This window comes from Colias eurytheme, chromosome 19 (genome assembly GCF_061535395.1).
Source record: "Colias eurytheme isolate Ceu_HAF_F1 chromosome 19, ilColEury1 Martin Lab GWU primary, whole genome shotgun sequence".
Lineage (NCBI taxonomy): Eukaryota > Metazoa > Arthropoda > Insecta > Lepidoptera > Pieridae > Colias > Colias eurytheme.
The window spans coordinates 8,387,228-8,459,316 of NC_142998.1; the positions used below are offsets into that span (position 1 = coordinate 8,387,228).

General features: G+C 32.3%; 1 protein-coding gene across 1 annotated transcript; it reads right to left on the reverse strand.

Moving 5' to 3' along the window:
• Window positions 1-21,007: 21,007 nt before the first annotated feature.
• Window positions 21,008-54,926, reverse strand: LOC149900285 (furin-like protease 2). Its single transcript, XM_090113059.1, has 12 exons — window positions 54,673-54,926; window positions 35,722-35,826; window positions 32,787-32,909; window positions 28,475-28,609; window positions 27,641-27,948; window positions 25,810-27,570; window positions 25,628-25,743; window positions 25,062-25,179; window positions 24,441-24,995; window positions 23,890-23,990; window positions 22,526-22,713; window positions 21,008-21,826 (listed from the first exon to the last, which is right to left on the reverse strand). Exons 1-12 carry the CDS (start codon window positions 54,811-54,813, stop codon window positions 21,668-21,670), a joined length of 3,810 nt encoding a protein of 1,269 aa, XP_089969185.1. The 5' UTR covers window positions 54,814-54,926; the 3' UTR covers window positions 21,008-21,667.
• Between the last annotated feature and the right edge of the window lie 17,163 nt (window positions 54,927-72,089).

Consider the following 72,089-nt stretch of genomic DNA (forward strand, 5'->3'; position numbering starts at 1 on the left):
GTATTTCTAGATGAAGCCAATGCATCTTGATATTATTGATGATTGTATGTATGCAATTTTGTGTTACTTAAACTAGTTCTTTTTTTTAATAATTTTATAGAGTTCTGTCTCTACATCATTCAAAAACATGATATTAATTATTTATTTGAAAAATAAAATGTAATAAACATTCAAAATTAGACTTCTTGCAAATGAACGAAAAAAATATACCTAAAACAGATATTATTTAATGTGTTATCTCTATACGACGCGAAATCACTTTATGAACTTCGTTCAAACCTCTATCATCGTAATTAAGCTCTTTACGCTCAATCCTGGCACGATTAATTATCTAGTACATATAAGATCCAGGGTTATGACGTATGCCACTAGGTCTTCTAGTACTTAGTGGTGTAAGCTATCGTGTCTAATGAAAAGCGAAGTCAGACGAGGTGTGATGAATATTAAGTACTAAAGAGCAGAACGAATTCGGAAACTTCAATTGAAGTTATGTTTGAGATACGTAGCATTAAAGTTATCGGAGCTAAGATTTAACTCTTGAAATCTGAGGGGAATTTTATGTGGAACTTAATAAAGTTCTTCGTGTGTAGACTTTAAGATTGTGGATTGTTTCTTTTGATTTAAGGGATGAATATGTTATCACATCGTAATGAAAATATTAAATTGAAAATTAGGTTTAAGTTGAAATAAATCTGCGCATATATGCACGATCAATTCCAATGAACTGAATAAATACAATCCTAGTATGATAAAACACATATTTTTCGTTTACAAATATTTAATCTGATAATATGTAACTTCACTTCACTTAAAGCCAAACTCACAAAACAATTTTTTTTATTGGATTTTCATTTTTTTTCAGCTATATCCCGCCAGGGAATAAAGTGTTCCTGATGACGCATGACCTATACAAAATATACGCTATGAAAACAAATGGACACAAAATGTTCGACGCACCCTCAACCCATGTGTTAACAAAAAGCAACAGCTTTATCAGTCAACGCCTAGAATATTACACGATAATTCAGGCTCGAGGCAAACTCGCTTGAAAATTAATTAATTGCTGCATACCGCTCCACGTGATCGTCTGCCTTGGAATGCTTTGTTTTATTTGTACAGGGATTTACGGGTGCCTGTACATGACAGTAATGTGACGTATTTAAATATAAATCGAAGCGATGAATGGAATCTTTATTAAATGCGGGATGTTCAGTTTGATTGTGTGTGCGTCATGAGTGGACTTGTTTTTTATTTACCTACCTAATACTGCGACGCCGGCCGACCGTTTGGAAAACGTTCCAAAACTGTACCGAAATGTTCCAAAATTGATTTCAGTGCAAAAAACGCTTTCTCTAAATTGTGACAAAATAGACGAAAAACGAATGACATATTTAATGTTAATGATTTTAAATTGGGCTCGTTCAGATTAATATTTCAAGATCACGTCATGGCAATACCGTCACATCATGGAGTATGGTGACGATTTTGGTATCTTTGAATCTTGCCAAAGAAGTTTCACTTCTGACACGTGTGCTTGGCATCTGCGCTCTTTTTTATATTGAGATTTTATAATATTGTATTTTATTGTTGGAATTTCGTTTTCAATCTCCTACATATTAATTCTAATGATTATAAAATTGATCCCTCGTTGTATTAAGTTACACACAAGTCCCTTTTACTAAATATCCAACCAAATATCTCAAATTTAGCATATACAACGATAAAGTGATTACGGCACGTCCCTTATGATTTTAATTTCAATAAGGTTTTATGTGTTTTATCTTTACAGTACTCTTTATGATGAAATAAAACCGGGGTCGCCCGGTCAAGGGTGGCTATTACCAGCCCTCGTACCATGATTTAAGCAGTATTATTTCCAATGTGAAAAAAGAACAGCGCTATATAGGTCGTATAGTGCTATCACTTTCCCACTCTGGAAACAAAACTGCTATAAGACATCATGGAAATCCCCTGAGCCTATTCGCGGCTGAAATATGTATGACTGAGTGAATGAAGGGAACTGTAAAACATTGCAATGCTTTGAAACGTCTTTGCTTTGCGCTGAAGGATTAGAGCCTAGATAACAAGAGTTGTATGGCATTTATTAACTGTTGTTTGTGTTTTTTTCTGTTTGCTTGCTTAGCTAGCTTGACACAACAGCGAAAGGGGATAGAATAGTGGCCAATTATTCAAAATACGGGCACGTACATATTTGACACCGGGTTTTTAATAATATAAAGAAAAATTTACACTATACCTAATAAAATAATCATGATTGGTAAGTATAGATATATCTATATATATATATATATATAAAAAAACGGATATTTCGATTAACTATTATAATATATATATATATATATATATATATATATATATATATATATATATATATTATAATAGTTAATCGAAATATCCGTTATATATATATATATATATATATATCGTCGCCGTAGAAGAGAAATCGAACAACTAGCATTTTTTCCAAAATCTACTTTTTTGCATTATATTAAAGTTTAAAGTTGGCCGCATCTTTTGACGTTACCCTCGCTTTGAAATCTCGTTTTGTTCGTAAGATATAAAAAAAAGTAGGGTTCTGTAACAAAAATGAACATTCAATAATGGAAGTATAAATTGAGAAGAAAAATTGAATAACTGACTAATAAATGATTAACTTTCAAGATAAACCCATAAGGTGTTAAATAAAATGCATAATGAGCGTTAATCATTTTCGCCTCGCCGCAAATTCTGAGAATGCAAAAAGAAAGATGTGGCAAAAACGAACAATGTACATTATTTAAAAAAAAACACTATTTTTTACGATCGTACGATCGCTGAAACCACAGATTGTGAAACAGACTTTCAGGAACTAAGGGAGCATGGTGAATCGAAAGAAAACGAACAAGGTAGAGCAAATAAAGAAGGCAGAGAAAATGAAGAATCTAAAAAAATGAAGATGCTAAAGACAGCGAAGATGCAAGAGAAAATCGAGAAGTTGGAGATAACGACCAAGCTAGGGATCATTATCCCATAGGAGCGTTTCATGTAACATTTTTGGATAATTCTCGTTTTATTTTTAAAAAGTTATTTTTGTCATTTTACTCATTAGGTATAGTACTTTCAATGTCAGTATAAAGTTTTTTGATATCTGTAATACCTAGTTATGGAATAATCGCCTGCGCACACTTTACGATTATACCTGATGGAATTCCAGCCATAGTTCTTAAAACCTGTGCGCTTGAACTTGCTCATGTTTTGACACGCCTCTTTCGCCTTTCGTTGGAATAGTACCGAAATCATGGAAACTTGCCAACGTGAGGCCTGTGCCCAAAAAATGCAGTCGTGCCGATCCTTCCAACTACAGGGCAATTTCAGTCACGTCCATACACGTCCATACTGTGGAACGTGTACTGAACAGCCGGCTCCTGGCACACCTAGAAGCGAACGACCTCCTCAGTGACCGACAATACGGGTTCCGCCGAAACCGTGGACCGCGGACCTGGGGATCTTCTAGCGTACGCCACCTACATCTGGAGTGAGGCCATCGAGAATCATGGTGAAGCACTTGCTGTCTCCCTTGATATCTCGAAGGCCTTTGATAGGGTTTGGCATGATAGTCTTATTGGCAAGCTTCCATCCTACGGTCTGCCTGCTGGTCTCTGCGGCTGGATCTCAGATTTTTTAAGAGACCGGTCGCTTCGCTTCTACCCGGTCGTCGGCCGTCGACGGCTGCTGGTCCGACCAAATGGCTATAAATGCCAGAGTACCTCAGGGATCAGTTCTTTCCGCAACACTCTTCCTGCTACACATCAACGATCTGCTGAAACCCGGTATCTATGGGTACGCAAACGATAGCACTATTGTGGAGAGATATGTATCCAACGCGCGAGCCAGTACGGCACAAACTCAGTCTCTACGGGAGGCGATGGTTGATCGCATGAACTTGTCCTTACAGGCGGTCTCCGACTGGGGCGATGCCAATCTGGTCAAGTTCAATGCGTCTAAGACCCAGGCGTGTCTATTCTCCGCTAAACGGAGTCCATTCCACCTGAGTCCGAATTTCCAAGGTGTGTCCGATAACTAGCCACCTCGAGCTTCTTGGTATCACCTTAACGCCTACTCTGAACTTTGGTTCCTTCATAGAATCAAAAGCCCAAGTAGCCTCAAAAAAGCTTGGAACTCTGGCGAAGGTGAGACAGTATTTCAGCCCGGGACAGTTGCTCAACCTTTATCAAGCACAAGTCCGATCGTGCATGGAATACTGCTCTCACCTCTGGGACGGTTCCGCCAAGTACCAGCTGGAGGCGCTTAGGCGATAGAGAGGCGTGCCAAGAGGCTCATAAACGACGATGACCTAGTGGCAAAAAACTCCAGAGCCTCGGTCATCGCCGCAGAGTGGCCAGCTTATCGGTCTTCTATCGGATACACTTTGGAGAGTACGATGCGGTACTGCACGATCTTCTTCACGATGAATTATCAGTTATCACACTTTCAAATGTTTTTTTTTTATTTTTTATTGAATGTATTTTTTTAGTAATTATCAGTCATTCATATACAAAGATTTATTCAATTTTCAAAACTTTAGATTATCCGAAAAAATTAGACAAATGTTCTTCATATATTTTATTTGCAGAAGAATAATTGAACAATGTTAATTATCATTTCGATTTAAAACTGATTGTCTTTAACTCACACGGACAAAACTGAACAACTAACTTAATAAAGTAGATAACTACATGTAAGTTCCGAAATCTCGTTGGAGCAAAATTAGATAACTTTTAAATTATTTCTTAAATATTAAGGTAACATGATATCGGGTTTACAATAAACTAAAAACATGCATAACTAACCCTTTAATAACATATAAAAAAACCTACAGTAAAAATGTTAACAGTAAAATATTTATTTCGGTTTTTGTGAAAAAAATACACTAAATCGGCTTTTTCTCGTAAAAACAGTTTTGTTAGTTATCTAATTTCTCTTCTACGGCGACGATATTATAATAGTTAATCGAAATATCCGTTTTTTAGGTATAATTAACAACAAATAAAAAATTAATAAACACAAAAAGCAATTATGAATTAATCCTCACAGCCGCACAGCGCGTTCTTACCTCATAATTTGTTCCAGCAATTTTATTGTTAAAATATCAAAACAACGGATGCGAACGAAAAATTCTATTGAATCAACAGTCGCTAGATTTCCCCTGAGCGCGGACTGACCGGCAGTTTACCATGTGAAATAAAAGGAAAATACCCGCAAAGTATTTTTAGCGTTCCGTAGGCAGTGGTCCCAGACCGTGACAGGCTGAGTGGCAGGCGACGTGACATCGTTTACTTCAAAAAGCAGAGATTAGATTAGAAGTTAGAAGTGCACAGATTACTAAACAGTTTCTATGTTATGTGCGCTTTTGTCGGTTATGGCGGCAAAAGCTCTTGGTTTGGCTAATAGTTAATTATTTCAATTTTGATATATTATAATGATACTAGCGGCCCGCCCCGGCTTCGCCCGTGGTACATATGAAAAATAGATGTTGGCCGATTCTCAGACTTACCCGATATGCACAGAAAATTTCATGAGAATCGGTCCACCCGTTTCGGAGGAGTATGCAGACTAACATTGTGACACGAGAATTTTATATATAAGATATGTGGGATATAATTATTACTGTTACTTTTTCAATAAAAAAATAATTCAATAATTAAATTGCAAATTTGATAGAAAATTTGTGTACGTTTTAGTTGCCCTGAATTATTTCATTACTTATATAATTATTATATGTTTCACTCATACACAATACCATAATAATGTTTCATTGAACAAATTAAATTTCAACTCAAAACCCTTGTCGTTAAATAAATTATTCAATATTATGAATAATTTTGATAACCTGCCGTGACTAAAGTCAGTTACTTAAGTTTGAACGTTAAAAAACGATGAAATCAAAGGAACGTTTCAATTCGCAAACCCAAATTTCACTACAGTTTTACATGCTATGAAAAACTAAAGAATCCCATTTAAAGATCACTTTACGCTCTTGGCTTTATGTCCGCGGCCCCAGATGCAAACATTGATTTTTATATTTATTTAACCATCCGATATTTCATGTTATCCAATAACGATATAGTAAATATGCTCTGTGTAATTGTAGCGTTGGTAAATATGTATCGAAATCATACAGTCCTAAGATTTTTATTACTTTTTGTCCTGAATGTTCCATAGTGATGGATATTTTTAATGTGATATATTATTAAGTTCATACCGCCCGCGCCCTGAAGGCTCTACGTGGCTCTACGCCTCTACGATTGATACAAATGTATGATTGATACAAATATACATAACAATTAACAACTTTTTATACCACTGCACGAGCCTGCATGCTTGATCGAGAATTCATCAAAAACATAAGATGCAAACATTATATTACTTCAATAAATTTATTGAATAAGGATAAATAGCAACTAATAAAGCGAATATATTTTAGAAATTGAATACGTATCTATTCTTATATGCAGTTCCATAAACTATTATAATATTTCTTATCAGCTGACCAGTATGTGTTGCTATAAAAAGTCATATAAAACACGATCGCAGTAGACATTTGACCACTGAATTGTGGACACTATATCTAGCATTTGCATATTAGCGCAACTGGCTTGCCGCCAACACGATGTAGGGACTCAGCTAAACATTTTCATATCTCGTATCGTTGATAGCTGTTTTTCTAGCAACCGACTTATTAGTATTTACTTATGAACATGATATTATGATGTCGTAGTTAAAGTCCAAAGTTGAGGTTCAAAGCAATTTTTCAAGACTAAACCAATTGTTATTCATTTATTTTTTAGTATATTTTTAAAGGTTTTTAAAGGTTTAAAGTAATCAAATTTGAATGTTAATCATAAAATATTATTTATATTTCTAATTTCTTACGAGAATCAACCTATTCCTAGATTTAAGATTATGATAATAGGTAATTTTACTTGCCAATTGTAAGGTAAATAAATTTTACCAAAACCAATATTTTTACACGAGTAAATACCACATTTAATACAATATTCCGGTATTTTATTAAATCAAAAGAAACTTCCTCAAAAGATGATCAATAATTAACGAAATAGTAAATCCTTCAGCTATTTATATATTTCAAGTTCTAAAATGCCTGCAGGTTACATCCATAATTTCAAAACAAGCGATTGATTAAGGTGATTTTGAAGCCCATTATATTGTCTTCGTATAAATTTCAGAACGAAATTTATGGCAATAATTTATTTCTTCGGCTATATTAAATTTCGTTAAGGACGGAATAAATGGTCCATCAAAAATGATTTTGAATGTTAATTTTAAATCCCAATCTAAGGCAAATGAATAACTAATTTTCCTTTTCAGTTGATACTTTTGAAGGGCATTTATTCACATTTACTATTAAAAATGTAACTATTATAGTATATAAACTATTATACGTAAATAAAAATATATCATGTTTGTTACAATATAACGATATCAATAAACAGTAACTACTGACGAGTAATTTGATAAGGTAATTTATTAAAGAAAATCACAGCAGCCCTGAGCACTATAGTATGATCTGATTCTCACGCACAGAAGAAAAATAATACCAATTATAGATAGAGGCAGAGCTTTCCTTCCCAGAAAATTCGTGTATAAGCCACTGTATAACCACACATAAGGTAATACCTAGTGTAAACACAGTTTCCGAAAAGACTGTCTAATAGGAGCCTACGTAATAATATAATAATATGTAAAAAAAGGAACATATTTTTTTTTAAATAGGATCGGGAATTTCCACTTAAAAAAAAATACGTGTGACACTCGAGGACTGCCGCGGTAAAGCTATTGCATAGCATCGCTGTGCCGGTTGGAGTAGAGGGTGTTAGGTTTTTTCGTTACGGAATTTTTACATTCGGTCGCCGCGCTCGAAGTCTGAGATAAAAGCTATGCAATAGCTTAAAAAGAAGTGAATTGTAAACATAAACAAAGTAGCAAACTCCTTCATAAACAAAGTAGCAAACTCCTTCAACATGTAAATACTTTTAAATACACCGAAAAGCTAATAAGAGCACGCTAATTATAGATTAAACAAAACGTTAAACCATTAAGAAGGCAGTTTATTTACAGGCGAGTTTCCTTTGGCCGAGGCTCTGAGATGTCCGCTGACAATACGTTGTTGTGGCCCATTGTAGTCGGCCCTTTGTTCTCCGGCTAGGAGGTGAAATGGAAGGGTTGCTCCTTTGTGCGCCCTTTTCAGATTCTTGATAAATTTTAAACCAGTCAGATGTTGGAATTAAAAATTTAAGGCGACTCGGGGTTATGCTTAATGACATAATTGTGGACTTGGGGAAAGTACGAGTGTTTCGTGAAGTTTGAGTTAGTTATTTTGTAGAACAAGAAGGAATGTCACTTATATTATTTTGCCACGTTCTCTTTCTAATCTATACTTAACATTATAAAGCTGAAGAGTTTGTTTGTTTGTTTGTTTGAACGCGCTAATCTCAGGAACTACTGGTCCGATTTGAAAAATTATTTCAGTGTTAGATAGCCCATTCATTGAGGAAGGCTAGGCTATATTATATCATCACGCTATGACCAACAAGAGCGGAGCAGCAGCAAGCAGATATTTATAATATATTTTTAGTATTCATAGCTTAGAAGAATATGTTATCACAAAGTTTACGTTTTGTTTTACCTTTACCTTTAATAACTATACCATGTATAACAGCAACAAGGAATTAAAATTAAAAAATCAGTAATAAAAAACCGCAACATAACCCGTAATCACTAACTTTGTTAAAGATAAGAACAGTACTATATTTGCGTTAGTAGCTACACAAAAGCGTTCTGCAACACTGGTTTATTATTGCTCCAGACCAAATGAGCTAATCTTTGTAGTCTTTGTAGATTGTGTTCAAAATATTATTTAAGAAATTTCTCAAAAAGCCCGGGTATAGTTGTGGCCTATTAATCAATGTCAGACGCCAGAGGGCTGGCCTCAAGTCGACATTCTTTGAGCATTGTTCGGTTTTCCTTGTCAATATGATCCAGTCACGCTTTCAGCGGAATTGATGAGACTGATAAAAATGAGATCGATACTTAAAGATCTGTAAGGCTACTGCTGCAGGGTTCGGTGACAAGTGTAGGATGTCGGGATGTCGGAGTTATCGTTTCTGAATTCGGACGGAATACGAAATTGCCTGTGCAAACATCATATTATTTACAACAGTCATTATTTTGAAATGATTCGCTTTTCATTTCATATATATTGTTCTCACATGATCTTATTTAACTTATCGGACTTTGTATTTAATATGCTTAATAATTGAGGCTTTTACTCTCTTACTGTGATTTATCTCAACCCATTTTCGAATTAATAATTTGACGAATAATGATGCGTTGACGCGAAAGATTCCATTGTTTGTGACAAATTGAAATCAAATCTTTGTGATTAATTTCGCTTGACGCCGACAATTAGCACAATATCATTCGAACAATACTGAAGTGTTTGAGCATTTACAATTACAGTTACCTTTTTTTTAAGAAATACCAAACTGGCATCAATATACACCACAAGATTTTGTAATCGAGAGCACATAAATTGTTATGCATGAATAAATCTATAATACCTACGTTATTTTCGAATCCACGTTTCGTTTCCTCAAACAACATCGCAATATTAGATAATAACTCTCTTGTTGTTTGATTGTTTACTTCCTTAATTTAATACATCTTATCTCCACACGAAAACATAAATTAAATAATGAAAAAAGCGAGTAATCTAAGGAAAATCCTGAAATTGTTCGTACACGTTGAACGCTAGCATAAAACACGTGGCTTTACATAACTTTACGATTTCAATTAAGATAAAACGATGGATCGAGGTACAAATATCAAAGGATTCGAGAGAAAAGATTCGAATTGCTTTTCAAATTCAACCCTCAGTCAGAAATAAAATGTCGAAAGGAATTTGTCTGCGATCAGTGATACAAGTAATTTTATTTTCGATAACTGCTGTTTTAAAAGTCCATTATGGTAATAAAATATTGTATTTCGTTCTCATTCAAATTTTATTGATGTTTCTTTGATATGAAAATAAGTTGGTACATCTATGTTTATTTAAAAAAGAAGTTTTTTAAATATCACAAATCATCACATTAAATTAAAAATAACTATTGACTAAATCATTTTTTTTTTTGGATTTATATCCTGTCATCCTGTAATTATAGAGTGTATATAACTAAATACACTCTATAATTTAACTATAATATAGCATCCATATAATTATACGTCTAACGATAAATCCCTATACTTACTTCCAGATGATTTCAGAACACAGTACGTTGCCACTTTAGTCTCAAAAGATAATTTAACTTCAGCCCCTTTGTTGTAGCACTAATCACTTGACTAGAAGGGCCGAAATAAATGTGGGCCAAATAAAGAATTTTATCATTATCTTGGGTGCGAAAGTTAGAACAATTTGTCTTTGTCAATTTGTTTCCAATTCTCAGTGAAGATTTCGCTGCTGGTGGATTGTTTCCTTGTATAAATCAACTTATATAAACCGTATCTATAAACAACACTAAGCCAAATTTAAATTAGATTTAATAGTTCAAAATATAATATATTGACGTGAAATGGAAAGCATTTTAACTTAGCATCTAGACTTGCCTTAAAAACCATTTAGTAGATACCTACAATTGTTTTTTTCTGCATCATGTAGTGCTAAAAACTATTAAGTCTATATTACCTATATACAAAGTAGAACTAGAACTAGTTAATATCTATAGCATAGCCCTTGAACTTTGACGTGACATAAAAATTACCTACTTCAATGCCTAAAAAGTTTCATATAAAACTAAAGTTCAACATACATACACAACATAACAAGCCTAACAAGATTTGTAGCGTAAAACCCGTGAAGCAGCAATATATATTTGCTCACGTGTCCCAGAGATCACCCGTGTCTGCCAATTCATCATACCTCGGGGTTCATTATCCAAATCAACCCTTTACGAATTCGTTTCGTGTAATATATGGAGGTAGAAACTGTCCACTTGACAAAAAAATGTGTGAAAATATGGAACGGCGGTATTTGACCCTTGTCAAAGGGACGGACGATGTTATTTGTGAATAAATAGCGAATTTGCATGGGATCCGGATCGTTCAATATCGCCTATGTATCTTGATACTTTTGATACATAATTTTAATTTAAGACGGTCCGTTGTGATGGAAGAGTTATGTAAAAGTTGTAATACTCTTTGAATACAATACTTTTAACGTTTTGTGCAAAAACTATTAGATACATTTTATCTACAAATTTTAACTATAATATTGCATATGACATATTAAGTATTCTGTTACCTGTTAATAATTAAAACTAGAATTCTTCAAAATTTAAATAATGCGCAAAATAAAAAAATAAAATAAAACCCTACACTCACTCGAACGTCTTATTCACACGTTATTTTTCTCTTATAAGACACACGTAACATTTATATTATTTGAAAAGTAACATAAATCTGAAAAACATAACACTCAACCCAAGTTTAACCCATCCAATCTACATTAAATTCTATGTTTTATAGTACATTATTTCTTACATTCCATAAACAACACCTGTTCTTACCTAATGATTAAGAAAGATTGCTGTTGAAAAATATAAACTAATAGCTCCCGGTCCGTACCACTTTCAAGGGAAGGTAATCGGCGAACGGCGCAAGGCACTAAAACACATTATAGAAGCGATAGCGATTAGCGATAATAAAGATTAAAAACAACATCAGAATGTATTTTTGTTCACTTTTTTAATAGCTTTTCTGCTCGTCTCTATCTTGCCGATCTTTCTATAAAACAATTTCATATCTATAACAAACTATACTTCTACGGAAAACCTAAATTGAGAAGAAGTTTTTCATGTAAAATCAACTAATGTATGATGTAGAAAGTAATGAATTACGAACTCATAAACATAACATATTTTTATTCTATGTGCACCTTCTACAAAATTTTATTACTTTAATTGATTTAAAAGCTAATTGATTCACGAAAAACCCTAGAAAATTGTATAACAAGTAGCGTCTTTAAAGCTCTACTTAAATGAAACGCTTGCGCGCTCGCCTCCGCGCGTAATACATTGCTGCCCTAAGGCGCGGGACATATACAAGCGGCGCGGCGCGCCGCGGGCGCGCTGCCGGCGTGCATCGGGTGCGCTATTGGCATTTTGTATGAAATAATTTTGGAAAGGCGCAACCTTGGCGCAACCTTGGCACAACCGTGGCGTGCCGTCTCGACGCCTGTCCAAAATTCTTTCATACAAAATGTATAAGAAGGACGTGGTGCAAAACAGATTCAAGAGGTGCGCTTATGGCACGCCCGCGCCCGCGCCGCTTGTGTTTGACCCGCGCCTAAGATACTAAATTTAAAAGGGCAAACTTCGTTGGGCACGAGATGGAATGAAAAGTGATTTGCTTAATCCACTTCTCAATTTACCAAGCCACAGGAGCTCACGAAAGCCGATTTAAATATGCATCCCGCTATAATTTAATATTCAAAAACTTTTTCAACTACAGTTTCTTCAACACTCAATTTTATGTTAAATTTCCACGAGAAGAAGATGCTTTTTAATTTAACTAAATGATAGTGTATTCCCTCCTTACTTTTTGTTTAATAATATTCATTTCTACAATAATATTAGTCAATACAATACTCATTTCTACACTATGTATTCATAACAGCAAACAAACATTATTTCAACAATAAACAAGCGACCTAAATAGTTATTATAATAACATATTAATACAAAAGACATGGTAATAACATACCTGTATAACCAATAACCCGCTTCACGTATTCCACAAATAAAGCATTAATATTTCCACTAAGTATAAGCTTTGAGAACAACCTATAAATATTTTATATCGGAACCGAACAATAAACGAAATGCCAGAAAACAATGAACAAGAAAAGAGATAGACAATAAAATAACAGATGGCCAGACGATATAGAAAAATAATTCGGTTACATCAATATCATAAGAAATGAACAACGTCGTTAGAGTCTTATTAATTACAAACATAAAAATGATTAATGATTGGAATGTTGAAACAAAGGACGTCGCATTCGACCCCATATTTGTCAACAAGATAAATAGCAGGTTGCTCTTATGAGTGTCAGTAAAGATTTTATTTTTGCTCCTTTTATTGGTGGTTAACAAGGGTGGACTTTATGCTATAGGGCTATAAACAGAGCTGATGTAAGTTGATGGCGCCTTTAAGTTTTAAAAGCAACTATCTCTGAAATGAGAAGTATACATTAGATTTATTATATTCTTACATATACCACATTGTATAGCATTAACATTTATTCCTATAAAAAATTGTCAGCGTGTTTTTCTTTAATAAATATACCACTTTTAAATTGTTAGTACCAAAAGCAAGGCAAAATCGAGCCTGTATAAACACAAAATATTTTTAACTATTACACAAACTTATAGCCCTATGAGAACATAGAATCAGAAAACTAAAAGCTAACTAGTTGGAATTCAATCACAAATTCACAGTTTATCGACGGATTAAGCCTTGACGACAGGCTACAGGTCGCTACGTCAGAGCCGTCGAGCTCGTCTACTCTTTACTCAATACTTGCTGGTGTGTTCCATCGTCACTTCACGGATACATAAGTGTAAATAAAGTGGACTTTTAAATTCAATTGGGTATTGTATATGTTTACAAAGTGAAAAATTGTAGATAAGATTAATTAATAACATGCATTTTAACTGAATTGTAAAATTGTTGTGGGGATTAAAATAGGTTAAAGACATTCTTACTATTGTAAATAAATAATGATAGATAGAACTATTACCCATCAAAGATTTTATTTATGTACAATATAGAAAATATTGTGCAAGGTTCTTATAAGGAAATGAATTTGAATATTTATGTAAAACAAAAACTATCCTTGGACCGAAGATTCAGATCGAAGAGTTTAATGAATGTTATGTAATATATTTATTTTAAATTTATAATTCAATATTCAAAAACAAAGCGAAACCAACCACCAAAAAAACAAGTTCTCAACTTATTTAAGGGCTGATTTTTTAATCCTTGGTTAAATATTATCCGTCGAAATAAGTATTACACAATAATATACAGATGTCACCTAAAAACTGTCAAAAAGTGGGCAAGTAACACATATTTAAAATGGTTGTTTAATACGATATTCGATGAATAAGTTTTAACTAAGGATTGAAAAATCGGCCCTAAATAATATATTCTATTTATATAATAGGTTTAATCTAAGGGTTTAATATTGTTAAAGATTCGAGATTATTCTGAGAAACTTTCTTTTGATGAAATGAATGCTATGAAAAAAGCTTACATCGTTTTACTTATATGATTTAAACAAAAAGACATAAAAGGTATCTAAAAGGCCCTCCCAAAAACTCGTGGAATCTTTGATAATCCCGTAAACGTTTGATCTTGACCTCTTAAATACCGTAGCACTTTTTAAATAGATTTTTGATCTTCTGAATCTAAAACGTTAGCACATTATGTGAACTTATTTGCTCTACTTCAATTTTTGCTACTTATTTCCTAAAATTTTAAGAAATTTTAAACTAACTTCTCAAGCGCCCAAACATACAAACAAACAAATAGATTAACACGTTATTATCTGTGTTTAATAAAAAAATGATGCATAAAAAACTCAATATTCCAATGATAATTTGATTAATAAATAGCCTTTATGATTTTAATATATTGCCCTTTGCTTTTTAAAATTTATTGTCTACTAGCTTTCCGCCCGCGGCTTCGCCCGCGTTTTCAAAGAAAAACCCGTTCCCGTAGGATTTCCGGGATAAAACCTATCCTATGTCCTTCCCGGGTATCAAAATATCTCTATACCAAATTTTATGCAAATTGGTTCAGTAGTTAAGGCGTGATTGAGTAACAGATAGACAGACAGACAGAGTTACTTTCGCATTTATAATATTAGAAATAGCCTTTATGATTTTAATATATTGCCCTTTGCTTTTTAAAATTTATTGTCTATATTGCTTTTTGTTTTTATGTCTATAGCAATAAAGGATTTTCATTTCATTTCATTTCATACTTGCAAAAAGTTCAACTATATGACACTCAACACTGACCCTCTCTTGCTACATCCTTAACCCTCTGTAATGAACGATCGACGATCAGTGTGTACAAATAAAATATAATTCAAAATGGAATAAACATTGCAGAGGAATACCTATTAATCTGTCATCGCTACACTGAAGCGTATATTTAAGCTTATGAGAACATAATAACATACTTGACCCGTTTTATTAAACTTGACATCGTTCTACTAATAAAGAATAAAAATTAAATTAAAATTCACCACGAATAAATTACGGCATCAATGTAAAACCCAGAAGTGTCAGCTCTCGAATGGAAACCAGATTAATTTGCAATATTTTGCGTGCTTTCTATTTAGTTTCATATAATGCGAAATATTCCTACTTAGAAATTTCAAAGAATTTGTCTATCTATTAGGCCAAATGAAGGTTATCATTTATTGATAATGAAATTGGATTTTTTTCAACTCATGTAGTTTAATAAAGAATTCGTAAAAGTGTCGGTTACGTTTTTATAAATCGTCTACGATACCTTCTACAGATTCTCATTTATTAAAATATGAACAGGATTATGGATAACGATAGAGCATGCAAAAATTTACTGATTTATCAAGTGATTAAAATCTTCCTAGGTGAAGTAGTCGTTCTAATCCTAAAAACCGAGTCCTAAAAACTTTGAGGGACAGGTACTGTTAAGCAAATGTCTAGAAATCATAATAATTTCACATTTGGCACATCATAATTTCTGACACCAATACTCTCTCAAGACAAACCACAACAGCTCATTTCCCAATCAAAACGCGTTTGATTTTACAATCCTCACTTATAAAACGCTATCACCAGAACACAGAGCAAGTTAAAACAATAAATTCCAGTTATTCAGTGGCGCAACGTTGCACGACTGTGGCGTGGCGATGACAGTTGTGATATACTAAACTGTCGCGCTGTCCGCTGCAATTTGTCAAAAACTTTCTCCACTCTAATGAGTTTGTTAATCCCGTCCATGTTAATTATTTGAGGATCCTTCATGAGACCTTTGATGCCTTTGTGCTCGAGTGATAATGTTATTATGTGTAATTTTATAGACGATTAATGTTGTTGAAAGTTTGACACCATTTCAAGCACTAAATTACATTTGAAGGTACACTTTCTTTTTATTTCTATCTTGTTTATTATTTTTATGTGTCCATTAAAAATACATATGAGTTGTCTATACACTGTCTTTTTTATTTATTAAGAACAATAACCAATAATACCATATACAAACCGTATAATTTAGTTAAAATATATAAAAAAAAAAATAATTGAATTGCAAGATCAAAAGTCTTAGCCATAGTATAATTCCGTAAATTTTAGATAATTAAATAAGATTTTCTCGGTACCAAAGTTTCAAGATAACGAGCCACTCTTTAAGCAAATCTCGAAACTAGATTTCTCAGCTTAATTACATACATTTCAAGTCTTGCACTGTGTTAAAACTAAATAAACCTTCGAAGGTAAGATTGTGCTTTTCAAGAGAATTACTGACGAAGAATTTATAACTCGAATAAGAACTCAATAGCTTCATTTTACAGGTGACTTTAACGGTGTTAATTTACCTCTTGCTACCCTTGTTTAGAACAATTACATGATTGTATTAAAGCTCTTCAGATTGATTACAAGTGGGTGTCCATTTCAGTTGTATAAAACGAAATATTTTAAGTTAGAGTATATTAACAAGCTTCTGCTCTACTTTAGTATATTTACTATTATTATAAATAGGATTTTTTGTACAAATGAAGCAACTTTATGAGCGTCTGTCGGGAATCGACCCAAGGACCCAGTTTTGACAGATATAACTAAAACAATGGATCCCTTTCAAGAATATATTTTAGTTTTCAGACCTCTACATAATATTTAAAGCTTTCAGCTACGCTAAGTGAAAAACGCAATTCATCCAGCCTTAAAATGTTTGTTCCGATGTTGACGCCGGCCTGCCCCTTGTGTAAAATGACTTGGACCAAATATTAGTTCTGTACATATAACCTAAAAAGTAAACTAAAAATACGATAATATTGTTGTGTACTAGTTTAAGTTCAGTATTTGTTATTTTTTGTGTTTTAGGAGACATCACAACATTTACAAACATTACATATACAATAACAATTTCATCTTATATTCAAGTTTTAAATTACTGTTTAATAAACATTAACGTTTATTTTTAATATCAATATACGAATAATGTAAATATTCAATGACTAAAATATTATACATAAAAATTCTATCTCGTATTGAAATTATATTAAACAAATTCTGAACAACTCACAAATGAACATCGTTATTTTAAATTTCATATTCCCAAATTCAAAATACTGCAATTTCATTTAAACGAAAACCGCTGAGTTAAGCAATAAAAAGTGTTTCTCTGTTATAAGTATTTATTGTTGAAATAAATCTTACCAGTTTCATTGTACAATTTTGTTATTGTAATTGAACAAATGAACGCGAAGGAACATGATTTAGTAAGTAAGAAATAAGGTAAGAAATTTACATTCATTTCATGTAACGTTATCAAAAAATATGACGGACATTACGAAACAACCTAGTAAGGCTCTAATGAACGTTTTCGTTAGTAATATTATACCGAACGAGCGATAAATGTTTGTTATAATTATTGGCCTCTATAATTATGATGATATATTAAAATTTAGCACAGATTTTACCGCATAGAGTATTAATATTTCACCTCAATATAATGTATTATAATTTATAATTATACTATTATTATATATAACTTCACATATGGCAATTTTAAAATTAAGTACAGGTAGTTTTAAACATCTACGAAATGTCTACGCATGCTACGAAGTATGTCTACGACTTCTACGACCTACGTAGCTACAGCATATCCCTACGGTTTAACAGAATAAAATTAATTTTTAAAACGGAGCGATTTTTAAAACTTTCGTAATACGAACTACGCAGCAATTTAACCCGCAAGACCTATATCAAACTTTCTAGACTGAAGCAAAGGATTTAATTAAAATTTTCTAAATCGCGAACGTTATTTAAGAGCTCATTTTAAGTATACATTAGGGTACAAAAGCGCGGATTCTGACTCCATAATATGGTTCATTCATCGAGTAGAAATACAGGCTTATTTTCTCACGGCATTTGTTCCCTTCCAGAAGATGTATTCCGGACGCGACAGTGTTTATCTCACGAGTAACAAATGGGACATACGGCTTTGTCGCCCGGCGAACGTTTTAAAATGTCGATGTTCATTTCGTTGATTATGTTATCTGTAAAATTGTGTGTGACAAAAATGTATTTTGTTGTTGTTTCGAAATTGGGTTACATATTTCACGATGAAGCTTTAAAAGATATACTTACTGTATAGAACAGATTATTATTAATATGTGGGCTACGATGATTTTATAATATCTGAAATAAACATTCCCTTCATTCACTTGTAATATTTTTCTTAAGCTTATAAAATAAAATAACACTTAATTTTATTTTATTTCTATGCATTTGAATAAAAAAAATACTTACTCCTTTCCGGCTACGATCGCATGCCTTACAAGTTATTGCATGTCAGTTCCTTCTCTACAAACAAGAAACCATTTCACTTTTTTCAAGGTATGTATATTTTGTTAAGTTATAATACTTATGTATTAATAATACATTGCTTATATATCCCTATGTCTCCTTTTATGCGACCCAGATTTATCAAACCAATTTAACCATTTGTGATATTAAAACACATAAAACCTTTAAATAAATAATGAAGTTAAAACAATACGGTTTTAAAACATTGAATAAGAAGCTAGCTAAACTCGCAGCAAATATTAAAGCGTGACATATTGTAACCGTGAGAGTAATCTGTTTTTATTGTAGTCTTGCTAATAGCATCATTTTTAGGCGTCGTCTTGTATTACTGTATATTAATGAATATTTAACGTAATACGGCTGCGCCTGAAATATGAGTTATCATAAATATTACTAAATGAGAACTTTCTAATTCATTTTTGATTTATATTCTTTGAATAATGTTTCATGGAAATTAAGCATTGTAGACCTTTATACGAAACGAATTGTGTTAAGAAACGCTATTCTATTATTGCGTAAGTGTTAAAATTTTATACAGGTATTTTTATTGAAATGGAAAATTAGCTTTTTATTTGAAATGCCTATAAAATATATGAATATAATATCTTGGCAGTAGATCCAGGTTTAAGTGCAAAACACTCTATACTTATAAACTATATAACTCAATATAAAATTCAATAAAATTCAATCGCATCTACTTTTTTACTATCTTGAATACTTGATAACAAACACAGATAAATACCCTTCAATAACCTCCCCAATAATTAGTTCAAATACGCAGTTCCGAAAATAATTTATTCTACTCCATTTCAAACCATAATACCTACTTATCAGCTGTCATGTTACTCCGTTGTGACGTCATTTATCATAGGGCCATTCCCTTCCGAGCCTTTCGAGTCTTACCTGTCAAATGAGTACGATTGTCTCGTGATAGGTTTTGAATTATTATGTTCTAATGTTGGTTGTTTGAAGAATCTTGCTATATTAATTATGTACTTAGCTTATTATGGAGTCATAATTAGGAGTCTAAGATTGTAAATAATTGTATGTTTTCAAAAAGATTATTCAGATTTCAGGATCAGAGAATCAGATCAGATATTTAATGAATTAATGTGAAGAACTGTATGTTTTTGTGTGTGCATGCAAAACAACTGGCTTATAAATCTGCACAAGGTTTTTAACGATTTAAATCCTGAATTGTTCTAAGTCAAATATGAGTATGAAGATAAAACTAATCTAAAATCCTTTCTATAATTTCATCATTCTATATAAAATCTTTTTAATATTTATATGGGTTGAAGAAAAACTCCGGCTGAGTGGCCAGACGGCCCGAGTCTAGGGCGACTGAGTGAGGAACCTACGGACTATCCGAGCGTTAATATTTTATATGATTGTTGTTAGTTATGATTTATATATTAAAGGCTTAGATCATTAAGTAATGGATAACACTCGCAGGCGTTTCCCCTTTTGCTGAGGTATAAGATTATTCGAATCGAAAAATCTTATGCTTTCATAAAAACTACTTGCGTAATCGATTACAAACACTCTGCGTATTCGTAAAACATCGAAAGGACGTCTGCGAGTGCTCCGCTAAAAATGCCGTTTTGCACTGTCAAGTCTTGCAGAAGCAATTCAAACATGTTGAATATTAAAAAAGATGGAATAACCTTTAATTTGTGTATATTTTTTTATTTTTTAACGTACATTTCTAATTAAATGCAATTTCTAATAATCGTCGATGTATCGTTTAGCGATATGATCAAGACAAATAATCGAGTCATGTTTCGAGAGAGAAAGAGACGAGACTATCATGGAAAGAAAATATACAAATTTAATCTTTATCTACTAAGAGAGAAAGTTGAATTTAAAACGCGATAATGAACCGCATTCCTTACGAGACTATCTTTTAAAGAAATACAAATTTAATCTTTATGATCTAAGTTATAAAGTTGAATTTAGAACGCGATATTGAACCACACTCCCCACGAGACAACTTGGAATGAAATACAAATTTAATCTTTATGAACTTAGGGATAGAGTTGAATTTAAAAACTCGTCGCTTAAAAGGTCGTAAATTTTTACGACTTTCGTGACACAAATTATTTTTGTGAATGTGTGATTGTGTTTCAATAGTGTGAGTTGCCCTCCCCGCACCAAAATCAGCAGAAAGTTTAGTTAGTACATTTGCCAGCGTACTCCATCCATTACTTAATGATCTAAGATTAAAGGTATTAAAATAAAACAAACAGATCCGTAATAAAAACCATCAATATATTTACATACGACTATTTACATATTTACATAACGATATCTAATTTTACGTTACATAATTGATTTATTTTTTATGTACATCGCGGAACAATTTCTTCGAGAATCCAACAAACAATAAAGATATGTAATATTAGCTCAAACATCGAAATAAATTTTATTATTATATAAGGTAACATTGTTTGAAAAATACAATTTAATGTACTTTTAACTATTTAGTGGGTTACCATCAAACATAATATAGTAAATTAATTAGTACTTAATATTAATAATTGTTACATTCTGCTTGTTTTATTAAAAAATACGTTATTATAAAATTCGTCAGCGACCAAATTCCCTTGCTACGTTTTCATATCTAAATTGAAAAACAGACCAAAATATAATACTATTACCGTATACGAAATTCGACTATGTAATTGAATTTCAAAAATTCACATTTAAATACAAAAATCAACACACAAATATTCCTTTATTTCCATACATAAGTGCGGCATTAGCCATAATGATACATGTAATTAACAAAGCATTGCAGTTATAAATCGCGAAACAAACGACAAACAATTGAAACAATCTTTATTTGGTCATTTTATAAGCTACGATTATCTATATAATATATATACAGATTCTATGAACTTTCTACGTATCAGTCTGCAGTGAAAATAATACTATTTGAGTTTTTACTAAGTTGGTTCTTCGAGTACATTTGTCACGTTTTCTGTCACTTTCAGTGTGCTTGTGTTGGAGAGGGACAGACTATTCATGTCTTCGTCGACTGTGGTGAGTTGAGAATAAACCGTCTTTGGATATAAAGTGAGGTTCTTTTGACGTTTTATTTTGATCTGTAATCAAATGTACATGTTAAAATTTGTACGCAGATTGCAATTTATGCACTTTTGTCAATAATCCGTGAATAAGTAAAGTACAAATAGAATGGTGAAATATATCCCCATAATTTCATTTCAAATTTTGAAAAAAAAATACTATTTAGTTTGAATATTGTAATCAATATATTTTCACTATAATAATATTTCACATTATTCGGAGAGAAAAAATCTACAAAAAGACAACAAAACTTATTGAAGAAAGTGCTTCAAATGGTGCAAAAGTTAAATTAAGTCGTACAACAGAAAAAAATCTATAAAATTCGTAATCAGCAAATTAATCTTAAACCATCCTTATTACAATCACACGAACTACTGTTACCAAAAGAGTCGTTAAACATGGAAACATTACTAAACAGACAGGCTAAAATTTCACAAAGTGCATAATATTTCATTTATTTATTTACACTTCAATACAGTTGTACATACAGAAAATCTTACAACTACTTACAAAAAAAAGTACAAAACTTATTTGGCGGCCTTATCACTTATAAGTGATCTCTTCCAGGCAAACAGGGTAAAAGGTAACAAGCAAAAATATCATAGGCGGGAAGAGAACAAAAAAATAAAGTACTAGAACATCTATGAAATAATATATAGGTGCATAAAAATAAAAAAACATGTTGCAAAAGAGCACACTACTCAATAACCCCTCACCCTTATCACGATCACAAGAGCTAGAACCAAGAGGGCCGTCGCCGCGCCGCTCCACACTATCAATAAATCACGGTCCAAGATATTTGGCGCGGTTTTTGCGTCGTCGACAAAAAACGACGCGGTCATACGCGACCCAATGTTGTCCGCAATGCGGCGCTTGCCCGCGGACGAGCCGTTCGAACAGCCCCCTATTTGTCAAATGAAATTAATGAAAAGAAGATGCCGAGCACACGTGTCAGAAGTGAAACTTCTTTGGCAAGATTCAAAGATACCAAAATCACGTGACGGTATTGCCATGAAGCGATCTTGAAATTTTAACTTTAACGCGCCTAAAGAAGTTTCACTTCAAAATCTTTTTACGATTCAAATAAGAATAGGCTCGATTGTGTTGTGACGTCACCAATTAAAAAATTTATTATTTACTACCGGTTCAGAAAGCAGTTCCTACAGAGAAGGGATGACAAGAAACGCTGTAGTTACAGGTACTAATTCAAACGAATTAATTGTCTTAATTAAGAAATGTTTGAATTTAAAGTTGGTGTTAGTATAGTTATAGTTTAATTTCTTTTCCTGTTAAACTAAATAATATATATAAAAAAGTAAATCGATGTAGAACTGACATTTGACACGAAACTAAAACATAAAGGTCATTGACATTCCTATTCTTATTTGAATCGTAATATAGTAAACTATATTTAACAAAAATGATTATTGAACACCATAATATAAAGAAGAAAAACAGCGGAAAATAAATCCTTTTTTTGAGGAGTTGGTTTAAAGGTAAACTTATAATTTATCAGTGTGGTGGTGATGTCGAAAAAAATTTTTAACACAGTTTGGCGCCAAAAATTCCGCACATTAATTTTCTTTTATCTCAAATTTATACTGCGATTTTATGTTGGATTTTATGTTTTAAGACGAATCTGATGCTACATCTCAAACTTAATGCATCAACTTGCTTTCGCTTGAGAGCTTGTTTAAGAAATTTACATATACGGCCGCGTTTTCTTACTATTCAATATTATTTAGTTCCCCCTTTTCATTGAAACACCTGTATATAGAAGGCAGGCTTACATTAATTAACATTTGAATCAATGTTTCTTTAACACAGTTGTTTAATTAATTATTATACTAGACTGGATATTATGATATTCAAATATATTCAAGAAGTTTCTGAGACTGAGAAAGCATACTCCGCTTTCGAGGATATTTACAATACTATTTTGATTTTCTGTCATTGGTATAAAAATTTATAAATATAATGTTAATAATTTCTTAATGCGGTCGTATTCATAAAGGACACTAATTTGATTTCAAACCAAAGGAAAATTTATATTGGAATTGGTTGAAAATCCTTCACTTACCAATATCTTTGGTGCAATGACAGCAATCTGTCGATTGATTACTACTTAAATAAAACGACGCCATACTCTCCGTACAGCACGGCAGACATTTGTGGTTAACTCTGCAAACAAAGGTAAATATTTCTTTATATATCTTCACGAGAACAAAGTTGAAATTTTATGTGACTGCTAAAGTTAGAAATGTAGGACATTAGACGTCGGCAATGCTCCACAATTTGTTACTGTTTATAAAACTTTGAGTTTGAAATTATGTCGTATGAAAAGTTCATTCCTTATTTTCTCATTTGATATGAAATACTACTGTTTATTTGGTTACAGTCGTATTTCAACTCGATACATAATTGCGTACTTTAAAACTGAGATTAGCCAATCACACTATCTAGTCAAAAAAAATTTTAAGAATAAAAGAACTACGCCAAATAATGGTGAAAGGATGCGGGTGTGAATACCGTCTTATTATGGAATGCATTTATTTATTTTTAAATCGTTATAAAAGTCTGTTTGTATCATTTCAGTCTAGATATATCTAATCTACACTATAAATGACTCACCTATCTAATCGCAGTGGATGCGCGCAAGTAACGCAGCTCGTAGGTCCGGGCCCAGAACAAGATCTACAGGAATCGTGGCATGGACGGCAAGTCCTTGTTCTAGGCTCATAATATTGAGAACTAAGGCACTCTACGCATAATCCGTTTTCTAGAGAAAAGTGTGGCGGACACGATGTACATCTCTGTGGCCCAGCGCCATGACAGTCTTGGCAGTAATGGTGGCAACGTCTACAACTGTCTCCCCAGGAAAAGAAGTTTTGTGGGCATTCTGGCCTACATTCGCCAGCAGCTAATCTCCAATCAGGTGGACAAGATGCGCATTGATCCCTTCTCGGGCCAGTACAAGTCTCACATGATAGATAACACTTGGAGCATATCCCTTCGTCCGGATAATAGCCGTTTGCACATGTCGCTCTACAAGTTCCGGACTGCAAGCGTAATGCTCCCGAACAAGATGTACAATTCAACCTCGAGACACAATTCGCACAAGTCTGCGGACACTGGGAACAACTGCCGGCCGTCTGGTAGTACCCCTGCCCACATTCCGCGACACACCTACAAAAGAACACTCGTTAGCTGAATTCCAACACGCCACGAAGGGTCTATCTCGTACGTAGTTACCTAGATCCCTGCAATAACAACGGGCTCGAACAAGATAAACAGTCCCACTCGTTCGGTCCGCTACATTTCTCACAAGTGGAATGACAATTTTTGCACCGACCTCCTTCATAATATTCGTCTGTGGAGAAAAAACCTTTTAAACAAAGAACTCCAGTGGAGCGGCGTAAAAGCTTTGGTATCCGTTAAATTGACATTTTTCAGCTCGTACGTGCTCATATAGAAATGCTTTGTTGAGCTTTGTGGATTGTTTATACGTTTACTTGTAAAGTATTAAGAGTATTTGAATGCGCATTTGTAAGAGTTTCTATATGTTTTGTATCAAATGAAAACATTTTAATTTGTTTTTGTAAGCGAAGAACCTTTTTATGAATTTAAACATAATATATTTTAATATTTCAAGAACTGTTATCCTTGCATTTTTATGGTTGTACATTATAATATTTTTTTTATATTTAATGTATTTTAAATAATGCTTTACAATTTAAATAAAAAGTAAAAAAAATAATTTTCTATGCGAATACAACATTCTGTTTTCAATTCATATATTAATAGAGAATCATACTTACTTGTATCACATTTATCGTTTCCATTAGGAAAACAACCTCCAGCCTTTGTAAGTAGCCACTTAGTTTGACATACAGAGCAAATGGAATTCGAGCAAACCGAACAGCCAATCGGACACCTAAAAAATAAGCTATTAACATCACACTATAAATATAAATATTACACAATAAACCTTTTATCTTACCTCACACATTCCCTCTTTTGAATATCAGCGAAAAAGCCTTCAGGGCATTTCGCTACGCATTGGCCTTTATACGCGTAATAACCTATTCTACACGATACACATTCACTTTCTTTGGGACCTCTACACGATTCACACAGCTCGTGACAGGCCAGGCAACCTAAGTCGTCTTTCTGAAACGTCCCAGGTGGGCAAGATGCCAAGCACGATCCATTATACAAAACATAATTATGAGCGCACGATGAACAAAAATCCGCCTTTTCCGTGCATGTATCGCAATGTTCCGCACAAGGAAAGCAAGCGTTGGCATCTGGGTCTTCATAATAACCGTCGGGACATTGTTGTAAACACACAGCCAAGTCGATAACTAATAAATGAGCGGGAGCACACGTGAGGCAGGAGTCCTGCCCCGCGCCGGCACACGTCTCGCACGACTCGTGACACGGCCAACAAACACCGCCCTGATTTACGAAACTCCTCGGCGGACATCTCGATACGCAAGAGTTATCTAAACGATAATGTTTACATGCGACACATTGAGTTGGCCCCTTTCCATAACAACCTTGAGAGTCACACTCCGGGTCACACATTCTCTGCACTTGTTTATCGTTCGCGTCAGCCAGCACATTTTTCCTCTGCGAAGACGGAATATTTTTCGGGTAGCTGTGTCGATCCGATATCCCGAGCTCGATCTCGTTTAAGAACTGGGAATATTCGGACGCGTCGTATACATCGTTAATGTGATAGGTTTTTTCCTCTTGCTGAACATTATTCGAATCGAAATAGCTTTTATTTCTCAACCTTATCGGGTTCGTGGCCGTCCCGTAGAAAATAAGTTGCCATTTTTTCAATACTCCTGGCTGCGTGACGTGATTATTGCCCGCGTTTATTATCTGCAGTGTCCATCGGCCTTCAGCGTTTTCGCCCCAGAAATGTACACTTAAGAACGGCCAGTCGTCGAAATTCGAGCTCGTCGCGTCGTGCGTCCTTTCGAACAATAGAGTGGACGTGGTCCCCATCGGCGATGTGAGTAATATCCGTAAATTTCCTCGGGGAAAAAAGCTGAGTGAAATTTTACATTGAACGTGTTCTAAAAATCTGACCTCGTTCATCGTTCCGCTACATCCGTTCACGTCCATGTGTACCGAAATAGTGTATCCGAAAGAGGTTTCGATGGACCTGTCCTCGTTTATTTCCTGAGACTTGCAAATGTGTTGCGGCGGGACGCTTATCCACTGCTCCGCCAACGAAACCATTTGACCCGCATCCATTAAGCCGTAGCCAAACTTATGGCTCACCTTTCGCTTCACACCGTTTACGATCCAACCGTCCTCCTTCTCTAGAGGTTGCGGTCGAGATGTCATTACTATTAAATGCTGCATGTCTCGCCAAGTGAGTAAGGAATTCGCTTCGAGCGCTAGAGCGCAAATTCCTGCGGCTAGAGGAGCGGACGCCGAAGTTCCCGTGTGATCGACCGTGCATATGTGGTCAGGGCGTAATTGCACGTCCATGTCCACAGTTGCCACGCTCTTGTCCCGGCCTGGTGTACCCGAGCTGTACGTCGACGCTAAAGTCGAGGAACACTCCTCTAAATACCACGGTTTATACCCTCCTTGCGTCGCACTCGATATCGATATCGTAAATATACTGTTCGCGTAACCGTCGCAATTACAAGAGTCAGTGTGCCGACCGCCATTCCCCGATGCCCATATAAAAATAGACCCTTTTCCACCTCTGCCGTTAGTTACCCCATTTATGAAGGCTCTGAAACAAAAAAAAATCGTTTTAATGAGCTCGCTCGAAGCAATCTCTCGCGGTGATAATTAGACAATACCTTCTCGCTAAAGGGCCCGGCCCGTCGACCGTTTTCCCGTCGTCTTCCGGTCCCCAGGAAGCGCTATAGATGTCTATGTGGTGAGTGTTGAAACTTAACGCTTGCGCTTCCACTGCGTCGTTCACTAAGCCATCTAACATCCTGACTCCGCCGATGCTAGCATTGTACGCGATGCCGACGCCGCAGTACCGGTTGTACGCGACGGCGGCCACCTCGCCCGCACAGCGCGTGCCGTGTTTATTGTCGCCATTGTCTTGCGGCGTCGGGTCCGTGTCGTTCCCGTTTATGTCGGTCGATGCCGCTGGATCCTAAGTTATTGAAATGCCTCCAGTTACTCGACGCTTACAAACTAACTTCGTTACACTTCGGCCACCGAATTTCGAGGAAAATCGCGTTGATATTCTAGGAACGAACCTAAACTCTAAATTTGCATTTTATATTTCTGGAGCATACAATTCGGTACGCTGCATACATTCTAAAAATTCAACATTTAGGTTATGCGGTCAAATGCGAGACATGTGACTTCGTCTTGACATCGAAGAATCTTTCTTTGGATGCACAAGTATTCCTTTCCTTTGCATATTAAAAACGCGAAGAATTTAATTTAAACTATAAGCTTGTTATTTTATTCTAAAGGAAAAGAACGTACCATTTGTAAAATTATTTTCATAAAAGCGTAAGTATCTTTTTTATGATTATTTATAAAGATTACACATAACATTCGTCAAATGATGTCTGCTTATCCTTTTATTTTCACATTTTCATACATTGGCCGAAGTGTAAACTCGAAAACAAACATCACACAAGCATGAATTCACAAGCAAGTATAATTACATAATTCTGCTTGAGATCCGGGTGATTAGGCTGTATCCCGTCGTCTAATATTGTGATTACGACCCCCTTGCCGGTGTAGCCCTTGCGCCACGCAAACCCCACGTTCATATCTCGACCATCTGCCGCGCCACCGTTCTGAAATGGTCTTTGTATTGTAAACAGGACTATATATACCTTCTATATATAATACTATATACTATAGATAAGGTTACTATTATAGAGAGGAAATGAAAACTTTTATGTACGAGTGTTTGTTTGTTTGTATATTTTGGAAACTCTAAACAAAAAGTTATGATATGTTTTGTTTAACTTAACTGCCAAATAGCATGGAAATTAGTACTAATGTATGAAAAAACTATACCAGCCGATTTGATAACCTCCTCCTTTTTTTGAAGTCGGTTAAAAATAGAAGTAAGTTTTAAATAGTCATATCAGTAAAATGTTCAGCAAATGGTGAAACTTATGAGTAATGGATATCTGTATTTTAAATTATATGTCAAGTGGCTAGTAAGCTTATTTTATGTGTCTTTAATAAAATTATATTATATATTTTACACTTATTTTTTTTTTAATTTTCACTTAACATTGAAGTTAAAAGTCAAAGAATAGCAATATTTATAAATATCTTGCTAAAGTAAGATAAAGCTATTAAAAGATGCTGAGTCTTCTTAGAATTTTATAAAATAATTAATATTCATACCTAGGTATTCGATATCTCTGAGGAATATATTTTTAGATTTAATTTTAATAAAGCTTTTAGCTTAAATTATATAAAAATTTTACTTAATTGACTTGTGTTTACATAAATAACAATAACTATTTTATGACACGAAATAAACTCCCATTGAAAAAGAAACAAAAACAGTTCTTCGTGACTGAAAAAATAAACAATTTTAAAAGCAATATCTCTAGGCTATTATTGTGTTATAAGAAATAATAACGAGTTGGGAATTTATAAAGCGATTTGTACGCTATGCCGACATATAAATGATTTAGTATCCGAAATATAATTTTCTAAGGGAGAAACTATAATTATTTATAGCTGCCATCCATACCGTTCTCAACTATAATTTTGTGTTAAATTATGTTACGCAATATCCGTCGATTTTCACCATGTTTAGGTCTTCATAGAAAATGCACTAAAGCTTTTAGTATAAAGTATATATATAATATATATATATATATATATATATATATATATATATTAAGTATATTGTTTAAAGGAATCTAAATATATTTAGGTTACTGACTGATTGAATATAGTGATCTATCAACGCACAGCTCAAACCACTGGACGGATCTGGCTGAATATTTGGCATGCAGATAGATGTTAGGACGCGGGCATTCGCTAAGAAAGGATTTTGGTCAATTCTACCTCCAAGGGGAGAAAATAGGGGCAGAAAGTTTGTACTTTGAAAATTTATCATTTTCACGCAGGTGAAGCTGCGGGCAACAGCATGTTTTACATAAAGTTATGATAATTTCCATTTGTATTAAAGAATCGATCGTAAAAATGGCATTAGAATTCATTAATTATGCAGTTGCGATTTGAAATACGGGGAAAAGAATTCAATTTACTCCATTTGGTTTACCCTTGACTATTCACACTGCGGCAGATCGAATCTGTTTGTTATTTGTTTTATTTGTTGTTTGAGTATTAGTTGTTTTGTGTTTTGTGAAGTTTCTCCGAAGTATGTTTAAAGTATCGAGGTTCATGAAGTTTTGAATGTTATTTCGTAAAATTTGATAAAAACATTCTTGAATTGAATATTGTTTTTATAAAATACAAATATTTACTTTCAGTGTGTTGTATGAAATCCCTATAACAATTTTAATCTGTAGATATGTTTTATAATTGATTATGCATAAGTATACAATTATTACAGTAACCTAAGTTTCGATGTAACCCCTCTAAAAATCCCTGTCAACTGAATTAACAAGTCCCTCAATACTGAGACCTAAATGTATAATTTCTACTAAAATTTTGCATCGATCAAAATGCGAATACATCTTCCAATAACATAAAATCAGTCCTTGCCACGATTATAATAAATAGCCAATGCTATCTGCATAAGCAACGTCACATTACTGTATGATATTATTCCAGTCTTTTGTTTTTGTTAACTGAATATGCATGAGGCTCCGGCCTTGCACTACACGCGTTGGAACTTCTTTACACTTACGAGTTCAAGGTAATGAGCTGTACTTTAATAGAATATGAAGTAAACACGCTCAGTCGCATTGTGTATGCAAAATACTGAAAGCTGTTTATTTTTGTGTTTGAGCTTTTGTATATAAATTTAAATCATTTAATATTTTACAATTACAGATTTCAATTTAAATCTATACTAATATTATAAAGCTGAAGAGTTTGTTTGTTTGTTTGAACGCGCTAATATGCTAATACGCGCTAATAACTGGGCCGATTTGAAAAATTCTTTCGGTGTTAGATAGCCTATTTATCGAGGAAGGCTATAGGCTATATATCATTACGCTAGGACAACAAGAGCGGAGCCATTCGGGTGAAACCGTGAAGCGCAGCTAGTTTTAAATATTGGTTAAATATCTTAAAAATGTATTTTAAGTCTGCAGTTAAGTTTACCATCACACGGAATGAAAAGTTTTTATGAACTTGGTGGTAATTAACCATATTAGAGAGACATTAAATTTCTGATGCTGTATGGAAGGTAGTAAAAATTTGGAACCAAAAATGCTAAACTTTTCAACCGTTTATCTTCGTGGCTTTCAAAAACTGTACGGACAGTTTTTAAAAGCTTCTCTTACGTTAACAGTATCGATTCTGGGATTCTGCGATATTATAACATCCATTTTTATTATATTAATTGTTTTATACCGAATGCAATATTGAATAGACTTAAATTCAAATATCTACTTTCACCTTTACGCGGTAGGTAGATATCACCCGTCTCTTTTAATGTTTCTCTTCATTCATGTTGATAATAGACATATTAATAACAGAATGAATTAAATCATTTATAACAGACCTAATACAATTTTATAATAATAAGAAAGTAGAGAAATAACATCATCAGAAAAATAAATTTAAAAATTCATTTTTACTCAAATGAATCACCCATTGCTGTAGTAATTATATTTAAAACTTACTTTTTGATAAGCATTTTGTATTCAATGACTTCTCTGACCTCAAAAACTCCAACCTTATTTAATCATTCAGATTCAGACAAATATTAATATAATCCTCTTACTAGTGATGTTTTATAATGAAATATTTTCGTAAATCGAAATCGTAGTATTTGGGTTATCTTTCTGAATTCTATTTGATGGTTCAAAATAATTGCAACGTCTAAAATCGTTTTTCAACGAGTCCCTACAGTATTAAACGTACATTATTATAACAATATTTACAAAAATAGTAACAAGAAACAATAAAATTCCAAAAAATATTATGAAACCTCTTTTTCGTACAACTTATTTATCTTTTTATTTTTATTTGGGATATGAGATCACTCTTATTCATAATAAAGATTGTTAAGGAAATAAAGCAACAGGTTCATTAAACTTTTAAAAGCCTGTTATCTACTTATCTCAATCACAGTGTGCAAGCACCCTAATGTCTTAAATCATGTACCTACGATCTACATTCAACGAGTACCAGTATAGCTTTATTTCTGTACTTTTAAAGACTTTTCAGCAATTCCCCACTGTGCTCATTCTACTTTATTACGTTTGTTTTAAATTCGTAAGCCCCGGCCTTGAATGTTGGACTAATTTATAAAATAACTACTTTACGGCGGATTAAAACGATTCATTCGCAGTATTTTATATCGCAAAAGGAAATTGTATTTTCTTTTTAAGCTAATTTATTTGCTTACGATTATACACAAACAAACTACTTCTAAAAAATAACAACACGGTAAATTTTAATTAAAATTAAGTCCCTTTTGTCATGAAAAACAAATAATGTTTCCAATTATTAAACGAAAATGTTTAAAACGTAAAGTAAAATCTTAATGTAATAAAAGTTCAGTACACTGTAAGTCAATTAATGTACGATGTAATCAAGCCTTATCTGTTTTTACAAGTTCTCGTCAATTCAGCAGTACAACAGTTACTACCTATGTATATCTATATTTTAAATTTTTCCTCATCAATTCAACAGTATAGGTTATAGTATAGTTCTACTACTTGATATAGCGGTTTCTTAAGGTATTCTTCAATTCAGCACTAGCGTAGTGTAACTACTTCTTAATATAGCAGTTTCTATCTAATGTATTTAAGACTGCCTTTTTCCGAGTGTTAAATTTATTCAATGAATAATAATAGAACATACCAAATACCACTGTTCTTTGAACAAAGGATCAGGAAACGTTAATAAATTCGATTGTCTCATCACAGGGCGGGAGTGATCCCGCTTTGTTCTTCTTAACTCCCTCTGCTGCATCACCCATCTTACCTAAAAAAACAACGACAGTATAAAAAAGACGTGTGGCACTCGGGGACTGCCGCGGAATAAAGCTATTGCATGCTATGCCTTCAAGCCAAACTTCCGTGCCCGTCGGAGTGGGGAGCGTGAGTTTTTTTCGTTACGGAATTTCTGGATTCGGTCCCCGCGCTCAAGGCCCGCGATAGAAGCTATGCAATAGCTTAATAATATTAATTGTAGTAACTTGTATTTCATTACATTGCCAATACTTTAACCTACATGCTATATTTTCTTGTATTCGATCGAATTTTAACAGAATAAAATTATGATTAAATAAATTCTACGATAGAATCAATTATAGTTAAAGAAGGCATAAAGCTAAAACAGATTTTTTGTAATTCAAAGGTATAAAATTAGGGTCCAATCAAATAATGCAAATATGAAATCACAACCCTTTCAAGTATCGTAAACATTAAAACCAATAAGCAAAAACAATGAAACATAAAATCAATTCTCAATTAATTGAAAAGTTCAATCTATATGCAAAAATAAACTCCAACTCTTAATTGTATGTACAAGAATTTGAATAAAACCGTCAGCACGAATTTATTTCGCAAGTCTTGCCTCCAAGTGGCTGCGCTTCCATGAGCTTACATATTCAGAACCTATCGAATCAATAAGCATAAACTTGAAACTGTATTGGTAAGCTTCAAGTGAAAGTAATTCTGCAGGTCAATTTGTGATCTTAAATACTTTCGTTTGCAACTCGATCTAAGTCTACTTGTTACAGAATATCAATATAAGCATCTTAAATTATTGGCGATGTGAAACACAAAAAAGAAGCTATAGATATCTCCTCTAATCTCATAAGAATCAAAACGATGATGACAATTAAGTAATTACTGAAAATTCGGAAACTTTTTAAGAAGCCATATCAAACTAAATGTAACGCAAAAGCTCATGTAGAAATAAAAGATTGAAGGTTTTTATTTCACGAACTATTTTTACTGATTAGACCTTTGATACAAGATGTAGGTAGATAAATGTAGGTACTTGGAATAGGTAGTAATAAGAAATTGTACATTACTAAAATGATGGCAAAAACCAAATGCTCATTTTATTTTTATAAATTATTAAATTAGTCCATTTCGTGCAGGAAATGTTCCATAATTTATTAAAACTAATCAGCATACTTCATCATAAAAGGAAGACAACATGAGCCATGACTAAATTTACATAAATAATAATTCTCTAAGGAAATGTGTCACAAATAAGATTTACTTTTCCGGGAATATTCTTACAATTATTTATTAACTTCCGCGTAAACGTAATTTCCACGGAGTAAAAGTGATTTTTCTGTGAGTCATTGGTATCATAAGACTAGATTAGTTGATTCTACGAAAGGTGTTCAATAATATTTTTGAAAATGTCTATTAAATTAATTTTCATATAGATTCTTATGATTGCTAATGATTTATTATTAAGGCGAAGTTACGAATTATATTTTCGTATATAATTTAGGTATTCAACTTATTAGAAAGTATAAAGACTATCCATCAATCTGTATTTCAAAAAATGGTTCCTTTTTTTTCAGTCTCATCAAAAATATCGTTAATTATTAAAAAAAGTATTCGAGTAGGTATGTATATATATTTAGGGACAGTGGACACAATTCATAAAATTAAAAATTCATCAGTTTTGTATAAACGTTGACATTTTAATCGTGACTTTTGACCCGCGTTACCGCGTAAGGCAAAAATTTTAAAGTATGTTTGAGCAACGAAATGGACATAATTCAAAATGTTCACGACTACCGAAGCGATGCTTGCAAGATAACTTAAAAGTTATTACCAAAACGTAACAAAAGCAACAAAATTGAATTAGAACCTCTAAGATCAGATATTAACGGTCGGTAATTAATTTACGGCGGAGCGTTTTAAATTAAGATCTTTAGATGAAAACTGCAAAATGTTTGAATAATTTGAGAATGATTCAGTTATATATGTAAGAGGGTTCGTTAAGCTACTATAATTTGATGAAAATATTATGAAGGATCTTTTCATTTATAGGGTATACATCGTTTGAGCGTAATAACCCCATGCATATCCTTCTCTACCTATCAATAATGTTTAAATGGACTGACACGATATTTAAAAACTAAAAACGTTTCATAGACTGGATTATTAATGTTAATCTATACTTATAAGTTATATCATAAAGCTGAAGATTTTGTTTGTTTGAACGTGCTAATCTCAGGAACTACTGGTCCGATTTGAAAATTATTTCAGGGTTAGATAGCCCATGTATCAAGGAAGGTTATAAGGCTATATATCATCATACTAAGACCAACACGAGCGGAGCAATGCGGGTGAAACCGCGGAGCACAGCCAGTATAGAAAATTCTCAGTGAGCTTACGTGTTGCATACGCGCACTAAGTTCAGATTTCCTGAGCAAAGTTCAAAACACCTATTACCGCATCATTCATTAAACTATAGAAACGGGAGGCTGCTTCTAAAAGGCTGACGTCACAAAAGGTCACATAGTGATCTATAGCAAGAGGTTTACCCGCGGTAATACTATTACATACCCTCTTAACAAATTGCTATCCCACCGGTATAATTAAAAACCCTAATGGCACCTGCCTCGTACTAGTTTAGTAGTTAGTAGTTAGTACGTAGGTACTAATGGTAAAAAGCCATTTATTATAACAAATTAGTTTAACAAATAAGTTTGTCCGGATTCATAACTGTCGTCAAGGGCATTTTTTGCACTTTTCTCCAAAAATTACTAACTTTTTCAAATATTTAAAAATATATTTACTTAATAAAATAGTGTGCTTACCTGGGGATCATTTTTTAATTTGTTAATATATCCTATGCTTGCATTTACAGACCTCTTAGTAACGTGTGGGTGTGAAAACAAATAAAAATGTTTCAGGTTCCCGATCTGTAACAAAGAAAAATATAATATATTAGTAGATGCAATGACACAATTTTTAAGATTGTAGTTTAAATACACAGAAAACTAATTGTAAAACGTGTTAAAAATCCTCCTTATATCATAAATGCGAAATCTGTATGTTTGTTTGTTACTTTTACGCAAAAACTGCAGAACCGATTTCATGAAATTTGGCACACACATAGGATTAACACATAAGATGTTAATTAATGTAAATGTTAATGTTAAATGAACAAGGCGTTGAAATTTTAGATAGGATTACAAAAAAAACGAATAAAGAGAACCTCCTCCTTTTTTGAAATTGGTTGAAGAGGAAGAGGAAATGTTACGATAGTACGTTCTTTTTAAACAACTTCGGCAAGCTTACTTTTAATATGTTCTTATTATTTTATATGGGTTAAATGCGTACTCAAACAACACTCGACTCCCGTTTTCCTCTATTGTATAGCAATAGAAATTACTTTCCGGGTTTTTAAGTGACAGCGCTTTAAGTGGAGTTACATTTTGAGAGCCCGTATAACTGTATGCCTATTTGTGGTTGACGAACGTGGTATTTAATTGTATATATTTTAGCCAAATGGTGTTGGACAATGGACTGATAGTTGACATCTAATGGACTCTTAACTTTAAGACAATTTTGCGTTTAGATGTACTTTTTCATTAACAAAAGGATAACACGACAGGTAATGGGTAGATACCCAGACAGGTAATGGGAAGGCTATAAAATTATATTTTATTCTTAGGGTCGATTTTTCAATGCTTGGTTAAAACTTATGCGTCCTATAAAGTATTACACGGTTATATTAAAATGACACGTAAATTATTATTATATTGTAACTGCCCGGTATTTGTACAGAAAATATGGGCGATTACAATACGTTTTTTAATGGTAGTTTTATACATTATTCGACGAATAAGTTTTAACCAAGGATTGAAAAATCAATTGCATGAGTGAGCTTTAACAATAGGTATAATTAAAAACAGTAACAAGATAAAAAGTAAAACAACTAAAACCCAACTACGACAAAAAACGACGCTGAAAAAGTATAAAACAAAAGTTAAATTGATGAACTAATAAAGAAGCTATGAACGAAAAGATGTGAATTATATGCAATCAGCCCATGAATACAGGTAAAGTCACAAGCAAATGCTAGTAATATATATATATTCAAAATGTGCAAGTAAAAAGCTTTCAAATGATACCAAACACGGCATATTTATCTTAACTTTATTTTTTTACTCTGTATGTTTTGTCCGCTAGAGGGCGCCACATTAGATTTTGTGAAACCCCATATAGCCTATAACCAGCGGACAATTAAGACGCTTCTAATGATATGTCATTTGTCGAATTCTGAAAAGTAGTTTAGAAGTTACGAGGGAACAGATGAACATACATACATACATACATACATATATATATACATACATACATACATACATACATACATACATACATACATACATAGCCTGTCAAAATCATAACCCTCCTTTTGCTTTGCCGTAGTCGGGTAAAAAAAATATTTTTACTGTAAAATGCAATCAACTTAACAGAAATTACGAACTTTCAGGCCAACACACGATTGCATAACTAATATTGTAAAGTTCGCCGTTACGCCTCTCAATCACGCTGCTTTATTAAAATGAAAAATTGCACATATTTTATTTGAAAAGTCAATTTACGGCGCATAATAACCGTCCATTCGTTTCATTTTAGACGTTTTAATTCAAGTTTTGCAGTAAACAGAAGCTTTTGGCACAGAATACATAATAGTAGCTAAACGCTACAGAACGGACACTCTCCGCCTCCCGCCAAAATTAAACTTACCTCACCCCCGCGCGATCAGACATAAAATGGGCCATATTTTTCTGCAAGGACGATACGCAACGAAGATTGACAACATTAATCAAATTGACTTAAAGTAATTTTGTTATTTTGGATTTGTGATTATCGTTTTTCGTAGAAAATGGTTAGATATTGTGCTGTTTACGGATGTATTTCATCAGAAAAACGCGAATTTTTTTTACGCTAGTCACAAATGTGCCAACCATAAAGCGTTAACACACACATTTGCAGTCTCTACAGTGTGACTGTCAAAACGATCATTTTGTATGCAGTGTCCGGGGTGTGCTTTTGGCACACTGCGCTCGGATTTTGGCATGAGAATTTATTAAAGCGACTACAACCGTGCCTTGAGTAAAAACTGTTACTTAACAAGTTGTTTAAAATTGGCAATTATCTTAATAGGTTAAAGCTATACTGTTACGAGCTATTCGTGTTATTTTGTATGTGAATACTTAAGTTTTATTTTATTAGCTTGATATATTATGACTTTTGCTTCGGTTAAACGCTGAATATGCTTGTCGATATAAAAACGGTGCTTAAACTCAGGGCTTTATTAAGTTTTTCGATTTTTCATAATATTAAAGTATGAAATATCACCTACAACTAACCAAGTCCCGCAATGCATAAACATGATACTGAAATGAGTAACTTTAGATTTTTCACGCACGACCAATCTAACATACTTTATGAATTGGTTGATTTTTAACTATTTACTAAATATTACTACCCAAATATTTGATACATAATATAATGCAAAATACAGACATCATCGACTTTCCTGATTCATATCGCAAAAAATAAAGCAATCTAACAAGATACTGTCTGATACATAAAATTTTCAACTTTTATCATGCAAAGTGGAGTTATACATATTATTTTCAGCTTTGAACTACAACCAAATACGTTTCAATTGATTTTCAATTACACCATAAGAAACAATAGCCAAATACATTTAAAAATAAAGTAGTAAACTCAACAAAAATCTATAAATTCGTATCAAATTACCAATCCTCTTGCAGAATAATTCTTACAACATAACGAGTCTATCCAAGGCGATAAATATTTGATTTCCTTTATTTTTATTTTTCCCTTCCGCAGATTTGCGAATGGAAACACAATGGATATTTTTATTGGACTGTAACCAATTCGCATTTAACGCTCGATAGATGCCTATCTTATGTTTTTGTCTTTATCTTAATGAAATTATTGTTTGAATGAAAGAAAAGCGACTCTTATTTCAATGATGGTTATGGTATGTATTACATAGTGATTTGTAGCGGGTATGAAATACGTTTTCCAACTTTATAGTATTAAACTCGTGAAAGTAGTAGGTACTCTATTTTTATTAATGCAATAAATGCAATGAAATGTTTAAGATTTGAATTGACTTTTTAATTTGAATTTTTAAGATTTGATTGTGATAATATATGATGTTACATATGTATTTTGTAAAATTAAATTGTAAAACTGACATGATTAAAAAGAGCAACTATGGAGTTTCTTGCCGGTTTGTCTCCGTAGATACTGCTTTCCGAATCGGTGGTAAATGTTAAAAATTACATATTTTTGACGTTTCAAAAGTGCTTCTAGAAGAAGTCTAATTGAATAAATAAATGTTTGAGATTGAGTTTAAGTTTAAGTGCAAATGTATATCTGTTGTAGTGGAGGTAGATATGTTATTCGTAAACTTCATCACCAATTACGAAATCTCAATGATACACAAATGTAATTAAGATAAACGTAAGACCATCTCTCAGTACAAATAACTTCCAAAATCGATACGCTTAAAGTCCGCAATCTGTTCTTAAAAATCTATAGAAACTCAGCAAACACGTTAGAGGAATTAATTCGAGCATTCTCAGTGGAATGTGGTTAGCCACCCGTGTGTGGTCACGGTACGAATTCGCAACTTAACAGCTTCATAATATCTAGAACTGCAATCGCATTTCTATTGAGCTACTTTATGTATGCAACAATTTAAGTACAAAACAACTGTTTTATTACAGTTTACAAACTGGGATATATATACCCTGAAATAACAAGCTTTTCCTCCTCCTTATAACTCGATTTTGACCCACGCGAAACGGACAGATTTTATTCAAACTTTATACACTTATCATACATGGTTTACAAAAATAATTATTTCATCAGTTTATCTTTTTATTCTTATCAGATCCGTGAGGATCAAATAATTTTCAATTTGTATGCTCTATATGTAAGAGCAAGTGAGACATTTTATTTGATTGTGTCCTTTCTTTTTTTAACTATATTTATTAACGTAAGTATAAAAATAACCGCTAAGAGGGTACTCAATAATTTTATACATATTAAGGAAGTCTTGTTTTATAACATAGAAATCACGTTTGAAACCACGAAATGTTGGTACTTGGATGAAAATAATAAACGTAGATATAAAATCCCTAATGGTTTCGGGTTAAGATTTATCGTAATAAAAATAATGTAGTTTCTTTTTTATATTCTTCTAGTAGGTACATAACAGATTCATGAGAGTAGCGGTGGATACTCATAATTAATTTGATTTTAAATGGATATTGAAACATCCATACTAATATTATAAATGCGAAAGTAACTCTGTCTTTCTGTCTGTTACTCAATCACGCCTAAACTACTGAACCAATTTGCATGATATTTTGATACCCGAGAAAGGACATAGGCTACCTTTTATTACGAAATATATACCACGGGCGAAACCGGGGCGGACCTCTAGTATATTATATAAATATTGAATATTATTTAGGTATGAGGTATCGATACTTAGTTTTACGCTGTTTTCCAAATCAACACTGCGCAAACTTGAAAGGAGGTCAAACTGTTTAAATGTATTTTTATTAATTCATTATTTTGTATTCTTCAAAGGCGGTCGCTGAATAGGTAAACAGCTTTGATAGAAATTTAATTGTAATGTTGTTTGTCGAGAGTTTCTTTCGGCTTCCTTCGTACATTATTCATGACCATTTTTTCCTTGAAAGTGAAAATATTAAGTGTATAACTATAACTGGAAGCAAGTTAGGTTGAAATTGGATGAAACTTGGTATTTTATCAAATTAAGTACTTTCACAGAGTGTAACTTTTTGAGAGAATATTTTGTAATGGAGATTTTAAAATTCCGCCCGTAGCTTAGCTTTCGGTTAGAATTTTCGTTTTGCTTAGTGCTTTTATTTTTATGATGAGATGACAGTCATTTTATTTACATAATGAACTTAAGGGAATGAGGACGTGTCTAAATAATTTACGAATAATAAATATCGAATAGAAAATAATATGATGAACATTGACAATAACAACATTAAATAACTTAATAAATTGGTATAGAAAGTACTATTTATAATGATTCATATGCCACCAACATATTAAACTGTCTGATATGCTCTACATGAGTAATATTTTATGTACTTGAGAGACTATAAAGTACGCCCAGAGAATAAAATTCAAATTTAATCAAATATTCGTTGCCCGAGTGGTTTCATCATATTATACATAAGACTCTACATAGACAATTTACTGCTGTTATGTAAGAGCTACATGGCCCTGATTAAACTAATATAATTTCTATACATATCGTTCCAAGAACTATACATATTTTCTCTATAATAATATAATGCTATAAATCTGAATGTTACTCTATATGTCTGTCTAACTGTCTCTTCTTCACTCCTAAACCGGTGAACCGATTACGGTGAAATTTGAAAAAAAATTACTTAGTTTGTAATCTGAGAAATGACATAGAATAAGGTTTTATTCTTGAAATTCTACGTGAACGGGTTACGGGAACTATACGTATTTTCCTTTCAATACACGAGCGAAGCCGCAAGCGGAATGCTAGTAAGGTAATAAAGCTTCATTTGTATATTGAAGTCAATTAATTATTTCCATGTGCTGATTGGGGATAAAAATATTCGACAAGAATATGACAACGGGACGGTGAACAATAGGTACGATTAATTAAAATTCACGACTCAATAGTAGGTGCTTTTCTTAGTCTATTCAATAATACCTCCGAACTATTAAAAGCGAAATCGACTAATTTGGAGCAAGGCTTCATTGATGTATGATAAGAATCGTTTTAACCTTGTTTATACATCCAACTATAAAAACTCTTAAACATACATTTCGGCTAAATTCACCCACTTTCTATTATACGCAAAAACTGTAAATACAATTTAAATGTCACAGAGTATCGAAAATCATTAAATGATTCAACATATTCTAATTTAAAGGTATAATAATACCTTTAAAATATGATATGAGATATATACCTACTATATCTACTTACTATATCAATAAGAATCAATCTGAATTAGCAAAAAGTTCCTATTCCTCTTATCCTTTAAGTGCTTAATTGAAATTTTATGAAAACACTCGTATAATACTTTTCGTGAAAGAACAAAATCAGTTTTCATGGAAATTTCAAATAACATAATATATCTAGGACCGACCATTTCTGTTTCACATTTAGTAAAATCGGCTTTTCCCGACATAGTTCTTGTTATGGGAATGTTATTGTTATACCTTTTGTAAATTCAAAGCAATTTTTGCAACAATAAATTGCTTATATTAAAGGTAATGAAAATAACATAAGAGTTTCGGACATTTCCGAAAAACAGTGCCGTACCTATAACGGTATAACATTTTATTAAAGTGAAACTTTTATTACATCGTCTCAAACTTTTTGGTCTGTGTAGCGCATGTCGCGTGTATCGCGGCTGCCGAGTAGGTATACCTACTCGGCAGCCGCGATACACGCGACATGCGCTACACAAAGCAGTGTTCGGAACCGTTTGAACAGTTTCACTTTTACCGTGGTTTCATAAAACCACACAACATTTTTTTTTAATGCATTACAATTTTTATTACTAGAATTAATTAGTAAACCAGGATTTTTTTTTATGGTGATTGTTCTATTGTGACACAGAATGTCAACATACTTTGATCTATTTTAACCATTGAAAAATTATTTGAAACACTAACTATTTTGTCGTCTTATACAATAAAGTAGCTTTCAAATTAAACCATTAACTATTGCTTTTCATACAAACAGGTCTAATAAAGGCGCCATTAAACTTCATACAATCAGTAATAGACTTACAAAAAATGAATAATAACCGCCGTTCCATGGTCTAGATTTTACCATAAAACCTGTTAGCATTTATATTATTAAGCCTTTGAAAGAGAGAACTATAGTGATGCAGCAATCATTTTTGAATTAACTAAATCACGAATTTATTTGAGAGTTGTAAAATTCGTTTTATATTTCAGTGCAGACCTATTTCCAAGAAACATCATTAAAACATCGTCACATAAACAAAAATTTTAATTGCAAGAGACTAACATCGGAAAAACGAAGTCTATTCAAAAAAGCTGTGCGCCATCTACACCGTAGAGGTTTTTGACGTCTATTTCTTAAGGCTATATAAATGCGTCGAGGGGCCTTCATTCGGTCTCTTTACCCTTAAGCTGTCTTGAAGAAAGTTCCAGTAGCGTTTATGGGAAAGATATACGATAGGAAATACAACAACGTAATTACAAGCTCGGTTTTATAACTGCAATTGCAATAAAACAATGTACTGCATGAATGACTGCATGCTACGCTCGTAATGTTAGTTTTATTTTCTCCTTGATCTATTACATAAGCTCCTACAATGCAACGTTGCTATATATAACTTAAATAAAAATATAATGTGTTGTATATTATTTTATTTGAACCACTAGCGGTCCGCCCCGGCTTCGCCCGTGGTACCTACATGTTTACTTTTTTTTTTCATAAGAACCATCCTCGTAATTCAAGGAATAGATTCCGCAGCGCACGCGATTACAGAATTTTTATTAAGGAATTTTTTACACCTTGGGTTACATTATTGCGTTTTTGGTAAAGATCTCAATTTTTTTTGAAAATGCAATATAGCCTATGTTGCTCAGTGAAGCTTTCTAATGGTGAAAGAATTTTTGGAATCGGTCCAGTAGTCGGTTTATAATATTAGTAAAGAGGTATAGATTACATGAATTATTACTCTATAGGTATTAAATTGTAGTAAGTATTTGAAATTAAATGAAAAATTAATTTTAAACGTTATTTATATAAAACATGTAAAAAATATATAAAACATGAGAGTAAAAATGTTATAAAATATATATTGGCTTATACCTTCAAACCAATAAAAAGAATAGTTTAAATCTTTCTGAGAACTGAAATATTTACCTACGAATAAATGCGTAACAATTATGAAACTCATATAATATTTTCGAGAGAACGTAATACAATTTAATAAAACCAACCAAAAATGCTAATATTTTATATTTCATCTTGTATAAAGGATTAATTTTTATAATTTCGTTAGAGGGAATTATGTGGCTTCGTCACATAGCGTGCAGACGAAACCCTTTCACTTTGCTGGATATAAGGATCGAGTGAATGTACTCGTACTTCTTCCCTTTAATAAGATTATTTCGATGTACTTATTACACGGCTTGTTCATTTTATTACTTTATATTTCTAGTTAGTTATAGAGGTGGCGCAATGATATTATGTTCCATATTTAGTTTGAGTATCACTAATGTTTTTAAGAAAAAGACATAATAGTTTTCACTACATAGTATAAAACAAAGTTGCTTTCTCCGTCACTATGTATGCTTAAATCTTTAAAACTACGCAACAGATTTTAATGCGGTTTCTTTTAATAGATAGAGTGATTTTAGAGGAAGGTTTTAGTATATAAGTGGGCGAAGCCGCGGGCGGAAAGCTAATAAATTTATAAAATAATAAAATGTAAGCTTAAATTAATCATTATAAAATCACACTCGAAGTGCAATTAATAACCATATTATACCTACTAATAATTTAAATTAACAGAATAAAACTAAAATCAAAATTTACTGGGTTTGCTTTGGTATTGAGAATAAACAAATCATATATTATTATCACGCAAAAATCCCGGCTAGAACTGAATATTTTCATATGGAACTCAATAGAAATTGTTGACCCATAAATTGAACTCCGACCCTCAAGCGTTACACTTCATTTATTCACCTAGATTTTTGTAACTTTCATTGTTATACCGTACAAAAACTAGATATAGGTTAGAAATACTGTGTATTGTATACTAAGATCAGCTTGCGGCTTTACCTCCAGACATTATTTTATACCTACTTATATACGTAGAGTGAACAGGTACCTTCTAGGGAATCGTGTACCTTCTTAGACCACATCTCAGCTTAACATCAGGCGAGATTGTGGTCAAGCACTTCCCTATTCATATTAAAAATAATAACATTAGTAGCTTTATCTATGTAAGTTTTTCAAACCTCAAAATGCCGATTTCTTTATCTAAATATCATTAAACCACTGCAGTCAAGTGTTAAAAAAAGATGCATCAACAAAAACGTGGCAAACAGTACATAAAGCATGTATAAATCACCCATAACTGTATTGCAGTACTGTAAGTTATCACTGTCGAGTCTGAGCGACAACACGTTACGTAAAATGTATAACTATTTGTATCTTGTACTCTCGTGCATTACACAATTCAACACTTTCAATTATTTTCTTTTTATATGTAACTTGCTGTTATTGAAGAAATATCTGTGCTTATGCATACTTCTGACTTATATTATAAATACGAAAGTTTGTGAGGATGGATGTATGTGTATTGTGTATGTATGTTTGTTACTCTTTCACGCAAATACTACTGAACCGATTAACCGAACTTGGATTAACACTTAGAATGGGTTTTATTCTGGAAATCCCACGGGAACGGGAACTATATGCGGGTTTTTCTTTGAAACCGCGGGTGAAGCTGCGGGCGGAAAGCGGAAAGATTATAATTATCAAAGCCTTTTTTTCTGTTATGCTTTGGTAAACCACACCAATGTTTATTAATTTTGTGTATATCAAAAGTTTTAAATGACTAAGAAAATTATATTTTAATACCATTATAAGCATAAATATTTTCCTTAATGATAAACCTTTAAATTGAAATATGCGCACTTTCATCAAATAATGAAACTCATTAAGCGATGTTAAAAGCTTTGTTATTTTCCCTGTAATAATATGCTATTTCGCTAATTAATGCCCCTTAAGCGGATTAATTATGTACGTTTTTTGTCATTGTGAATAAATTCATTTTAATAATATTTATTTTGTGCATTGTGAAAGGAACAAATTACAATGTATTTTATAGCACAAAGTGATTGTGATAACTTTTATCCGTAGCGATACATTATAATCTTATATATAAAAATGAATCGCAAAATGTGTTGGTAAGCGCATAACTCGGGAACGGCTGAACCGATTTCGATAATTCTTTTTTTATTATATTCCTTGAAGTACTAGGATGGTTTTTATGTAGAGAAAACGTAAATATGTACCTACCACGGGCGAAGCCGGGGCGGACCGCTAGTCTTATATATAAAAATGAATCGCAAAATGTGTTGGTAAGCGCATAACTCGAGAAGGGCTGAACCGATTTCGATAATTCTTTTTTTATTATATTCCTTGAAGTACGAGGATGGTTCTTATGTAGAGAAAACGTTAATATTATGTACCACGAGCGAAGCCGGGGCGGACCGCTAGTTTATAATATTAATGACTAGATTTTCAAAGAAAAATACGCATAGATCCCGTTCCTGTGGGATTTCCATTATAAAAAGTAGCGTTTATCGTATTCTGGGTCTAAAAGCTACCAAATACCAAATTTCATTGTAATCGATTCAGTAGTATTTGTACGAATGAGTAACCAACATCCATCCATCCAAACAAACTTTCGCGTTAATAATATTAGTATGATAAAGTGGTAGGTACAAAGAAATTTCTCTACACGTTATATTAAATACCGTTAGAATCAAAGAAAAGATAATAACTTTCACAAAAACTTGTCTTTCAATTGTAATAAATATTTAATACATTTCAGATGATGTTCCTTAAATAAAGTTAGGATTTATACAGATTCTCGATTTAATGAGCTACGTTTTCCCTTTGAAGTGTAATAGAATTTTGGCCTTGAGAGATGTCTAAGAAATAACGATGATAAGTCAAACGTCTCTACATTTATAAATTTTTATACAATATAACAATCACAAAATCAGATGTTACATTATTTTTCCTAGAAGTGAGTAGTTTATTAGTTGACTGACCGGTTGGCTTGGTTGTAGTGGCCCTGCCTTCCAAGCCAGAAGTCGTGGGTTCGATTCCCACCCGGGGCAAATATTTGTGCGATGAACATAGATGTTTGCTCTGTGTCTGAGTGATAATTATCTATATAAGTATTTATTTAAAATTATATAATATGTATGTTTATCAGCCATTTGGTTTCCATAACACAAGCGAAAGCTTAGTATGGGATCAGATCGTGCCGTGTGTGAAAATTGTCCTGAAATATGTATTTATTTATTTATTAGTATTTCAACGCTGATATAGTTTATTCAGTAATAACAAACATACGTATCGAAGAAGGTTTACCAACTAAATAAATAAAAATAGATAATATTATTATAAGAACCGTTCAAAACGAGCAATCGCTTTCTTTGTCAACAATCGATTTGTCCATCGGCTTACTTACCAAGTGGTATTAAGGACCCTTCGTTATATTTTTATAAGGACATCTCCTTGTTAGTTGGAGCCATTAATATTAAATATCAAATAACCAACTGTATTTGTATTGACTTGGTAGAAGATATTAGTTATTTTATTTATTTAAAACTTTACGATGGAATTTGAGTTTTTAATGTGATACACAAAAATCGGGGGTTAAAAATAAAATTTAAGAGTTTGTCTTTTCAATATTTTGTTGTCAGTTAATGTCTTTTTGTGTTTTTATTTATATATAAATCAAGAATGATGAAATTTACATTATATATAACACCAAAAGGCGATTCATAATAAAGTACCTATTGGTTTTTATATGAAACCTATTAGTTACTAGCTTCCGCCCGCGACTCCGTCCGCGCGGATGTCGGTTTTCGCGTGGATGGTTGATTTCTCCATTTTGAGTAACTCTTACAATGACATCTATTGGACCCAAATACGGCTAGGCCTATAATAATACGCAACGTGTGTTCGCGGTTCTACAGAACAACGTCTATGGAAAAATTAAGATTATTTTTTTTTCTACGTATTTTTCCAGGATAAAAAGTATCCTATTTTACGCCCAGGATAATAATGTATAATTATACCAAGTTTCATCGAAATCGAACCGTTAGTTTTCACGTGATGTCTTCACATACAGACAGACAGACAGACAAAAATTTTTTAAATCACATATTTGGGTTTGGTATCGATCCAGTAACACCCCCCGCTATTTATTTTTTCAATATTTTCAATGTACAGAATTGACCCTTCTACAGATTTATTATATGTATAGACTATGCAAGGAATAGTTTCAGTTACGATGCCAGATTTCAGGTTTTATTTCAGTCTCCTCATCAAACTGTAATCTTTACATCCTTGACCAAGACTGCGGACTTCAATTTAATTATCACTACATAGTATAAAACAAAGTCGCTTCTTCTGTCCCTATGTCCCTTTGTATGCTTAAATCTTTAAAACTACGCAACGGATTTTGATGCGGTGTTTTTTTAATAGATAAAGTGATTCAAGGGGAAGATTTTAGTATATAATTTATTAGGTTTTAGACAAAGCGGGCGAAGCCGCGGGCGATAAGCTAGTTAAAATATATAACTAGGAATCAAACTTACAAAGGCAAGATACCTTTGTACTCGTCACACAATCTGTCCATCTCATTTAGTTTTCATGGAAATCAGAGAACATGACATTCCTGATGTGCCTCAGTTAAAATTAAACAACGAATTTTTATTAACATTTTTGATTACTGCCTCGCTTCTATTGGTAGCAGTTTGTGTAGTTAGGTTCAATATCAGTACCCATAATATTAATATGATCTTAGAATCCTAATTCAGCGTTAATATAACACGCTTGTGCTGTTATATTATTCTGAAACCCACGTAGACGTTGTTTAATTAAGGTATCTACAACTTTCACAATTAGTCAAAAAACAATTATATTTAGAATTATAATTAAAACTAACCCATTTAAAATATCCCTAATTAAAGTTATACAATAAAATATTCAAATTTTACTTCAAACCTACATAATAAACCGAGTTTATAATTGAATAAAACTAAACTAACAAGACATTGATATAATTAAGAGCAAATTAATTCCCATCGTATAGAAATGGGAGGGCAAGTTAATCTTAAGTTTAAATTAAGTTAACTGTAGACCACATCGATCGCCCCGGGAGGTAATTACTGAGCCTCGCAAAATATAACAACGGCAGACACTTTATCATTGGCTTTAAATTTAATTTTACATTCTAATATTATTATACTGAAAGGATTGTTGATAAGTTGCTAAATAAATAACCAGGTAAAGGCTTTATTTCCAAATTAAAATGTATCATATAAATAAGAAAATAGCGAATAATATATAAGAGAAGAAGAACATTTATATGATCTATACTAATCTATACTATAATATTATAAAGCTGAAGAGTTTGTTTGAACGCGCTAATCTCGGGAACTATAACTGGTCCGATTTGAAAAATTATTTCGGTGTTAGATAGCTCATTTATCGAAGAAGGCTATTATTAGGCTATAGACCATCACGCTACGACCACCAGGAGTGGAGCCACGGGGGTGAAACTGCACGGAGCAGCTAGTTACAAATAAAATTGAAATGCAACTGATGATCTAGATGTTGCTGAAACGTGTAATTCAAACTACGTCAAGAATAGTATGTAGCAATCATGTATACAATATTATATAAATCTGAACGTTATTCTAAAAGGATGCGAATGTATTCTAACATCTTAATGTGATTATCCCTTTCAGATACTACAAAGAGAACACAATTCTCTAACATGTTCTGAGTTATTAAAAAAGATGTTCATAATTTCTTTACATATTCCACGCATTTTTCACTATGTATTTGATTTTTTTTTGTTAATTTTACTGAAATGTTCGACTAGTTATTTTAACGCTAAATTACATGTTTATTTCATGTGCCCTATTACTTCGGACATTTACAAAAAATCTCTCCGTTTGATATTTGTTTTTCAATAAAGAAATAAGTTCTTTAACTTTACTTTTCATAGATTCTAGTTGATAATACTTAGACATAATCTATACTTATATTATAAAGATGAAGAGTGTGTTTGTTTGTTTGTTTGAACGCGCTAATCTCGGGAACTACGGGTCCGATTTGAAAAATTCTTTCGGTGTTAGATAGCTCATTTATCCAGGAAGGTTATAGGCTATATATCATCACGCTACTACTAACAGGAGTGGAGCCACGGGGGTGAAACCGCGTGGAGCAGCTAGTATGATTATAATTAATGTAACAAGCATGGGAAGCTATAAAATATAATATAACAAAAAGCTACTCAAAGTAATAGCATTACTTCGACCTAAATACTCTTCCAGAATCTCTAAAAACTAAAAGTTGTAGGAGTGAACAACTTACTTATAGTTCAGTGTCGCAGCCGACTCACAAATAGACGAGTCAACGAACTTTTCGTACTGTTTCACAAAATTGAATTTCGACACGATTTTATATTTCAAGTAGCCTCTCCGAGATTTTTGTTCCTTTCAACTGTTTCATTTTTGAATTGAGGAAAGAGTAAAATTACTACCTGAGTTTCAGTGGAGCTTTAGTAGCTCAACATTTACAAATGAAACATAATAACATGCGGTATAATCTTGTCAGTATTTGATTATTAATATTTCTAGTAATCGTGATCGTGAATATAATTTATGTTTATTAGAGTAGCCCTTTTACGTAACATTTTAGTCAATATTTCATTTAATAGCTGTTCAAGAATTTTCCTTTGAAAAAAAAACCTGATCTATGAGGTAATTCAAATACTTAATTTTTATGTGGTATAATTGTCTTGTCGCGAGCACACGAGCGCGCTGTACATCGTATTTGTCGTGGATAGATTGCTTTGCATGCCGGACAAATCTTTGTGGTTTTTGGCATGTTCAATTATGTAAAATGTAAAAAAATAAAATGTAAATAAATATGTAAATAAATAAAAAAAAATATAAATGATTTTTTTAAGCTAGAATCCCGACTTCTCATAACTTATTTAAAATATTCGAACATAAAGGTATATATTATGTGATTTATTCATAACTATATTTAAATTAAAGTTATACACAATGACGTCAACGTAATAACACTATCTACTAATTAAATATGCGTTTAGAAATAAAAGATTTTATCGGATTTTAAACTCTATTTATTCATTATATTATTATCCCGACGTTTCGGACACTTTGCAGCGACCGTCTCCCCGTGACCACAAGGAATAAATCGCGTTTAAAATCCGTTAATATCTTTAATTTTTTAATGTATAATATTCGCGTAAAATCATACATTAGAAAGTACTAAAATGCGTTCCCTACAACATCCAGACTTATAGATCTATTGATATATCCTCATAGTTCCAGATAAAACAGACTAGTTAGAGCACTAAGACATTTATCCATCTAAAATATTCAACTCCCAGGGGAAAGGGAGGTGTAGCAGAAGTACGAAATAAACGCAAACGTCTGAAAATCGCTTCAAACCATAAACTTTCCTGAATCCGGTAGTAGGTTACCAATAATTTATTCCTGGAATACAGTCTATTGATTCAACACTGCAACCATTTTATTTTAAAGTTCATGAATTACATAGAAACTACTTAGCTAAATAAAAGAGTTTATAATGATCTTATTTTATCTTAATACTATTATAAAGGCGAAAGTTTGTATGGATGTATGGATGTATGGATGTTTGTTACTCTTTCACGTAAAAACTTCTGAATCGATTACAATGAAATTTAGCACACATATAGAGGGTAACTTGGATTAACACATAGGATAGGTTTTATCCCGGAAATCCCACGGGAACAGGAACTATGCGGGTTTTCCTTTGAAAACGCGGGCGAAGCCGCGGGCGGAAATCTAGTAAATAAATAAATTACACAGCAATATTTCGCTATAGAAAAAGCTTTACTAAGGCTTTTTTTGTTAAATACATAAATAGCTAAATTTTGTTGCCTTATAACTAACTGGCCAGACCAAATTTGATCTTTTATAGCACACTTATCACTTAAGCGCGTCACACACGGTGAAGATACTATAATATTTTATCTTAAGATACTGTTATATTTTATATTACAGTATCTTAACGCATCCGGTATCAGCGTTCAGACCATCATTTTTCTTTTTGTCATTGCGTACTAAGACTCCTGTAGAACCGCCATCCTGTTACAAATGACCCACAAAATTTCGCGTCATTTGTAACAGGATGGCGGTTCTACAGGGTCTTAGTACGCAATGACAAAAAGAAAAATGATGGTCCGAACGCTGATACCGGATGCGTTAAGATACTGTAATATAAAATATAACAGTATCTTAAGATAAAATATTATAGTATCTTCACCGTGTGTGACGCGCTTTAGGGGCAAAAGTTTACTACATAATAATATGATACATAGTGAATTCCATAAAAATCTACTTCAAGTCATTTGAGAAGACTTTGGTAACTAAATTACTGTTACACATTAATTGTTTTATGTTCATATGTACATAGGTAGATAGATTTGCTTTTTAACCGCGGCTTTTCCCACGTAATCAAAGGAAATTCCCCAAGGAGTGAAAACTTCCAACGCAGTAAAAATCAGCCCTTATCACTGTGTAGCCTCGAAACTATCTCCAGACACGAAAATAATATCGTAAATTGCTCCATTGCGACATGAAAGTGAGACAAACAAACAAACTATTAAAAGGATGTTAGGATGTTGTGATTTCAATAAGAGTTATTGTAAGAGCACGTGAGTAAATATATTATCAAATACAACAAAGTTTGCGTATACATGCTCGAGTAATAATCCCGAAAATATGAGTAAGTAGGTAAATTACGATAGAAATCGACCAACACAATTTACCTTACTAGTTACTACGTATTATTTTGGTAGGTAGGTACCTATTCGTTTCACTGTGTTTGTTATTTTAATGTATATTTTCTTAAATTGCAAATTGTATTTAGTAAATATCAAATTTACAAATAGAATTCGTCTACATTAGGTATTTATCTATACTAATATTATAAAGAGGAAAGGTTTGTAATTATGTATGTATGTATGTATGTATGGTTTTCACGCATAAACTACTGGACCGATTTTGATGAAATTTGGCACAGATAATCTTTAGATCCTCAGAAAGAACATAGGCTAGCTTTTATTGCGAAATATGTACCACGGGCGAAGCCGGAGCGGACCGCTAGTTTATAGATAAAGCAATTTGACACGGACCAGTGATCGAAAATGGACAAATATTCAAATTATTTACAAGTGAGAATCCAATAAATAATGTAAAATTGAATTCTTTACTCGGAACAAAGCTGAATTAAATTCAACAATCCACAAAGTTTCGACGAATATCGGATTGAATTTGAAATGTTTAGCTCGGTGCGGTTCGAAAACCCGGATTATAAACTAGGACGTGTCTATCAAAGAATAACTCAACTATCCAGTATTCGAATAAAAGGATTACATTCATAATTTACTAATAAATAAGTGGCATTAATACATACTTCAAATATTAAAAACTAAAACTATATTAATTTCAAACGCAAAATATATTTTTGCCATAGAGCACTTAAAATTGATAAGATAAATATGTTAAAAATTAGATAGAAAAATTGATAGCGAGAATATAATCAAAATAAAATAACCTTAAATATGAAGTAAAAGCCTCGTTTAGTAATGTATGATATTCAATCATTATATTCATATTCCCGCGTTTAAAATATATTCATCTTAGAATGAGCTTTGGATCGCTCGAGTAACGTAATGAAAGAATGAAGCCAAGAAAAAACCTATACGTAATAAAAAATTTATATGCGAATGAACTTAAGGCTTTCATTTAATATAAATCAGTTTTCTAGAAATTCTTTTTTTATTGCTAGAAGCTGGTATTTTGAGTTTAGCGCAGATGATTCAAAATTTGACAACTTATTAGTAAAATCGTTGAAGGAATCGTTGATTATAAAAACAGAGACCTAATACATATGAAAGTTCCTAGACTTATTATTATTATGAACTACCGGTCCGCCCCGGCTTCGCCCGTGGTACATATTTATGTTTTCTCTACTTAAAAACCATCCTCGTACTTCAAGGAACATAATAAAAAAAGAATGATCGAAATCGGTTCAGCCGTTCTCGAGTTATGCGCTTACCAACACATTTTGCGATTCATTTTTATATATAAAGAAGAAGATATATAGTCATATAGAACATATTCCTAGACGTAATATTATGAACCAATTGATAAAAGTTTACCTATTCAAAGAATAGCAACGAAAAGCTCCGCTGCATTATAATTTTATAAGTGAGTATTCAGTAAATATTTGGGCTTTTCTCGAAAAACTGTAGAATTTTAATTGATAAAATACCGATTATAGAGTATTATTATATTCAAGAGAAATTGTATGTTTCGTAAATTATTTAAAAAATTTAATATTTATTATGCCCCTTATCTACTAGTCAATATGTACCTACAGCTTTCGTTTCTCAGAAACCGTGTGAATTTTACAAATTTTTTTAACGCTAAGACTCAAAAACGACTAAATGTAACGTTTTTCTTTAAAACAAAAATTAGACCTTTTTATTATGTAGGTACATTTTAGAGATGTGCATTAATTTAATTTTATATATCAATATTCTCGGTAATAAGTTTTAATATAACCGTAGCTCTACAATATCAGTTGTTGAATGGAAATCGTATTATTACAATTTAGAAATATACATTCAACAAAAATGCATATTTTTGATTTTTTCAAGTCAACCGTGAACGTAAAATATATGAAACAACTAGGGAAATGTATGTAAAAAAATATGCAAAAAATATCTCATTTCATTAATCTGCAAAATTCGTGATAGTGAAAAAGTTTTTCAGGAGTGAAACTTTACCTGTCCATGATTAATAAAACCATGTCTGTGTGCGAGTTCGTTCGCATTTCCACTGGGCACATTCAGTGCGAACTGACCGTGATACAACGGCTCACACAAGTTCAGCACTGCTAACAGCACGACCACGAGAAACGGTGGCATAACGCAGGTCGCGCATTGCACGCTACCGCTTCCGAACTTTCATTATAACGCTTACGTAATTTTATAGCACTCGCGATCCCGTGATACCGCGCACGTGTTATCTGTACGGTGTTCCTCCGTCGACTGAAACCGCGTGACTGACCATCTACCCTCTGTATTATTCGCGCATGCGTGGAACTTCGCGCTCTTTCTTCATCTTCTATCGTAATGTATTGTGTGCATAGCATCAATTGACAGGAATTCGTAATTGGATTAACGAAGCTATTGAGTTATGCGGAACTCTTTACAATTTCACGTGAAAAACGTAAAAAATATTTCTCTTTTGAAACAACTTTTACTGTTACTCTGAATTTTATCTGACCTCAATATTTCTAATACTTTAATGTTTATATTTACATTTAATTTATTGGAGTAATTATTATTTTATTTCAATAATTATTGGTATTTTTACAGTATCCCGATATTATAACATTTACTTTGCGATTCGCAATAAAAACTTTCATTCACCTAGCGCCATTTAGTAGTAGTTTCGTTAAAATCATCCTGAAAATGTTATTTACATTGTAAATATTATCTACGTGATTATTTTAATGTTTTTATAATCGGTGACAATGGTATTTTTATGAACTCATTAAAATCATTACATTTAGAAAATCACAATCAAAAAGTTGTTTAAAGAATGTCAATTAATGAAGAACTATAATTTTAAGAGAAGTTTTTAATTTAAGAACCGTCGGATGATTTATGAATTTATTTAAATAAATCAATGCATTTTTTACGTGCTTACTTTTTACGTTTACGCGCTTGTGTAAATATAATTCAGATAAGACTAGAAGGCTTCACCCGCGCTCAACTTTTATTAATATTTCTATAGGCCATTTTCTTATTCTGATGTGTAACCTATACCTATAGGTATATTTTGTCCGGCCAGCAGTTTTTTTCGTGAAGGAGTAACATACATACATCCTCACACAAACTTTCACACTTATAAGTAAGATTTCGCGGAATTATTAAGTGTGCAACTTCTGTACTTCTCTTCTCATTCTAAACGCAATACCACAGATACTGTAATACCTACTGGCAATACCAAGAAATTGGCATATTGGCGTATTTAGCATAGTGATATTAAGTTTGTTGGTAAATTATTATACAACTACCGACGCACATAACTTCATAAGACAATTAATTGCTCTGTTTATCTGATTTCACACAAATAGTCAAGTTTGCGAATTTACAATTAGTTCATCGTAACTCGTAATGTTAGCGTACATTACTGAAAGTCGTTATAACTCAAACTGATGAAGATATTTTCGTTAATGGATTATAAAATTATTATTTTAAATGTAGGTTTTAGCTGCCTTATATATAAACTAGAAACTAAACAATCGAAGACTTAATTACTTGCTAAAATTAGTATTTAATTACAAGCCAATTTTGTAATTGTAAATCTGAAATTAAAGACCAATTTCCGCCTTTTTTAATTTTTTGTCAGTTATAACTAATTACAGTTATTAATCTACAGTCTCCGTTTGAATTGTGTTAAGTGGATAATTATAAAAATTATAATAAACTAACATAGAAGCCACCAAAACTTCAAGCAAGTTCATAACATTAATTAAATGACTGGCAGCATAATTATTTAATATTGTCACAATATGTCCTCCTCCTAGCACACGACGTGGAAAATTAAATTAATCAAACTGTCTCACCAAAACTAAAGCCTGATGAATACATTAGTTCATATCGTGACAGGACTCGTAATCAGCACAGCTTAATTAGAAGTTCATTTATCTATTATTGTGTATACTTGTTTGATATAATTACACAACTAATTGCGTTAAAATAATTCAAATAATAAGTATATTATGTAAGGGATAGGAAAACCGTTTTCCAAAACATGTGGAATTGAGTATTTGAATAAAAAAAAATTATTGATTTTTTTTATGTATTTTGAAACTTTATTATTAATAATATTGATATTTAATGAAAATAACTTCAAAAAAATTTTTTTCCGTTAATTATAAGCAATTAAAAATTGATGAAATTTAAATTGGAATCACGTGACTACAAACGCGCCATGACTGGTCACCATAGTTGTGACGTCATAATGTTATAGCTATTAGCTGCAGTACATAGGCGTTTACGGCTATTACACGTGACTAGACAATAATATTGAAAACTAGCGGTCCGCCCCGGCTTCGCCCGTGGTACATATTTACGTTTTCTCTACATAAAAACCATCCTCATACTTCAAGGAATATAATAAAAAAAGAATTATCGAAATCGGTTCAGCCGTTCTCGAGTTATGCGCTTACCAACACATTTTGCGATTCATTTTTATATATAAGAAGATTTATTGCTAAGATGCGATTTTTTTGTTGGTTCCGAATTAGTTAGTTACGAAAATAATATTCTTGATGTTGATATATTTATGATCACCGATTTTTGTAAGGAGTTGCCTTTGTAATATTCGTACATAATGGTACAAAACGATAACTTTTGAGGTTCGCCATTTTTAATATAAAGGAGACTATTTTTTGTGGGCCCACCAAGACTCGGTAACGTATAGTAATAAAAAAAAAACGTGTAAAAATATAAAATTATATTATGAATTTTGAAGCTTCGTTGTTTTACAAACGAAACCGGAATCATGAAATCGAATTAAAAAGCTTTATTTTGATATCATCCCTGCTGTCTAGAAACCAAGACCAGGCCAACATTAAAAATAACTGGAACGAAACGTTTTTATCGATAGAATGAAAATAAAACCAAAAAGCGAAAAAAACTGCCTTAAACAAATTACTTTAGAAACTGTTTTTATTCCTATTTATATTGAAGAATGTGATTGATAGCGATTTTAAATCCTGTAATTATTAATCAAATAAAACAATTTGTTTCTACTAAGCTAAAAAAATCCGTGTAAACGAAACGTTACATCTATTGGCTGCTTTGATAGACGTCAGATTCTCCTGTCGTAGTTGTAATGTTTTTATCATAAACAATGTTTTATTCCCTATTTTAAAATGTAATTGCTACAACTTAAGAGCGTTTAATATTACAATAGAACATGAATAATAGCATAGCTGTGCAAATGGCTACCTATTCTAATATTATGTATCTACTCCTAGTCATAAATCACGTACCTACCTACCTACTAAACTAATAATTTCTTATTTTAATCAGTTTTCCCATTCGCTAAAATCGCATAGGGTCCAGAAAGTTGAGGTACACACACTTATATCACTTATTTTCTATACTATTTATAACCAAATCGGGTCTCTGTGTTTGTGGTAACTTCGCTGTTTTCGATTTCCGAGCTTGGAATCGTGACAATGTATGTGATGTTTTCTAATATTTATTTATTCATTCATTTAAATATATTGTAACCCAATGATTCGGATGGGTCACACAAGACAAATCGCTCATTATCACTTATCAGTTAGTTTTATGTAGGAAGGAGGTAAATGTTTGCACATCGTGTTTCTAAAGATTCCGGTTAAAACATGTAAAAGTAATTTCACCACTATAATCTGGGGACTTCAAGGAACAAATTAACACACATTTCATTAATATACGCTAAGAAATTGAGGTGGGCCTATTCTCCAAACAAAAAAAATCGTCTCCTTTAAATAATATATTATATAATTAATATGTAATTTAATAATGACAACAAAATTAAATAGATCAAAACACTGTATTTATTATTAACACGCTTTTATTAGCTTCACCTGTATGTTTGTATGTAACCGACTCCTTTCGAAGTTTCGACCCGATTTTGACCCACAAATTTTGAACACTTATCAAGGTCCGATGACAATACAATAATATCATTTTATCCTTTTATACTGATAAGGATCGCCAGGATCAGCTTAAAACATATGTCTGTAAGTAACCAATTCTCCTTTCGATTCGATTTAAACCCACTATAAACCGACGGATTTAATTTAAATTTTGTATACTTATAAAAACCCGGTAACAATACAATAATTTCATGAATTTATCTTATTATCCTGTTTAGTTTTTCAAACTATATTTATTTTTCTATCAACTGCAATGAGTGAAAACTAACATTATGACGTCACACGCGCTCGGGTGACGCTTCGCGAGTTGTCGGCGTGTCTTCGGTACTGGATTCAAAGACTAATTTTTATTTTGAAATAACTTTTGAATTATTGCAAAAAAAATAAAAATAAAAACAGTTTTGTTATAAAACTAATATATAATCTTTCCATTTATCACAAAAAAATTTTTCATTCAAATACTCAATTATAAAAAATATGTTTTAATGTAAATTAAAAGAATTATAATATACGCCTTCAGTATATATCAAAAATTACCACACTAAAAAAAGAATAAAGCGAAACGACGACAAAGAATTCTTACGTATTATAAGGAATGCAAAGCACGAGTACCATTCTTTACAAATCCAACTCTTAATAATTTGGCCGTTGCTATCCGGCTTGCTTTCATCGTGTAACGTATGAGGCAATTTTTAACCACAAACTTAAGTTTTCAAGTGGAAACTGGCAAGTATTCGAGCTATTCAATTCAAACTGGGCTGGATATTCAAATGCGTTATTTGTTTAAGCGAGAACTTCTCAACTTTAAGTACGGATGAGACTAAAGTTCCCTAGATGAGCTCCAATGTTCGGAATATCTAAAGTGTTCAGGGTTGCAGTTTTGGATCTACGTTTGTTTGGGACCCTCGTACGGGGCCCTTATAAACCTAAACTAACTAATATATAGTTTGTGTTATTCATGAGATTCCACGCCCCTTACGGCAATCTTAATCTGTACTTACGGTGTTGAAAACATGGGCGGTGATGATGACTTAATTTCGGATGACCCATTTCTCGTTTTTATATGTGGCAGGAAGGCAAACGAGCTGACGTCACCAAATTGTAAACGACAAGCGCCGCCCACAAGCTTCCGCATCAATTAGTTGTGGATGTGCAAACCCAAAATAGGATTTAGGATTTAGTGACCGTGTGGAATTGTAAAATAGATGAAATGCTAAAAAAATCCGCCTGTATTCAGCGTTGTTGTTAATTTTTTAAGCCAACGATATATTAATGAATGCTTTGTACTTTTATTGTGAATGAATTTCCCCGAATATAGGTACAATACAAAGAAAGATTTATTGCAATTTTAATTTATTTACACATGCAAAGAAATAAAAGAGACATTAAGTAAAGGCAAATAGGCTCTATCTCAGCTGATGAACTTTAATTTAATAAAACAAAGGGCTCTCTATATTTTTCTTTAAGTCCGTACCAAAAGTAAGTTTGTGAACATCGTGTCGTATGCAATGATAACATGACATCTGCCTATCGTCTCCATGTTGCTAACTTTTATTCGAGCTTCTTCCTTGTCTACTTTAATATTTTCTCCGTTTTGTTGAAAAAATATTCGATATGGAATAGTATTTTTTTATACATCAATTGTTAAATGCACGCAATAAACGGTAGTGATGTGTCTATGGTATTTTTTATATAATAACATAAATGTAGTACGAAAAAAAAACATACCTTGATCCTCTGGCCGAATGTGGACTAAAATATCTTTTTGATGTCCCCAACGCCTATGCTGCAATGAAAATACAAAACAAAATAAAACGGACTTGCAAGCGAAATGAAATTGTAAATTGTCATTTGTCCGAGAGAGTATTCATTTTTGGATTGGAAAAAATGTCCGTTCACCATCAGCGCTATATTTTGGGAGCAGTCGATGCGATTTCACGGAGGAATTAAAAAGTTTCGTTTTTGGCTCAATGCCTTTTTTAAATTTAAAACGTTTTAAGATAATTTGATTTATAAATCTAAGTATATTCAGTTATACTTCTAAAGTGCCCCTTTCCCTTAAAATAAAAATACGCAACCGTTAATTTTCAGGAAGTATATTGTGATCCGATAAATAAATTCAATTTAATAATGGAATATCCTAATCGATTTCAAATGTGACAAGGCCCATTGTGGAATCACGTTTGATCTTATATAAATGAGACTATAATGGAAGTTCACAATAGAAAATCCGCTTCATATTATAATGAATTGTGATAGATCCTTTCTCATTTTATTCCAAGAAATCCTTGAAAGGGGCCTGCGAATAGATCTTTAGAATTGTATTGTAAGGTTGAACGCTATTCATTAAGGAGTCTCAAGTCATATTCAGGTTCCATCTGATACAAGTATGGACCCGAGCGCTTAATGATAGTTTTCAGGAAAATTAAATTTAACGCGGGAATTATTTTGAAAGACAAAATAATTGAATAGGGTATTGGGAAAAAGATCATCAGTGGCTTTTTAATGCTATATAGAGTTCTGCGAATTAGGTCACGCTTGCAGGAAAAAATTCACGATCTCAAAGTAGTTTTATTTTAACAGAAGTGGATAAAAGCATCCTAACATTTATATCAATAGCATATTGTGTTATAACATAAAATAAAATGTTATAATACATTTTTGGATTGACATTTTATTTTATGTAGAAATCTAAAATTATAGCAACATGTAACTTCAGGTGGATGGTTATACCATCAACATTAATTGCGGATTTTTATCACCGACTATATGATCAATATATATCAGCTATAAATCAGCTATTTTTCCGGTAAAAAAGTATGTTGAACATTATTTACAAAAATATGTATTTCCAATAAGTGCTATGGCACTCGCAAATTCGCTTAGCGATTGCCATAAACTTATTGTAAGCAACGATCTTTTCAAACTGTCCCCCTCGTAAATAGTGCGATAAAACCGTAAATGACCGACAACCTTTAGCGTTATATATATTTTATATTCCAACTCGTTTCTTAATACAACTTTATGTGTAAATACCTCATATAAGAAACCTTTCTGGAAATAAGAATTTTAAAATGATATCACTACGCTACGTCAAATAAGAGTCGGTAACTCTCACCAAGTAATTTACTTATCCTAATATGCATAAACTCGTGTTAAAACTATGACAATTATTTTAAATTTAATATATTTTTTTTAATAGGCGATTATTTTAAATTTTTTAATTACGCAACGAATATAGGTACCTTTTCGAATTCATCATTTAAATTTTATATTTAAAAATTTTATACCTAAAATGGTATGGGATTTTTTGCTATTGGCCTTGCACGGAGACACAGGCCTCTAAATATATTTGTCTTTTCACATCTGGTTCTTCTACATTTTTTTTAGTATCTATTGAACAAAAAACAACATTAGTTGAATTAGTATGTGTAAAAACACAGTTAATATCATCAACCTGTCAATGCTAGGTGAAGGTCCCTTCCGAGAATACGGATAATTCTTAATATATAAAACACGAATAAATTAATTTCAAAAATTTATCAAAAGCTTTTGTCCGATTTTGTCACATCGAACTTAATTTTCATGACAAATATTACGAACAACAACTTGCAATTTAATTAAATCCGTAAACGAAAATTGAATTGATTCCCTTCATTATAATAAAATATAAGATGAAGCATTTAGTACTCGATAAAAGAATTCCGATAAAAAATGTACGATCATAAAATCGAATCTATTTTAATTTTAATATTGAAATTCTGTTTGACGTAAATGTGATTTTCGTACAACAGAAGATGCTTGAACATTAAAATTGAATTGTTTATTACGATCTACGGTTCCTTAAAATTAGATTGGTAACGAGCACCATAAAGTAGGTACACATAAAATTCATGACTACCAAAAATGTCGTCAACATATAAAGTTATACATAAGTATAAAATTTCGGTGATATCATAAAAAAAAAACATTTTGACATAAATATTCTGCGTGACACATACTAAACTCAAAATTAACTTAATATTTAGCGGTTTATTGAAAACATAATTGATATTATTAACTTAATGAAATGAAAATATTTTTTATGCAAAATTAATTCTAATGTAGGCATAAGTATATTCCATATTAAACTCACCGAAAATTTTGAAACATTGTTGTTAGAATCAGCCTTGCTTCGGTATTAACGCTTTTTAATCTAAGAACCACCACCAACCACAGACCATGCTTCTATCTTCTATTTAAAGCACTTTAATTGTTAAAATATAATATGTGCATTTTCTTTTCAGCGGATTTCTAAATTCTCACTTTTTTATCAAATGTCTCATTGCAGACATGTTCGCGCGCCATATTCAAAATTCGAACATTGCAACGCAACATTTTTTTTTTATTAAAATATTATGCATGGCCAGTATTAGATGAGATAAGAAGGAGGTTAAATATAATTCCTTTCATTTTTCCGTGATACTAAAATATTTTGATTATTCCTGTTGATTATTGAATAAATTAAATGAATAAAGTTTTATTTAATAAACATTTTCTTTAAACACCCTCGTCCGTGTCATTGAATGCTTTCGTTTTACGTCAACTCTAGATTAACTATCTTGCTTGGTTCTAAGGGAACTTTATTGCGCCATAAAAAAGTATATAAATCCCGCCATCAAACCGTCGGGTCAGTTTTAAATTGACCAGAAGAGGTTCATGTTATACAAAACATAAAACAATTTAGATAATAGTCGAAATTTAAAAAATGACAAATTTGTTATGGCTTTGAACGGTATGATTTTATTTTTTAAAGAAAAATGTATTTTTTTACCGTTGCTTTATATAAATCTTGTACATGAAGACAGTATTATGTCACAGTTGTATTCTCCTACGCTACACTGATAGTACGTCACATTTTTTAAATGATTAGGCAAAAAATCTTAAAAGTTATACATACCTTATCGTTACTTTATGCGTGTACTTTCTCAACTGATGTACATATATCTATTCAACCCTCATATAAAACAAGACTGAGTTCAAAACACCGTATTCCATCGAAGTGCTTTAATTAATTATCTTAAGCTATCCGTTTTATTTTCTCTCATCAAGCTTCAAATGAAAGGCGAGTAACAAAATCTAACATCGAATCTAATCTTTTTCAATTTAATCAAGCCTAATTTTACGAGATGTAAGTTTACGATCGCCTTTGAAATAACGAACCTGTTTCACAATAGTCTTCCGTTTTGTTTTGTATCAGATTGATTTAGTGCCCTGATAAATTAGGCATAAACGTTTATGAAAAGTTTTAATGAAGGAATAGACTATTTCAGTTATAAATTACGACATAGATAATAGATATTATTTTGATATTGATGTCTGGAATGAGTTCGTAATAAGTAAATTAGATTGCTTATTTTTAATTCTGCAAAGCTAGTAAAGCAAAAAATTTAATACATTTTTATGCTGTGCATAATTTTAAATTTATATACCACTTTTATAATTTGCTATGTTTTTCTGCGAATATCTTTCTCAATATATTTATCTTTCGAGTGCTCGATGGAAGATTTAAATTAGAGGATCGTGTATTAAATTGATTTTGCCATACTTTCTTTAATACTTCAGCTGCAAAGCGACTACTTTAAACTATTATAAAACTAGATCTAAGTGAAAGCACAAAGCCGAAAAATTCCATACTCCGTGTAAACTCACAGAAATGTTTATTTGCGGAATAACCTCCCGTAACCACACCCTTGCCATAAATCGCTTAATTTCATGGTCCATTACCAACCGTTTAGCCTGGGGACATGCAAAAATATTAGCCACAGTATAACCTTATAACCCAACACCTCGACGAAGGGAAATTTGAATACCAGCCAATCAACGCACGACAGGTCGGGTGGGACGAACCCATACGAATTCAATTATAACGTATTTTATTGGCCCGAGAGGGACCTGAAGCTAAAGTCGTTTGGATAACCAGTTTTCGTAATAGCATTTGCATGAGTGACGATGAGTGATGTTTTTTTTTTTTGGTGACAGTCGAAGATGGCTGTATCTAGTATTCACCATGAGTCGTAATTTTTGGTAAAGTCAAATTTCATGTTTTATGCATCATAACAATTTGAGAATTTTACTTTGTAAATAAAATTACTTAACATTAAAATAATTATAAAAAGCGATAAATTTAATGTAGTCAAACAATCAGTTATTTGGAAAAAAAATTAAGATTAAAAAAAGATAAAAACGATGAATCATGTCTATACTTTCGCGCGTTCCAAAACTGAAATGTTTGACAGCACAATCCATAAACAACACAAACTGTCAAAGATAAAAAATACGCGTGTGCTCTATGAATTGGCGTCATAACTGATGGGATAGCAAGCTCGTTATTTTCCAATTCTTGTAATGGCCAATCAAACGAAACGGCGCCCATGAGCAAATGCCAATAAAGTCTTTCGTCGGCATCGTTGGGGCGACGAAATATATTTTTATTAGAGTTCCAACGGTGTGGGTGACAAAAATGTAGGTACACTTTATTTGAACGGCTGTGTATTTACTATTTTACTTTTACTTTCACGGATTTTGTATCTGTGATATTAACAAACATTTAACGGTTGTAAGTAAGGTGGTTATAAATACTGAATACTATTGGTCCGGGAGCCAGCAGCAGATTTTATGACCAAGTTCCTCTCAAGCGGTAATTAGTAAAATGCATCAAAGTATAGTATTATGAAGCCTCGTGAACGTCAGCTGGAGCTCGGTTGGGGGGAAGAGCGGTTGTAGCCTCCCGTATCAGCTGACGGTTTTTCCACCAAGATACAGCCAGCTGACATATATATTTATCCACAGTTACATATAAGCTATCATCAGGTAAATTTTTGTTTGAGAGGAAATAACGGAAAATAAATTTTTCTTTAAATTTAACTTTCATGTTCGAGACACCAGCTGACGTATAATACACCATGTTGTAACCAGCTGACTATTTTTTTTCGTTGAGATATTGGGTTAGCTACAATTTGACAAATTTTTAGCTGAGAGGAAATGAATGAATGAATGTATTTTTTTTCCTATGTGCGTGGGAGGCTACAACCGCTCACCCCCCCAACCGAGCGCCAGCTGACGTTCACGAGGCTTTATAATACTATACTCTCATGCGTCTGACGAATTATCTCTTGAGAGGAAATAGTTAACCAAATTTGCACCTGGCTCCCTAACCATATAGTCGAGCCAATTTAATACGCAACATTTGACGTCTATCAATTTTATCTTCGAAGAGAGGTAACCTGCTTAAAAACATCGATTAAAGTGAATTAATCGATACGGACTTGAAACATTTGTCAATCGAACTTGAAACACATTTATTAATTTATGATGATTTTTATTCACAAGTAATCAATGTAAGTGTTCGATTCTAGATGTCAGATTTCGATTTTTAAGTTTCGAGTAACGTCTCTGGTATTTAAAAATAAAAAAAGTTTACTGACACAAAATTGTTTATTATGTTTAGAATGGTTTATCAGTAAAATTAAATCTTAAAATGACTTGTATCGGTCATTATAATTATAAATATGTAATCGTAATTGAAAAAAGTTAAGCAAATGTGCAGTTCTAACAAAACGAAATATCATGTTATTCTATGTCGTCGTTACTAGGTTACGTTGTTGAATTTAGTTGAACTGTCAAATGTTGCCAATTAAAATTGCTCTACTATAAAGACAATTAAAAAGATCTCCTTGGTTTCTTTTGGATAGGATAGATAGATAGATTTGGATAGCACTAATATTCGGAACCTACTGAAATACTGAGTACGGTGTACGTAATATATTTACAAAATCAATAACTTTTTATACCATTTACATAATTATTTAAATAAAAGGCACACATATAAATTATTTCTATTTATTTCAACACCATGCAATCCCATCACAATTTTAGGACAAGTTTCATCAAATTCGTGTAATAAAAACGCTCCATCAGCATTTTGAATACAAGTGCCGTCAATATTGCAGAATAGTGTGACCACGGGCTAGTATCAAAGTAGGTTATTTTTTCAATATTGGGTTTTTAGCATCACAGTTTAGCATGATTAATTAATTGTTGTATTACCTACTGTATGTTATCTATTTATATGGCCCATGCGACCTTTTTAGTGCTTTAAAAAAACATTTCATGTATTTGTATTTTTTATAATGAAATAAGAAAAATGCTGCCTGTCTTAATATGAAGCCTGATAGTACCTAATAAGAAGAAAGTTTAAAGTCCCTATCTACTTTCCTCCTATTATCAAGTCTTCATTTAATCAAACTTGACTCTTAATTATTTATCCCTACTTAATATTATAAATGCGAAAGTAACTCTGTCTGTCTGTGTGTTTGTTACGCTTTCCCGCTTAATCCTCTCAACCGATTTGATGAAATTTGGCACAGACAATATATAGACCCTGAGACAGAACATATAGACTACGTTTTATTGCGAAAAAACACAACGCGGGCGAAGCCGCGGGCGGAAGCTAGTTCTCTATAAAATTTAATCTCAGTGGTAATATTTCACTTGTATTAAAAAATTTAAACAAAATTTATAGACACACCCAAACATATAAATTATATTCTTTAATTATAATTTAGAAGAAAACACAAAAACAAAATCATAGTCACTGCATACATGATTGTCATTGGTTCAGTCATCCAATCGAGTTGAAAGGTCATCTAACAATACTAGTTAATTGTTTTGTGCGAAATAGCGAAAACAATATGAATCTACAACTAATTCTATCGTATATTTTCATTACAAAATTTAAAATTAAAGCAATTCTTGTAACAACATTGAAACTTGATAAATATTAAATGAATATATTGAGAAAGGATACGGTATCGAAAATGTTAACAACATTAATAACACAATAAACATATTTATTGCAAATTCGTGAACATTTTTTATAAAACAAGCCTAATAATTCAGTATTATTCCTTTACATAAATTCTTTCGACGATTTCAAGTACTTCAAAGACTTTTTTGTCAATATAATGTGTACGTTTAGGTATATTTTTCATTTAAACGCTGAGTATAATTTTGAAATTTCCAAGAAAATTACAATGAAAATGAATCCTCCTAGTTTTCAAATAATAAGCTTACGAATAATAATAATTGTTACACTAAAATATTTCTCATTCAGTATACTCCAGACACATGACACTCTAAAAATTAATTTAAACTATTTAATAATCTCTTTGTGTGTCTGTTTTATTTCAAAACAGTGTAAAAAGTGAAGTACCATGTCCCCTAGTGCGGGGTAAGGGGCAGATGAATTATACATCTGTTTCACTGATCGATTTTCTTTAAGGACAACTTGTAGGTGATCAGCCTTCTGTGTCCTGCCAGACCGGGACATTTTTATTTCTTCGTCTCCACCGGGAATCGAACCCACGACCCCTCGGTGCTACGCTCACGCGTCAACCACTTTACCAAGGAGGCGGTCAGGTCATTTCAAAACAGTACAAGTACATATAGTATAAAACCTTACTTATAGAATTTTATAAAAAAATAGCTACCTAATATTCTAACGATAAATTAATTACAAAATCGTTTAATTATTATTAACCGTCACTAATTTCAATTCACTCCAAAACTAAAATCTCAACCCTCTTAAAAACTTGTAAGTATTAAAAGTCACCTCGACGGATAAACTTTAGTATTTTAAAGCTGCTTCCACCTTCACAATCCAAGTTTCACTTCAAGGTATTTGAATTTTAAAGCGCGAAAATTTTAAGAGATTTGACGTTTTTAAACGCAGACACACAGAACACAAATATTTACGAAATAATCTTAATATATAATATTATATAAATCTCGTGTCACAATGTTTGTCCTCAATGGACTCCTAAACCACTTAGCCGATTATAATAAAATTCGCACACCATGTGCAGTTCGATCCAACTTGAGAGATAGGATAGTTTAAACATGTAGGTACCACGGGCGAAGCCGGGGCAGACCACTAGTATAATATATTTCTGAGGAAGACATGTCTTGTGGTAGGTAGTCGATTTCCCCATAAACCTATTTGATAAACATTACGAAGAGCTATCGGCTTATATCTAGGATTGAAGTTAGACGTCTTAAACCTGAAATAAAACGACTGTTTTTAAAATAGTATGCGCTCATAACTCTATATATATGCATATTTAAAAGCAATGAATTTTTTCATAGCATGTTTGTTTGATATTTAATCTCGCACAACGTTCCGAAATCTGAATATAGTCTAGAACATTTATTATGAGTAGTTTTTATATCTGTATATGAATATTCTTACTTTTTTATCTTTCTTCCGTCCTTAATTTGGTTACATAAATTTGGATCGCATTTAGTTCGTTATTCGTATTTTTGTTATTTATACATTTTCTTTACTCTCAGTAATCGTTGCGATATACAATATTTCTTCACACACATTATTTAGCCGTCGTCTGAGTCAAAACCACCGTACAATAATCCCTCGTATGACTCCGCATGAAATCTTGAAACTACAAGATATCCTTTAGAGCTAGACTCACGTATCGTAGATACACTCTCTATCATATTGTGTGTACTGCGAAAGTCAAACAAATCCGACTGTAGCCTAGATGACAAGGGTCCCGGCTTCTTTGCGAAAAACCTCGCTTTTCCGCTAAGTCACTTGTGACCCCTAAACCTTTGCTGTGACCTCAGGATATTTTATAAATCGCTCCAATACTTGCAATGGATTAAGTGCTTTATGTTAGAGATTTATTGGAAACAGATTGATTAAATTGTTATGTTAAGTCAATATTAATTTATCTACCAGAGTTAGAAGCAACAAATGTAAGCTATAAGTTTTATACATATAAAAAAAGTTATCACAGTTTAGTATTTTCTAGTGTTTGATTTTACGCGAGTATTATACATTTTGAAATTAAAGACTTTTTAACGGATTTTAAACGCGATATATTCATTATATTATTTTCCCGACGTTTCGAACACTTTACAGCGAGCGTGGTCACGGGGAGTCTTTAATTTCTAAAAGTTATCACTTATCCTATAATTTTTAATTTTTATGTAATTATTGTAAATATCAGAGATATATGCATCAAATACCAAGGATAAAACACGTCCACAAAACATACTTAGTCCAAATTAAACACACTAAAAACTAGAAGGTTTTAACAAAATTACTTCGTATTAAATCAACAAAGTTTAACCACTAAAGCTCGCCGGTCCTAAGAAGTTAACTGTAAACAATACTAAAGATTTCGTAGTAATTCAGACTAATGTTATTACTCTACAACTGTGCTCTTGCAACGCTGCAATCTCGTTTTGAGATGACATTGTCATAGTTTGAAGTGTGTTGTGGGTCCCGTACGGGCTTTAACTCAATATGTGCTATTACCTTATTTTGATTAGAATTATAGAACTTACGCAATGCTCACTTCACTTTATTTCAAAAGCTAAGTTCCCAGTTAATGCATACATGTCAAGAAAGTTATATCGCTCTATTTGCAGATTTATACAAACATTATAATATTATATCAGATTGAAAAAAACAATTAAATAATAGTTATACGAATAGGCAAAGGGATGGGCTTGGGTTTACTTCATACCTTTCTAAATCGACTTATTGAATTACAGACTCAATTCAATTATATCACAGTTTTCATTTATCTCATTTAATTCATAGAAATAACATATTATTGTGTACTTATACAGAAATTGGCTACTAAGCCAATTTCTTTTGGTTTCAGTAAATTATTCACTAAAACCAAAAGAAAACAGAAATCAATAAACTAAGTTGTTCGTAAACTATTTCCATCTCGCATGAATACCTTCTTGAGTCTAGACAGACGGACGTAAATTTAGATTTTATTCACAGCTTCAACTGCTCTTGGTATGTTTGCAATAATTGTAAAATTAAATCAAATTCAAGGAGCAACTTATGTGCACTTCAAACATAAAATATTATTGAATAATATTAATTTCTCAGCATTCTTCAGTTATTAATGTTTAACCTATTTCTTAAAGGTATGTGAATTACCATCGCAATATTATGAGTTATTAAAACAACTCTCAATTAACGACTACACCTTATCTGGGAATAATATTGAAACTTAAGTATTTACAAATAAATAATCGAATTCTATTTGGCCAACCTTGGACTGCAAACTTCTCTAACTAATTGCATTGTTCACATTCCCGTCATGACGAAAAAGTTCATCGACCCCTTAATTACCATACCATCTCACCACAACTAGATAACCCGACCGAAGTTTATAGACCCCTAAGGAACGTAATTCAGTTTAATAGTGCAATACATCTCTACCTGTTACCGTTAACTTGTACTTAAGTGCCGCTTGTTACTTTAAGTGCTACGAATACATGCAATTAGTAAATGCAATTCACATCTGCATTTAGAAACTTGGTTAGGGAATTATGCTTTTTTAGATTTTTATGAATTATGCTCACCTGAAAATAAAACTTAAATACTAACTTTTAGTGGCATGTTTAATTTTCGGCTTTGCTCAGTTACTGAATTTTGTGGCATTTATTTAAATTTCGCTATAAATTCGTTTAATTGTTTTTCAGGAAGATCAAGGATAAGTCACAAAATGTCCACAAAAAATATCTGAAGTAAAAATTCCATCTATGAAACCTTCCAAATATAGAATATAGATGCATCATTTTCTTCTAAGCTTGCCAATAGGAACTAGAATTTGCTGGATCGTCGGTGTCCATCTTCACGTCTATTACATATGATTTATGACGTCACGTTAGGTCAGTACTATGTTAGCAGGATCATGTATTGCATATATCAATAACCATCCGTTTAACTGATTTCTTGATACAGCTGACGTTTTTAAATATTTATGCAATTTTGTTGGGTAAAATTCTTACTTTGTTTGAGAATAAATGTGTACTTCTGTCTGAGGGTATAACAACTGTTGTATCACAATTGAAACGATGATACAATTTAGATGAATTTTTACATGTGAGATACCTATAAAAGATAACATCGGCCTTTTATTAGATTGAAGTCATTAAAGGCGGGAAAATGCTCTGTAGATATACGATAAAAGATCATATTTGTATTTTAAATAGAATTTTGTATTGCATGATGGCAATATAGCTACAAACTATATCGATATTTCCAATAACAATTAACGGCTATCGGGTTCCATAGAAAAAAACCACTAATCCGTATGGTAACTAGCTGGATTAAATTATATTCCAAAACTAGTTTGAAATAAAATATAACAAAATAAATTACAACACATAACGAGGCTTTGGTTAATGACCCTCAGTGACTCACAGTGAAACAAAAAATGGTTAAATTTTGCATTTTTATGGCTCTGTTTTCAGCAAAATCGTTATACGACGAAATGAGTTTGATAAAAAAGCCTTTAAAGTTATGTGTTAGAGAGTAATTTTCGCTGAGAAAAATCTCAATTTAAAACTTTTTCTAAACATGGCGGCCTTAATCCAAACAATTTTATT

Excerpts from the sequence above, each read along its gene's own strand:
- LOC149900285 (XM_090113059.1), bottom strand. The coding sequence starts at position 54,813 with ATGCCACCGTTTCTCGTGGTCGTGCTGTTAGCAGTGCTGAACTTGTGT. Across the intron at positions 27,949-28,474 it reads CGGATCTCAAGCAGAATTAT|GATCCAGCGGCATCGACCGA; the intron begins GTAATTATACTT and ends TCAATAACTTAG. Across the intron at positions 25,744-25,809 it reads CAAAAGAGGGAATGTGTGAG|GTGTCCGATTGGCTGTTCGG; the intron begins GTAAGATAAAAG and ends CTTATTTTTTAG.